This window comes from Erpetoichthys calabaricus, chromosome 3, assembly GCF_900747795.2.
Source record: "Erpetoichthys calabaricus chromosome 3, fErpCal1.3, whole genome shotgun sequence".
Lineage (NCBI taxonomy): Eukaryota > Metazoa > Chordata > Cladistia > Polypteriformes > Polypteridae > Erpetoichthys > Erpetoichthys calabaricus.
In genome coordinates, this window is record NC_041396.2 from 251,321,853 (window position 1) to 251,393,941 (window position 72,089).

At 37.4% G+C, this 72,089-nt stretch overlaps 1 protein-coding gene across 1 annotated transcript; it reads left to right on the plus strand.

Annotated features, from left to right (window-relative positions):
• Positions 1 to 29,518: 29,518 nt before the first annotated feature.
• bloc1s1 (biogenesis of lysosomal organelles complex-1, subunit 1) lies at positions 29,519 to 54,200 on the plus strand. Its single transcript, XM_028798037.2, has 4 exons — positions 29,519 to 29,689; positions 36,497 to 36,569; positions 47,232 to 47,364; positions 53,677 to 54,200. Exons 1-4 carry the CDS (start codon positions 29,629 to 29,631, stop codon positions 53,785 to 53,787), a joined length of 378 nt encoding a protein of 125 aa, XP_028653870.1. The 5' UTR covers positions 29,519 to 29,628; the 3' UTR covers positions 53,788 to 54,200.
• The last annotated feature ends 17,889 nt before the right edge of the window (positions 54,201 to 72,089 follow it).

The following is a 72,089-nucleotide window of genomic DNA, read 5'->3' on the forward strand; positions in this document are numbered from 1 at the left end:
CTAGACGATAAGGTTTTTTTTTCAGAGTAAGACTGACAGACAAGACATTTGAGATCTAGTAATGCATGACTGCAACTTGTCTGCATCATTGTGCAGGGACTGTCTCTACTTTACGCCTAATTACAAGTCTAATCACTGTACAAGCTGGACATGCTTTCACAGGAATTATGTAATTAATATAAATAATTTCTTATTTTGAATTATTACATTCAGATGCACAAAGGAGGAAACCAAAATATCAATCCATTCTAAGTTCCACGTTAGACAGAGAGATACCCGGGCCAGGATGATTCCTTTCCTGGCCAGAAGGCTATACAGGAAGGATGGTGGAAGTGGAAACATAACCTGCCTGGAATGCCTTACATTCTTCATTCTGGCTGGGAACAAAGAACAATGGAATGACTGTGCAGGTGGATACCAGGAGCAGTTTATTTACCTGCACAGAAGGTGGCAGTGTTCCTCTGGGCTGATCCCAGTTAGGACACCTGCAGGGTTGTTGGGGATTTTGAGTGCATAAGCACAGTCCTGCCAGGGGGTTCTTGGGTATCACCAGAGGGCACTGCCTGGAGTGGTGGGATGGGGAACTTCCCTGGTTTTCACATGACCTGCAAGTGCTCTGGACGGCCAATGGCACGACACGGTAAGCATTCCTTAAAGGAAGCCCAACACCTCACCTTGAGGAGCCAGGGTTAGTAGAGAGTGGGGAAAAATTATTAGGAGGGCAGAAGGAGAAAAAGGAGCACCTAATTTGTAATTGTATGTATTTTTGGCTGTGTTCACTGGAAAAGGTGTGGGTGATAAATGGAATCCTTTACTTGAAATCGGAGTTGTGTTGGGTGATATTGTGTCTATGGTTCAGGGCTCATTGGCCCCCTTTGTGGTTACACTATCTACTTTCAAACTTGTTCAATCTAGCATCACAGTTATTGGGGGCCACAGTTCGTCAAACTTTGGAAACATGATCGAGATAAATGAAAAATATGTTGCTTACAATTAGAAATGGTATACAACATAACCTATTACAATATTTGTAAAAATAACAATACAAGTTTTTTTATGCTGTGTTGTTGAGCAAATAGCTTTTTAATATTGAATCTGTTTATTTAATTTGGTGAAATCTTTTACTCATGTATTTTTGTAAACAGAAACATAGAAACCAGATGTTAAGTCTTCAACTACTAATCCTTGGTCTGTACTATATGACAGATTTTTATATGTTTTTTATTAGGTTCACTCACTCTGTCCCACCCCCAAGCTTCCACTGCTACCAAGACTAATCTAATTAGAATATCCAGAAATACCAATCTTCCTCTCACAAATAACAGAGGTTTATTTTTAAAACACATCAGTCATTTACTAAAAATATATCTTTCCTACAGTTAAAAATAAACAAACCCTGCAAATTCCCACTCTTTCCAAATTTTAGCAAAATAAAAGTATTTACAAAAATCATCAAAGATGATGTATTGCACAGTTCTACAAAAGAAAATGCTAAAAAAGAATGTTAGATCTCAGCATCTTACAGATTTCCCATTGTGGAGCCTTGTTCTTTCAAAGCTATCAAAGCATGCAACTATCCCACCTTAAAGCCTGAATTGCAACTCTTAATAAATCAAACCATGTCAAATTAAAGATGCCAGCAATTTCTCTTAGTGGAATCCGGATCTGTCCAAACTGACAGGTTTACAGGTTTAATGTTTTACAATACAAAGCGACAGCTGTACCACTTCTCTTTCTGTCTGATTTTAAGAGTTGTAAGAGGCCTTCAGGTTTTAGCTCTAATCATTTGATGTGAAGCCTCAGGGATTTACTGTGCAAGTATTAAAATGGTACAGGAATTAACAGGGTATATGTCAGGTGTTACTTTAAAATGAGATAAAAAATAACTATGGAACATAATAGCAAAGTTGGAATTTGGTTAATTGTAAATTGCACACAATGGTTGGAAGTATTAAAGGAAATTATTTTGAATGTATTTTTTTATATATCATATATATATTGTGGCCTTCAGGGGGTGTATAAGCTCCCCAAAACCAATACAGGCAGACACAAGACAAGTACAGCACACTACACGTTTTTATTTACTAGGGGGAAATGCTTTTCTTTCGTTTTCCCCCGCATAGTACCAAAAGCACAGTACTAAAGGAGTACACCAAACTTTGACTTCTTTTCTTTCTCTGTCTCCAGTCCTCCTCCTCCCGCAAGCTTCGTGCTCTTCCTCCAGACTGTCTCCCTGAGTGAAGTGAGGTGGTCCCTTTTATGCTGTACCTGGGAGCACTTCAGGTGGCCCACCATCATTATCCTGAAGTACTCCCAGGTGTGGTGGAAGCCCAATATAGTAGGGCTCCGACACTCTCTCTGGTGGCACTCACAGAACCCAACAAGACTGTGCCAAACTCCAACTCCCCTGTAGTCCTGTGGGAATCTGAGGAACCGCTGCAACCCAGGAGGGCTGCCATCTAGCACACTGAAGGAGGTAGTGCCCTGTGCATGTCCACTCCCCAAACCTTCCATTAAAGAGGTATCCCAGCCCAAGAAAGAGCCCTGGCCATCCATCACAATATGTATAAAACAAAGGATTTTCTTTAGATTCTCTTAAAAGATGGTGTAGATTGAATCATGCGATAAGCTATGTACTTTAAGTTTCTAACTTTCCTAGTAACTTCCACAGTCTATAGGATGATTTATTGCTTGTTAGTTGTCTTTTAAATCCAAGTTTATATAAACATAGGAAGTTCTGTCTAGTTGGAGTGGTTAAAGTAGAATGGAGATTTCATTTGCTACTCCTTAACAGATCTACTGAATATACTAACTGTGCTACCTGTGTAAGAATGGTTAAATCTAAGTAATAAATGTAGACCTCTGCCTTAACATTTACAGTGAACCATGCAATACATATGTTTGTGTTATACTGCATTTGGTATGGGATTCGAAAAAGCAGTGTTAAAATTTGTGATCAACTATCTATTAGAACAGTGGTTCGCAATCTGTGGGGCGGGCCCCTCTAGGGGGGTGCGAAGTAACAAAAAGGGGGGCACGAAGATGTGAAAAAAAGAAAACAAGAATCGAAAATATGAAAAATACATCTATGGAAACCAAAACAAATTAACTTAAACTACATTCTGATACTAGAAAAATAGAGTTAGATAAATGTCGCTAAACATTAAGAAGGTATAATAAAATATCCATCCATCCATTATCCAACCCACTATATCCTAACTACAGGGTCACGGGGGTCTGCTGGAGCCAATCCCAGCCAACACAGGGCGCAAGGCAGGGAACAAACCCTGGGCAGGGCGCCAGCCCACCACAGGGCACACGCACACACACACACACACACACACAAGCACACACACACACACACGCACACACACACACTAGGGACAATCTAGAATCGCCAATCCACCTAACCTGCATGTCTTTGGACTGTGGTAGGAAACCAGAGTACCGGGAGGAAACCCACACAGACATGGGGAGAACATGCAAACTCCACACAGGGAGGACCCGGGAAGCGAACCCAGGTCTCCTAACTGCGAGGCAGCAGTGCTACCCACTGCGCCACCCTTATAATAAAATATGCATCTATGATATATCATTCATTAAAAAAAGAACAAATTGGTATTAGTGGGCTCCTTTCAAAAAAACGTTAGGGGGGCGCGATTAAAACTTATGAAAACTCGGGTTGCAAATACTTAAGGGTTGAGAAACGCTGTATTAGAATGAGAGAGACATAGCAACCAGATGAATACACAGGCATTTATCCTTTTATTAAGGTGGATATATATAAATAAATAAATACATATACTGTATATTTATATACTGTATATATTATATATATAAAAAAATATATACAGTATAGTTACACATATGGAGGCGGTCAACAAGCCCAAAGGTGAGCGAAACATCGCGAGACGAGGGGTTGAGATGAAGTCACATCCGGCACTTCCATATGACACTACTACTGGCTCCTTCGGATGACATAAAAAGTGATGACTGTTACTCATCACTTCCGGTCCATCTTTGATGACATTGTATCCGTCCCACAGTTTCGATGTCATCTCCTGCCAACACACTTCCCGTCTTCATTTTGTCCTCTGTATAAAAATCCCATTTTGTATTGTAACTACAGGGGTCCTCAGGTTACAATGTCTCAACATATGACATTTCGAGTTTACAATGTTCACTCCCATAAAAACTTAAAAAAATTGAGACGTGAAAAGGAATACAGATAAGGATTTTTTTTTTACACTTATTTTTTCTGTTACTACAGTACAGTGTACATACCATATATTTATGTCCTTTTCCTTTTTCTGTGGCTTAGTTGTGTTTTTATGTTCCAGATTGTGATTTTGCAAATGTGTTAGGATAGGTAAGTGACTTAGGCTAGGGTGTGTTTTAACTTACACCAAAATTTGGGTTACATCACTGTTGTAGTAACAGAGCTGTGTCGTAACCTGAGGACCCCCTGTATATCAAATGCTATACATATTTTTTAATCATTGCAAAAGTCTTTGTGTTTTTCTTTGTTCAACTGACATTATACGGGGACGGTCCCCAAGTCATTTTCTTTGTGAAAGCCTTTTTATTCCTTGAGAAAACTTATTACGATATATACAGTATTGTCATTGAACATGAGGAATACACAAGTCCAAATGATATGTTGAGGTGTCAACTGGGTCACCCCATTTAGTGAAACAATAAATTTAACCAAAATAACAGACGCACAGTGGCACAAAACAGAACAGAAATTGTTTCTGCCATTGGCTAAAGCAATAAGACTCTAAAGAGCGATTAGGCTTGAGATTGGAGCTCCATACAGCAGGTTGCATTTACCGAAATGAGACACCTCCTTTCGGAAGTGTCATGTTCTTATAGCCTTTGGATTAGAAGGGGTAGAGTCACCTGCCCTAATTGGGTGTCTTCTCAGAGGTATGGGTGGGAAAAGAGTTATGATGGTCTCCACACCATATCAATACATTGAACCCTTTCAGGGTGACTTTGAAACATTATTGCTCAATTATTCTAAATTCATAATGTGAATGCAAAGGTAAGAAAACAAGTCTAAATAAACACAGGTTTCTTTTGCTTTCAAAATGCTTGAGAAATATGAACACCTAAAGTCCAAAACAAGGGTAGCCAATTATAAAATAATTCACGCTATATTAAACACTAAGGGCTGTATAACAGTAAATACTTAATAATAAAATGTATTACTAATTTAAAGTTTAAAAATGCAAATTACATTTAAGTGTATAGGCATAAGCAAATTCATATTGCATGCTCCACATTTCCAATTTCCAACTCTAACATACATAATGTAAAAGTTGTCTGTTACCTTAATCTTTTATTTCCGTGTTTAGTTGATTTTCACTTAGGTTGAACTAGCTGGTTTGATGGCTAGTATCACTGCTTGCATCACTGCCTCAAAACTTCACAAACCTGGGTTATACTGTATGTTAGGCTAAAACACTGTGTAAAGATTAGCTGTTCATTACATCTCTGCAGGAGTTTTCTGTAGCTATTCCAGTTCATTCAAAAGACATTTTTGGTCAATTGGTAATTCTAATTTTTCACAGTATAAACACAGTTTAGATGAGTATAAATGGTGTATATGATGTACTAATCTCAAATCCGGAGCTGTTTTTTTACCTTACCCCAAAATAGGCCCAAGTGATTGCTATACAAAAGGATGAAGCAGGTTCAGAAAATAATGCAAAACATAAGCCTATTAAGTAAATGACAATTCTGCTGAGAAACATAAAAAAAATGCTGAGAATAGGCCATGCAGCCTATCGTACTTTGCCAATTCTTTCCACTTAATTTTTCCAAAATAACAAAATGAAGTCCTACTCTCTAGCATGCTACTTGGTAACGTACTCCATGTGTTTATGTTTGACTAGAACATCTCTCTAATGTTTTTAAGAATTTTTCCTTAACAGGTTTTCATCTCTGTACCTGTAGTCTTGTTGAATAACTCATTTTAAAGCAACAACCTGGACCCACTGTACTAATTCATGTCATAATTTTAAAAACTGCAATCATGTCCCCTCTTAGTATCTGTTTGCTGTATTTTTAAACATAATGTTTAAAAAACAAAATGTTATTTTCTATAGTAGAGTTTTCTTGGTACTTGTAGAAGCAATGCATCCCTTACCAAATAGATAAAATAATATTGTTTTTACTTTTGATATACAGCAGAGAGTGATGCTCTGCTAACAGTGAATAATAATTCTCAAACACACATACAGATTTTTTTCTTTTATTACTCATGTATAATGTCTTCTTTGTCTGTTTAAATTCTAATGCACCAGAGGTCTGTTCCAGAAAGCAGGATAAGTGTGAAATCAAGTTAAAGTAAGTTGGGATTTATGATAATCAGGTTAATTTCGTTCCAGAAAAACTGGAATAAGCCTAACTCATGTTTCTGGAACAGATAAAGCCAGAACTATGTGATCAATATATTCCAGAAAGCAAGATTTGACAAAATCCAGCTTAGGCACTGGGACAACCAATTCTCTGAAACTAAACTGCAAATGTGCAGGTTTAATTTGAAAGCTTAACACAGAAGCCACAGCAGAGCATCCAATCATAAGATCAAAGTTTGTAGATGTCCTGTCAGAAATGCTGATTGTAGCTGCACTATTTAAGAAGCAAAAAAGCAGATAACATGTAGAAAATGTTGTACCTTTCCTGAATGAACAATCGACACAGAAGTGAAACTCCTTTACCAAATTCTGTGCAGAGAAACATACTCTGACTACAACTGGACATTCTGGTATGCCCAGAGGAGTGTCTGCATGAATGTTATTCTACAACAGAGGATTTAATATATCTAAGCAACCTTAAAACATGACATGTTCAGGGTTAACACATCGTAGCTTTGACTGACATTTATGCAAATCATGGACATTTCACATTTTAAACAACTGTGGCATTTCTGAGCTGTTACAGCTGATAATAGACTTGCTGATACAGTGATTTCCAAACTCAGTCCTGGATGCCATAAATGGCTTCAGGTTTTTGTCCCAACCAGTTTCACAATCAGTTATTTTGGCTCTAATTGATCTCATTTAAGGGTGGCACTGTGGCGCAGTGGGTAGCGCTGCTGCCTCGTAGTTAGGAGACCTGGGTTTGCTTCTCAGGGTCCCCCCTGCGTGGAGTTTGCATGTTCTCCCCATGTCTGTGTGGGTTTCCTCTGGGTGCTCCAGTTTCCTCCCACAGTCCAAAGACATGCAGGTTAGTTGCATTGGCGATTCTAAATTGTCCCTAGTGCGTGTGTGTGTGTGTGTGTGTGTGTGTGCCCTGCGGTGGGCTGGTGCCCTGCCCGGGGTTTGTTTCCTGCCTTGCACCATGTGTTGGCTGTGATTAGCTCCAGCAGACCCCCGTGACCCTGTGTTCGGATATAGCAGGTTGGATAATGGATGGATGGATGATCAAATTTAATTAAATGGTATTTTTTCTTGTCTTTTATTCTGCCTTTAGAAAAGCACAGTAGTTTTAAATGTCTTTAAAACATGAAAGAAATATTTCAATGTTAGATACAGCTTTAAACGATCCACTGTTGCTGTTTTTCTATTTATTTGTGTTTTTTCTGTGTAGTTTGCTCCCTTAAACTTAACAATAAGCAGAACAGATATCTTAGCAAACAACAAAAGTCTGTGCTCATTAGTATATGATGGATTACATAACCAGAACACCCAGCAAAGAAAAATGACAATCATGATTATAATGAAAATCTGAAAAACTAAGTTAGAAAAAAAAAAAAATTATCACTACGTAACATTCCTAAATGTTTGCTAAATTCTAATACAAACATAGCAGACTTATGGTTAATTACTATATTGATCCCAAAACAGAAAACGGAAGGTAACTACTTGCTTATTTTGAACAAAAATCAGCAGCCACAGGGGATCCCCAGGAATGAATTTGAGAACCACTGCAATACAGAGGTTTGTAATTGAATAAGGCAACAATATGACTTCTCCATTGTATTGTTGTTCATTTGGCTGATGGTTTTTCTGAATGAAGTACAAGTCTATCCTGTTATCTTATTCTAGGAATATGAGATGCTATGAACACAATTACAAATGTTGAAGCCAAACACTAGGGCTTCAACTTTGAACAGAGTAAGCTAGCACTCAAAGATTGGGTAATATGAGTCCTCTGTTGCAGATTTATACATTAAAGTAATAAACTTTTACTTTTTTTGGATGTAAACACCAGGTAGTATAGGATTCAGTGCAGGCAGGAGAATGTTACACATCTCTTACAGTAACAACTAGAACAACTCCATGTATCCTAAACAATTATTGCCATGAGTTAGTGCTGGGCAGTATGACCAAAATTCTATATCATGGTATTTTTCAAAATTATACTGGTTTCACGGTATTCAACGGTATTTTTTTCCCATGCATGAGTGGATGTTAACTACATTTTCCACTGCAATTACTGCAGTAGACTGGCTAAGAATAACCTATTAGACTGTTATGAGAATTGTACAAAAAAATATTTGAATGTGCACACAAGTATTAATACAGGCTTCTATGGCCCCATAAACTGATAGTTTTCAAGGAGGTGGTACTAACGAAGAGAAGGAATCACATTGCATGACAGTTGCAGTCAAAATATTGAACCTTTTTATTGAACAAATTTTGCAAACAACTTAAACTAAAATTTTGACAACATATTTTCAACCATCCAAAGAGGCATTTAGACTTAGTAAAATATCCAGAGGTGCTTGTCAAAACTTGTATTGCACTGAACATGTCTTAAAAAAGGAATAAATAGTAAATATTTTTTGTAAACCAACTACACTTTCTGTTAATTTTAACAATCTCTGTCCACTGACACGTTAAAGTGACTTTTTAAACAACTTTACCATCATTAAACTGCATAATATTTAAACTAATAAATAATAACAATAAAATAAATAATAGTGCAACTTCCAGTAATAATACTATTACTTCAAGCCCAGGTGCATTACACAGTATTCACCAAATAAAAATAAAATAAAACAAGTGCAACTTGGTGATGACATCTTTACCAACTGAACCATCATTAAAGCAAATTGCATTAATATGGACCTTGCTGCAAGCTAAGCTATATGCATAAAAAAATAAAACTGCAACTTACATTTATAATGCTATTTGTGGTATAACCCTATGGAAGCGTATTAGGGCCACGGTGAAGAAAAAGAAATATGGACACAGTGAAAAAAAAACTATATGTCGAGAATAAAGTTGACATGTTGACTTTATTCTCATTATAAGCGTCGAGATTAAAGTTAACATGTTGACCTTATTCTTGCCGTTTATGTCGAGATTAATGTCGACATTTCCACTTTATTCTCATAGTTTATTTTGTCATGTCGTAAACTAAACTTCATCCTAAAATCAATGTTTAATTTACTAGATTTTATCAAACCCCGTCATAAATTAATGTAGCACATTAAATGCTTTGTGTTAAGTGCTCCCCGACCCAGTTGTTAATCGCTATGTGCTTCTTAAACTGACTTCCTCTGCACTATAGGAGGTGCTGGCAGCGATCGCCGCACAGAATACATTCACTTCATGATATTATTATATGCATTAAAGCAGGTATTAAACATGCACAGTAGTGTGGCGGTAGTGCTGCTCCCTTGCAGTAAGGGGTCCCCAGGTGTACGTTCAGTGTAGAGAAGTTTATGGCAGGTGTGACGAGGCTCCAAAAAAAAAAAAAAAGTGGATGTATGAATGGGTATCGCACAGGTTTAAGTTAAATACTGTGTAAATGTTGGGTTCGTGATCTGGTGGTCAGTGACACGAACACAGAATTCAATGGATGTTCTTCTGAGTGGACTTTCTTTATTGCTTGCGTGCTGTTTCTGTCTGACGTAGCAAATCCTCAGTTCCTATCCTTCCTTTTTCTTTCTCCACATAACCAATCACCACACGATAAAACGTCTTTGTGAAATTAAAACTAGTTATAAATTTAGACCACAGAGTGTTCAGAACTTTAAAAAAATCTTCGTTATACATATTTAATTATGCCAAACATTCAGGGTTGCGCCCATCCCAGCAAGCATTGTGTGAGAGGCAGGAGCAAATCCTGAACGTGGCGCCAGCACATCGCGGGGTGAATACGAGCAATACATACACTAGCAGGGTCAATATAACGTAACAAAACCCCACATCCTACACGACTTTGAAAGGAAACTGAAGCACACCAAGCCAAGTAAACCCACCAGAAAAACATGCAAATTCAAGGCAGGGAACACCCAGGGCCCCCTTGCTGCAAGGCATCAGTGCAACCTCCACACCACCGTGCCCCCACATGATTAATACATGCTTTAATGCATTTCATCATGAAAATGATATCAAGTATTTATCTTAGCATCCTAAATGTTCAGAGAACAGGAATATCATGAAATTAATGTATTCTGTGTGTTGATCGCTGCCTGCGCCTCCTCTTAAAGCAAGAGGAAGTCAGTTTAAGAAGCACGTAGTAATTAACATGGCTCTGGGAACACAACACACAGCATTTAATGTGCTACATAACTTATGATGGGGTTTGAGAAAGTCTAGTAATTTAAATATTCATTTTAAGATGAAGTTTAGTTTACGATGTTCTACTTCAATGACAAGTTATGAGAATAAAATCAACATGTCGACTTTAATCTTGACATAAACATCAAGAATAAAGTAGAAATGTCAAGAATAAAGTCAACATGTCAACTTTATTCTCGTCATAAGCGTCGAGATTAAAGTGGAAATGTTGAGAATAAAGTCAACATGTTGTCACACTATTACACAGTACCCAGGTACATTACACAGTATTGAAAAAATAAATAAAACAAGTACAACTTGGCTTGCAGTATTATCCAGTAGTATAGAAACAGTATTCACACATTTGAACATAATGGTCCACATCCAACCTTTTAAAACCAAAGTATCTCCAGACAACAGACACGGCTCCTTTTTTCAGCAAAAGTTCTTCTGTGTAATCATGTTCAACTTTACTGTCTGCTACAGCTTCGGTTTCAGAATGTTCTCTGTCCATTTTCACCGTTCAATACCTCCACCAATGCATGTACTCCGTTGTATGTGTGTTTGGCGGTGCAGCAGTGAAAAAGGTCCCTCCTTAAACAGTTTCCCGCTGCGCCACGTTCAGAACGTTGTTTAGTCTATTTAAACCGGTGTTGCGGTATAAGAAAAATCCATATCATAACAAAAATAAAAATGTTTTTTGGTATGAACCGGTATACTGCCCAGCACTACCTTGAGTCTTATACTTTTTTGATATCGTTAATATTGCAAAAATAAAATATGATGCTCTCTTGAGGGCATATGTTTCAAGTAAATTAATATTGCCGGGGTATATTTTGCACAATCCAAAAATTTTCCACACAAAGTTTACACTGATCTCACCAATTAACTTTTTTATGCATTAATTTTTTAAGTGATATTAATTCACACCATCTCCTTTTCCTTGGCAGCTATGGCTACTGTGTTGTTGCTCTTTTATCGAATGCGCCGATACTCTTCATGCACTGCCACTAGCACGTCTTGTTTTGCTAGCCTGAAGACTGTACCCTCTGTTTCTCACTATCACCATCAGAAATATTCAAATATACACTTTTTAAAAAAGAACGTCACAGAAAGAGAGAAGTGTAATACTATTATCAAACCTATACTGTATCTTTAAATTAACAATGAAACTGTAAATGACTGTCTTAATCTAACCTTGTTAGTTTAAAGATACAGTATAGGTTTGATAATAGTATTACACTTCTCTCTTACTGTGATCCTCTATTTCTCAGACATACAGTCCTTGGTTGATCAAATATTTAGTGCTCAACTTAAAAGGGCTTGTAATGTTTTCCATGAACACATTTTAATCCGGATCAATGTATCTGGGATTGCCTCAGCCCACTGAAATCCGGTGTTCTGGGACCAATTAATTTGCTTGTGCCAAATTGTGCTAAAGCAAGCTGGGATTTAGTTCGAGAACCAGGAATAACTAATCTCTCTTTCTGGAACAGACCCCAGCTGTGTGCTTAATCCTCCAAAACAAGAAATGCTGGAGTTAAAACTGGAATTGCATCCAGATAAATTAGTAGGAATTGGGTTTATACCAAGCTGTAGAGAACAGAATTAAGAGTTTATCATGACAAAGGAATTTGTATATCCCGTGGTGATATCAATAAGATATAATGTATTTGGTCGGGTTATCTATGACAAACAGGTCTAAGGTAATTTTATAGAGATGGCTCTATGAAATATCTCTTGAAGTACTCAGATGCAATAATTCTGCTCAAAACAGCTTTCCCAGGACTTGCTTCAGGAGATACTCTAGGAATGGAGCTAATGGACAACAAATGCTGAAGAGGAACCAAAACAAATAAAACCTGAACAGTTCTTAAAACTGGGTAAACATTTGAAAAATGCATTGAAGTGCAGAGAAGTGATAAGTGTCACACAAGTAAAGTAGATAAGATTTATAAATAGAAGATGTGAAATGCTGAACTATAAGAAGTAAACTCTAAAACGGATGTGGAGGTTTACATTAACACATATCCATCCTACATGCCAAACAGGCAAAAAAGTGCTTGGCAGCTGTTGAATATAAATCAGACTCTGCACCGCACAAACAAGACTGCATCTAGAACACCATGCATACTTCTGGTCACCACATTAAAAAGCACAGCAATAGAAGCTGTGCAAAGAAGATCAACTACGATTATTCCAGGACTCATTTAATAGGCTAAAGAAAACTGAAAGTCCTGAGCTAAAAAAAAAATTCTATGTATGAACCTGATTTAGGTCTGCAGAAGGCACTGATAAACTAAAGATTTGTGTGAGTTAACTAGTGAAGAACACTCAAAAGGAACTTTGCTCATGCTTCACCTCACTAAATATTGGGTGCTCCTGGGAATGGCATGTCCACTATATTACTGCCATCATGCTTAAGTTCAGGCTACACAAAGATGCAGGGAAAATAAAAATGAAAGTATACATTCATGTATTGCTTTAATACTGTGCTTTTGCAGTATTTCTGAAAACCATAATATTCAAAGCTCAGGTCAAGTTATTTTAACTTTAGTATTTTATTGTTTTTTTCTGTTTTATATTTCAGGATCTCTGCTTTCCTTGTTTTTGGACTTTGTTCTAAATACCTTTGCCCGATATTCCATGACTCATTGTGACAACCTGTTTGTTTCCTGACAACACTTTTAATAGATGGACAATAAGAAATATATTTTTATTTCCCAGATTTCCATCATCTGACCTCTGTATGTGGTTGTAAATAAGGAGCATGTTTTGAGGTTGTATTTTGAAGTTTAAAAATTACAACATCTTAGATAATTTTTAGTATTAATTTTTTTTTTGATACGTCATTTTGCTTTCTTGTTGCCTGTCCATATCCATGTAGATTTTTGCAATGAACAGGTTTACATTACATATAATTTCACTGCAGTTAACAAAAAAAAAGATGGCATTGCATGTTGCTCAGTATTCAAAGTTTTTAATAATAATAAAAGTCTGCTTGTGAAGTCTACTATTTAGTATAGTTAGGTATAGAAATCTTAGTGACAGTCAGGACTTCTTTTTTCTTGTTTAGACTGCACATTTTACCTCACATTTTGCTTTTGTTGACTGACCTTTTAAGTCATTACTCATTTTTATCTTTTTCGAGTGATCCATGTTTTCACTTCAGGTCCTAATACTAGTGTTATACTTAGTTTATAGCAGACTAACTGGTGCCTTTCTATTCCTTTGCATCAAGTCTTGTCAGCCTTTGTCACCACCTTTCATCAAAAGTCTGTTGAGGTAGGCTGGATATCTTTTTTTGGGTTGGTAAACTATTGCATATACACCAATGCCACTGGCACGCATGAAAATCTCAGCAGATTTATTGCTCTTTACATGCACAATGTGGAATGTCTGGCACCCACTAGCAATTTGTATTATTTAAATCTTTAGTCTTGTCCATTCTTCATTCTGACTAAACAGGCTTAGCATACAAATGATTGGTACATGAATAAGCTGGAACTATGTTTACCAGAACAATGTAATCAAGACTCTTTGTGGAAAAATTAAAATGTTCTTAACAAATGTAACCATATAAACACAGAATAAGACATAAAAAAAGATGTCTTTAACAAATTATCTAACTGAAATTAAAAGGTATGCATAACTCCCAGTGGCAATATTAAAAATGAGTTTCTATTCAACAACTTTTTTAATTTGACGAGTTAGGCATATTACAAATTTAGTTTACAAAATTCACAAGACTGACACATTTGCTCATATAAAGGCATACCAACAGTAGATAACTGAAATTTTGAAAATGTTCTACAAACAATGCAATAATGGTAATAACTACTTCTTTTTATAAAGTAAAAATAAACATCAAATAAATAATTGAAGTGACAGTGTTAAAAACTTTCAAAGCAAGACAGAAGTTACAGCTACAGCACAGCCATGTGAGTGTGTGTGCATTTACGTTCAAGGCTATAGAACCTGGCGATTTTAGTTTAGTTTAGTTTAAAGAACTTTCATATGCAGTCTTCCTGTCCTGAACTGTTTTGTTTGAAGAAACAACAACTTGGCCAGGGTTGATAAGTTGTGAGGGTATTCAGCACACTGGGCAAAACAGACATACAAACTACACCTGAGAGGCCACTAGACAGAAGTAGGAAACAAGTGCCAGCTGGTTAGAACTTTCAAAACAACATGTCATTCAATGCAATTTATGGCAAATAACCTAAATATAATGGAGTTAAGGATGAGAGTTGGTGGCAACGGCTGAAGGTTACCCAATAATATGGATGTTTCTAGTCTCGAGTGCTAAATGAAATCCTTCCTGTAAAACACATATCTCTTTTAAGTTCTTTGAGCAGGAACAGAATAGCTTTGAATGCTGGATAGGCCTGATTTGTTAATACTGTCTCTTGTCGCACACTTCCCTCAGAATTGAGAAGATGATTCTTGGTTATTAAGGAAGTGATAATCCTGATCAGTAAACCTACCAATTACGTCTCCTTTGCTGTCATATCATTTTATAATTTGGTGGGTTCCATTAAGGGCTTACTAATAATCCTCTTCCATGGAAGTGACACAATTTGCATGAAGACACCTCCTGTGCAGTGCAATACATATGCTGTCTTACTTTGAGGATTTTTAAAATGGCTTTAAATTTTAAATTTAAAATTTCCACTTCCACTGTCTTCTCATTACTTGGCGGTCTATGTGTTAAGTCTCCCAAACACTCCCATTCACATAAGGTTGGCTCTCACAAATCTAAGAGAATATCATGTACTGCTGTGTAGCAGACGTTGTGGCACTTTCTTCTTCTTAATTGCTTTTTTACACAATCTTTTTCATGTTGCCTACTTCTTCTTCTTAGCTGCTCGATTGCCAGTGCTTGCTCTACCAAAGACTGTACGCTTCATCTCACATCATCACTTGGCCATACCAGTGGAGTTGTGCTTCTTCCAGTTTCTTCTAGATTGACTCAGCATCCAGGGATCCTCATATGTGTTTGTTACATATTCTGTCACACAAGGTGATGCCAGGAAAACACCTCTGCATCCAAATCACAGTAAAATACTTTTGTTGGTTGTCCCTCTCTTGTCTTGTTCAACTTTCAGACATGTACAGGAGGGTGGGTACCAACAACTGTCTTGTACACTTTGCCCTTCAACTCTACTGACATCTTCATCTCACACAGGACATCACTCAAAAAAATCCACTTCATCCATGTGACACTAATGCAGTGTTTTATGTAAGCATCATATATTGCATCATTTGTAACAAACTAAGCGCAGGTACTTGAATTCTCCAGTCAGCACAAGTGGTTCACTTGCCAGAAATACAGTACACTCACATGACCTAGATCTGAGAACCTGAAATATGTGTATTCTGTTTTCTGATTAATCTGGTATTGATTTATCTGCAAAGCTGCTGGCCATTTTACCAGAATTGCCTCACATTCTTTATGGGTTGTATCAATCAGTACATCATCATCTGTGTAAAGCATCATCAATAGCCATTCCATCATCAAATATCTTTTCAAGTAGTTAATGAGGACATTGAACAGTAAAGGACTAAGACTAAGGGCTGATCCCTAATGCACACAATAATGAGAAAACAATCTGAGACAGCAACACTATTTTTTATCTTTGTAAAGAGGTGCAGGTACACATCCTGAACAATACCTTTAGGGGACTCCTTGATCTCTCAGCACCATCTACAGAATCCATTTATGTATCTATATATGAACACAGCCAGAGGCTCCTTCCACATTAGCAAGAACCATGTGAAGGTCCTTTTGCAAATCATGGTGGTTCTTGACTACAGTCCAGATTACCTGGATGACATCAGTGGTCAAAAAACTTGGCTAGAAGCAACATTTAACACTGTAAATATTAACCAAGTCTTGGATGAGACTCCCAATGATGAGTTCCCATATTTTGAAAATATCTTAGGTTAATTTCAAGCAACAGTAATAACTGCATTCTCACACATCCCCCTTAATCTTACAGATGGACACCAGGAATCTGTAATGAAACTAACCTGGTATAAGAGCACTGGCACATCTTATTGAAGAGTCTCACTAACCACAGAAAAAGTGTGGGGATGACAGGAATGACATTAGTGCCTATTGCTTTGCTGTACTTCACCTTATAGAAATAAACTACCCATAAATTATACTTTATTTCTTTCCCCATGTAGTTTGTAGTGGTAGAGAAAACATTTTAATCTCATGTTTTCATGGAGAAATTACATATTGAGTATTCACATTTAATTTGGCTCTGTGTTAACCAGTGAAAAACGTCCATGGAAAAAAGAAAAAAATTCTTACATAACTAACGTTGCATAATCCACATTCCAATACCCATTTGTATGGTCATAACATGCAGAATGTTTATGTATTTTTTGCTAAAATATTAAGTTACTTCCTGAAAACTCCAAATTGAATTTAAATCAGGAAAGATGTAATTCCCACAGTGCTGTAAATTTGAATTGAACAGAAGATTCTTCACCAATGAATGGGGGGAGAAGCAGATCTTCCAAGTCTTTCTTTCATTTGGCGACTGCCACAGGTGATGTTTCAATTCTTGTCAAAATCTCTTGTTTGTAATCATATCCCATTTGTTGTATGTAGGTGCAAATCACATTTAGCATCCTCAATCATCGACTGCAAAACAGGAATAAGGCACAATGATGCAGTGGAATCCTTGGGATTATTCTCCAAGTTTATATATGGAAAGTCCTGAAGGAAGTGTTGATGAAATCTCTTGAGAGTTATTATGCAACAATGTTAGGTCACTCTAATTTTAAGGAGAGTAATGTTTCTGGATGAGAAGTTAGAAGAATTCTGATGCACAGATGCCATTGTATGTGTTTTTTAAATCTAGTGAAGATGCCCCTTGAACACCCCTAGGACCGAAAAGCCATGTTCAGCAATAAAAACCATTGCTAAACATGCAGTAGCCAGGACTACTCTTTTCAGCTTATTACCTCAGTAATTAGTAACAGAATTAGTGGTAATAGAATGTGGATATATGAAGAGATCAGATGCATTAAAAATCTACAGCAGGAATGCCTACAAAGATATGAAGTACAGTAAGCAAAGCATCCATTTTGCCTTACCAAGTACTCTTATTTAAATTGTCATAATAATACAACTGAATAGGTTGTCAATGTGTTTAACTAAATTGCAGTGATGTAATACTGTATTGACACTGTGTCTCAATGTATTACATCTAATGCATTTAGTACAGTTAATGTATTTGTACAATATCCCATTTACATATGTTTTACATTTTAAGACTGCCTAATAAACACATACACTTGCACATTTTGATAGCTCCACAATGATCAGGTTACAGCCAACTTTCAATTGGTGATTATTTAAGTGCTTTCTGACTTAAAAAAAAAAAAAGTTTACGCAAAAACTTTTCCCCAATATTTTGTTTGGAGATATGCCGTTGATAAGATCTAATGCCTGTGTCTATAAGACATTGGAAGCATGAAATGTGAGATAATATGAACCAGACCAAGGACTTGCTATTCTACTTTTATAATCAATTGTCAATTACTCTCATGTTAATGCTTGCCCTACTGTTTAATCAGTAATGCAGGATACAAAGCAGGCAGTTGCTAGTAGTCTGTAGGTTTGAGACAGACTGTGTAATTAGCAAACAAAAGCAGTGAGCTTGACTCCGTGATGATTAGGATTTCAGAAGTGACCTGGCTCATGTGATTTATCCATTGTTAGGTGTAAAGATTATAGAGAGACAAAGATGAAGGAGTGTTTAACAAAGCGTGCTTATGAAATCGAGACTTAGCTGAGTACACCTTGCTTGAATAACCTTCATTCTACAGTACAACCCAGGCTCATTTGATTCCACAAACGCCAAGCTGCTCCAATTAAATCAAAACGGACTTTGGCAATCCACACTTCTGCATGCTCTTGTGACACGGATCATTGGTACCATCTATCAGGGCTGAAAAAGCACAGAGCAGGGTGCAGTACCAACAGATTTAGCACTTGTGACTTTAAACATAAAACTTGTGCATTGCATAATTACATATAAATGCCATTATTCACATAAATATGTAAACATGATAGTTTGTGAACATCATAATTGAAACGCTAAGGACAAGTATACAATATCTATACATATTGCACATCTGTCAGCGATTTAAAGTAAAATCCAACATGCCTACATGAATATACATTACATTTAAATCCACAACATACACTCACTGGTCATTTTATTCGGTATATCTTGCTAGTACCAGGTTGGACCCCCTTTTGCTTTTAAACTTCACACTAAAACATGGTGTACGGACAAAAGCAAAAAAATCCAGATGCATAAATCTGTGCATACACCAACTTCCACGTTCTTCCGCTCCATAAATCCCAGTCAGCATGAAAAGTAACGCTTGTGCACGTGCCTGTTGCTCCACCCCAACTCCTCCCAGAATTACATCTCTTTGAATATGCAAATCAATATAAATAGCCCCTTATGTTTTGTGTTCTGTGAAAAGAAAATGGCAAAAGGACGGGGAAAAAGAAGTATTTCAGCGAATACCAAGTAGAGGCAAGTAAAAACTATTTTTTGGTTTAAGCAATGATATAAACAACAAAATGAAGTTGATCGAGTGACAGAGTGGCAGAGAAATGCGATAGTTCAAGTTCAGAAAGTCGCATAGTGCCCGAAATAAATAAGAAGTGGTCAGATATCATAGCTGTGAAAAGGCGAATCGTAGCCTACCATCTGAGTGTCATATGGAAGCATATTAGGGTACAGAGAAAAGAAAAAAACTGGGACACATTGTGAAAGAAGGTTGAAATTTACATTTTAATCACATAGTTTATTTTTGTCATTAAAGCAGAACGTCATAAACTTCATTTTAAAATCATTTAATAGTTTCTCAAATCCCATAGTAACTAAAGTAGCACATTAAATGCTTCATATTCTATTTGTTCTTCTATGTACTCTTACGTGTGTGAATCACTATGTACTTCTTAAACGGGCTTTCTCTTACGCCAACAGGACACAGAATATATTACATTCATGATGTTACAGCACTGTGAACAATTTGAATACTAAGATGTATACTTGATATCATTTTCATGATGATAGGAATTAAAGCATGTATAAAACAATGAGGCACGTTGGCACAGTGGTAGCAATGAGATGGCGCCCCTTCCAGAGATTGTTCCTGCCTCCTGCAAGATGCTTGCTGTACCATGCATGACCCTCAATAAAATAATTTATTGCACAAGTACTGTCTCTTTCAAACGTTCTAACCCCCGATTCCCATCCTTCCTTTTCTTTCTCCAAGTAACCAATCACCACACAATCATATCTTTAATAAATGTCAAGCCATCTCTAAGCATAGAACGCTGATTCTTCAAAACATTTAAGGAACATCGAAATATCTTCATAGTACATGTTTATTTATTCCATCCATCTATCCATCCAGGGTTGCGCCAGCCCCAGCAAGCATACTGCGGGAGGCAGGAACAATCCCTGAATGGGGTACCAGCTCATTGCTGACGCTGCGACACTGAGTCCTCGCATATTTAATCATTAACAATACACATTATTTAAATGAAGTTAAAAATGTACCTGTATAATGTAATATATATACTTTACTGCATTTCACCTTAAAAACGATAGCAAGAGCTCCAAGAAGATAGCGCCTGGAAATCTAAATCGACTTAGAAGCCAGTCATCATCATCTGTAAATACATGCTCTCTTCTATTGATTTGAATTCCTTTATTGTTATTGTATGATACAATGAGATTCAGTACGCAAATCCTCCATAAACTTATTTTCCTATAAAATGGTAAAATAACAACAACAACAATAATAATAATAGGATAAAAAAAATATACAGTATGAAAACATAAGTGGCTCAGGTTGTGCAATTTTACAACTGTAATGTAAGTTTACAGTGAAGCAATTGTATTTTAAAGTACAAACAGTACTACCGGGAGCACTTGATGGACTGATTGAGTGTGTTTCCAGCTCTTGGGATGAAATTGCTTCTGAAACACGAGGTCAATTACAGGAAAGGCTCTGAAGCGTTTGCTGAATGGGAGAAGTTCAAATAGACTGCGCATGGCTGAGGCAGCGTGTGCTAGAAGCTCTATCCCAATATTTCTCCACGCTCTTGACGCAATCTCAAGACATTTTTACAATCTTCTGTTTGCCCTGTTTTGCTGTGCCCATGCGAATTGTAGCCCAAGTTGCATATTCTTAGCCAACAGGACTGGCATCTGGCATGGTACAAGTCTGCTGCAGCTCATCTGCTTCAAGATTTGACATGTTGTGTGTTCAGAGATGCTCTTCTGCATACCTCTGTTGTAACAAGTAGTTACTTGAGTTACTGTTGCCTTTCTATCATCTCAAACCAGTTTGGCTATTCTCCTCTGACCTCTGGCATCAACAGGGCATTTTTGCCTAGACAACTGACACTCACTGGATATTTTCCCTGTTTCTGACCATTCTCTGTAAGCCCTAGAAATGTTTGTCTATGAAAATCCCAGTAGATCTGCAGTTTCTGAAATACTCAGACCAGCCTGTCTGGCACCAACAACCATGCTACATTCAAAGTTACTTAAATCACTTTTCCTCCCTATTCTGATGCTCGGTTTGAAATTCAGCAGGTCGTTTTGACAATATCTACACTTAATGCACTGAGTTGCTGCCATGTGATTGGTTGATTAGATATTTGTTTTAACAAGAAGTTGAACAGGTGAACCTAATAAGGTTGCCGGTAATTGTATGGTTTGCATATAACAACCTAAATGATAGCTGCAGATTCTGCCACTGGCGTAATGCCCCAAAGTCATTGCCCTTGTCAGAATTGCTTATTGTGCAATAACGGCTAGCCACACAGGTCATTGTTATTTAAAAGGACTGACCTGTGCATATGCAACAGAATGATTTGAATTGCATAATCAGTCTGTAAATAGCTTGGCAGGTGTAGTTGTTATTCGTAAACGGTTGCAGCCTATTGTACATGAAGCGCGAGAAACTTCAATAACATTACTTAGTCTCATTGACACAGCTTTGAATAAATGTATTTTACAGAGATTCACTTACCAAAGTCAAATCAATGCAATTTGTTTCTGCAATTATCTAGCATTTGCTGCAGCAAGATGACTTTACAATGTATGGCTTGAACTAATTGCATATAAAGTTGGTTATGGCAATTATATATTCATGTGGAGTAGTATACTGATGCCCTTTAACTATTTATTACAGACAATCACATTCACTGGATTTTGAAAATATAGATATGCTATGCATGATCCTGCACTGTTGCTGAAAGCAAACCGATTCTTTAGGCACTGAATGTAACGACAAACACCCTATGAAAATCAGCAACACGAGTACCAGACCAGACTTGACACGGTTTGTAATGAGTTTTTCTATTTTACTAGCATATACTCAATCACAGAACATTTTGTATTTTAATGTTACTAGTGAGGAAAACACACTACAGTATTATCTTCTTATATAATATGCTACCATAGCTGTCCGCTAGTCTGTCCAGGATTTTAAAACACCTGTAGCTCGCAAACCGTTTGAACTATTGACCTTAAATTTGGTACACATATACTACGTGAGGTCTACTGTTCGCTTTCAGTGTAATGATTGACCTCCAAGGTTATTCCTCTTCTTATTTTTATTTTATTGTAGAATCAGCTCTTTGCAGCAGCCAACAGGGTGGCCATGCGGTGTATGCATACGGGCGCCGCTCTCATCCCTACCACTTTTGCCATCACTTCCCCTACCTTTTCATATCTTAAATCATTCTTGGGGCATAAAATTACATCTTTTCCTTTTGTTTCTTGCTGACAAAAAAGGAAATTGGAACAAATGGCATAATAATTTAAATGTTACATATCATTTAATTTTTGTCTTTTTTAATAAACAGTGTAACTTTTAATGTTTTACCACTTTACAACAAACGTCAGATTAACTTAAATGATAGTGTAACTAAGAATGCAGCAACATTAAATATACTACAAAATTCTGTCACTGACAAAAAAGGTGGTAACGAATGACATAATGATCATCTTTAATCAATAGGTTAGTTTATAATGTTTGACCATTTAGTAACTAACATTACTTAAGATAGTTTAAATGAGAATTCTGCAACAATAGATATGCTACATAAAACCTAGACACTTTCTCCAAGTTTTTATTTCTCATCAAGTGGGAATTTTATGAACTCTCAATCTGCAATACTCTGCTAAGTTGCATTAAGGGCCAGGCTAAGACATGCCTCGGTTACCAAGCGCAATTTTCTGTAATCTTCTTTGTTGGAATTGAAATTAAATTCAGATAAACTCAGTGTTTCAATTTAAGAAAGGCTTACTTGCTAAGACATACTTCATGTCATACCCATTCCATTTGACTAACAGTTTTTTTTTCCAATGTAACTTATAAGACACATAACAATTGTTTACAGATAATATTTATTTATTATACTTTTATACATTTTATTAATTTTAGAGATTGCATTGCAATGAAGAGTTGGTAAAGGACAGGTAAGAATTCAATCAATGTTGTGTCCATACATTTATGTTCTATATTAATCAAATAATGTTAGTACACCTCCCCTATCCATTTCAAAGAACTACGTGAACACACTCATTATTAATTATGCCCTCCCAGATACTGAGACATCAAAAAACTTAAAGGGCCATCTTGGTTATCTTACCTATAAAGGCTGAGGATGGCATGATCAAATTATTATCTTGCAAGCAAACAATAATTCACAACTGCTGCTTAGCATTAAAGTGTTTACTCCATTAGCTCCTTACTTTGAACAAATGTTACAATACCAGATTATTGGAGAACAGCAGGATCACAGAGCCACGTGAAAAAAATAAGTACACCCCCATGAAATGTTTTTTTCTTTTTTTGACATATCTTGACATATAAAGATTTGAACTTAATTTAAACAATAGATAAAGGTGATATAACAAACATCATGTCATATTTCTGCTTTGCAGTCCCTTTAAATAAATGTAAATGCAAATTTTGCATGTGGAAAAAATAACTACAACCCTACATTTATCACTATCTCAAAGCCTAAACTTGAATTAGATGCACCAGATCAGGTGTAAAGGATTAAAACATCATTAGAGGGGTTCTTGGAGGAACCTGTCTAATTTAAACCTCAGACATTTAGTTCAGTTTGCTCTGTTGTTGAAGTGTGTGTTATCACCATGCCTATATCAAAAGAGGTCTCTAAGGCCTTCAGAAAGAACGTTATAAATGCCGATTATAGAAAATTTAAGTTTATGGTTCAATGCATTTTACAGTCATTTTAAAGTGAAACGTGTTATATTAGCTAGCTTTAGGTTATATAAAAGTTAATTATTAAAAGCTTGTGCCCGTATTTTTATTTCTTCTAAGCAGCTAGTACTAGGGTGTTGTACCATGTTAGCCATTATGAATGTAGTGAGAAGTCAAGCAAAATTGGCTAACTAAAAAGATTACAATATGCAAGCTTTCAAGGCAACTCAGGTCCCTTCTTCAGGCAAGATGTAATACAGAAACTGGAGTTCCCCGTGTTTATATACACACTAGGACAAGTAACAACATTGGTAAATCTTTAAGTGAGACATCTTAATGTAAAATGTAAATGTAAAAAAAAAATAATAGACCTCTTCAGGCTAAGATTCATTTAGCAAGAGATGAAAACAATGTATGGTCAAGATCTTAGGATAACTGTCCAACAAAGTCTTTTGAAGTTTCTGATGAGTTTTTCCATACGATGTGGATCTGTAGTCATGTTGTCTAACTGCTCGTGTTTATCATCTCAAGGCCACTTGCCTTTACTTCTAGCAGCTTTGGCCCTGCTTATTTTCTTGCTTGTTCAGAAACCAGCAAGGTGTGATGACAAGCCCAGGATAGTGTATGCTATAGGAAAACTAAGCGCCATTGTGTTAGAGATGCAGCTGCTAAAACCTTAACCTTGAGAGATTCATGTGCATCGACGAACTTTTGTTTAAGCTGCCCAGCATCTCATGAGTGTGCCCTTCTAATTCTGACTTAAATGGTGGGAACCGATTGATAAATAAGTCTCAAGCTCCTGCACAGGGTAAGGAGCAATGTTGGCAAGTTTTGATCAGATGATGGACTCTACAAGGCCTGGACATTAGATAATGGTGGGAAGAACTAGAAGGAGGAGAGTATTTTGCTTAGATGATCAAAAATGAAATGTCAACCAATGCACTTCCTAGTTTAAGCAGTTGAACATTAACATTTACTTATTTGGCCGATGCCTTTATCCAAGGCGACTTACAAGATTTATGATACAACTGGTTACATTTTTTTGTTTTTCCAATTGGAGCACAGGCAGATCAAGTGACTTACTCATGTTTACATAAGTGTGGGTAGCAGTTTTTGAAATTTTCTCAATGACACTATGAGTCTGGAAAGGGATTTAAAAAGATCTCCAAAGATCTGGAAATCAATCATCCCACTGTCTGGAAGAGTATGTACAAGTGAAGGAAATTTCAAGCAACTGTTAACTTGTCCAGGCCAGGCCACCCCAGCATGTGCAGCCTGAGAGCAGAACCCAAGATGCTGAAAGAAGTCTCTATGAAATCCAGAATTTCAGCATCGGACCTACAGGTATAGTTTTTGCCACTGTTCATGTCAAAATGTATGAGTCTTCAATTAGATAGAGGCTGCACAAAATAGATCTACATGGCTGGTGTGACAGAATGAAGATGGAGGGTTCTGGAATGGACATGTCAATACCTAGATCTGAATCTCAGCAAGATGTCAGGGGGATCTGAAACAAGCCAATTACGTAAGACACCTCCACTATTGCACAGCAGAAAGAATTCTGGATGGAAGAGTGGGAAAAACTTACTGTCAAAGGGGGCAATACCAGCTATTAGAGCCATGGGTGTACTTTCTTTTTCCACAGACAGAAATGGCACTCTTCATTTTTCGTTAAATACATTTGTTGCTGTTGGACAATGGCAAAGGAAAAAAATCTCATGTTACTTGTGTCATATACTGTAATCAACATGTCAAGTCATCCAGTCATATGCTTACAATATCCCAAACACATGTATTTGTACTAAAATATTGTTAACTACAGTTAGGTCCATAAATATTTGGACAGAGACAACTTTTTTCTAATTTTGGTGCTGTACATTACCACAATGAATTTTAATGAAACAACTCTCAGCTTTAATTCAGTGGGGTGAACAAAACGATTGCGCAAAAATGTGAGGCAACTAAAGCATTTTTTTTAACATAATCCCTTCATTTCAGGGGCTCAAAAGTAATTGGACAATTTACTCAAAGGCTATTTCATGGGCAGGTGTGGGCAAGTCCGTCATTATCAATTAAGCAGATAAAAGGCCTAGAGTTGATTTGAGGTGTGGTGCTTGCATGAGGAAGATTTTGCTGTGAACAGACAACATGCAGTCACTCTCCATGCAGGTGAAAGAAGCCATCTTAAGCTGCGAAAACACAAAAAACCCATCAGAGAAATTGCTACAATATTACGAATGGCAAAATCTACAGTCTGGTACATCCTGAGAAAGAAAGCAAGCACTGGTGAACTCAGCAACGCAAAAAGACCTGGACGTCCACGGAAGACAACAGTGGTGGATGATCACAGAATCATTTCCATGGTGAAGAGAAACCCCTTCACAACAGCCAACCAAGTGAACAACACTCTCCAGGGGGTAGGCGTATCGATATCCAAGTCTACCATAAAGAGAAGACTGCATGAAAGTAAACACAGAGGGTCCACTGCAAGGTGCAAGCCACTCATAAGCCTCAAGAATAGAAAGGCTGGATTGGACTTTGCTAAAGAACATCTAAAAAAGCCAGCACAGTTCTGAAAAAACATTCTTTGAACAGATGAAACCAAGATCAACCTCTACCAGAATGATGGCAAGAAAAAAATCTGGAGAAGGTGTGGAACAGCTCATTATCCAAAGCATACCACATCATCTGTAAAACATGGTGGAGGCAGTGTGATGGCTTGGGCGTGCATGGCTGCCAGTGGCACTGGGACACTAGTTTTTATTGATGATGTGACACAGGACAGAAGCAGCCGAATGAATTCTGAAGTGTTCAGAGACATACTGTCTGCTCAAATCCAGCTAAATGCAGTCAAATTGATTGTCCATCTGTATCATAAAACGCCGCCCAATGACCCAAAACAAACTCCTGGGCTGCTTTGGCTGTATATTAAAGCAAAGAAGTGGAAAATTCTTGAATGGCCAAGTCAGTCACCTGATCTTAACCCAACTGAGCATGCATTTCACTTGTTGAAGACTAAACTTCGGCCAGAAAGGCCCACTAACAAACAGCAACTGAAAGCTGCTGCAGTAAAGGCCTGGCAGAGGATCAAAAAAGAGGAAACCCAGCATCTGGTGATGTCCATGAGTTCAAGACTTCAGGCTGTCATTGCCAGCAAAGGGTTTTCAACCAAGTATTAGAAATGAAAATTTTATTTCCAGTTATTTAATGTGTCCAATTACTTTTGAGCCCCTGAAATGAAGGGATTGTGTTAAAAAAATGCTTCAGTTGCCTCACACTTTTATGCTATTGTTTTGCTCACCCCACTGAATTAAAGCTGAAAGTCTGCACTTCAACTGCATCTGAGTTGTTTCATTTAAAATTCATTGTGGTAATGTACAGAACCAAAATTACAAAAAAGTTGTCTCTGTCAAAATATTTGTGGACCTAATGGTAAATCACTGTCAGAAAGTGCTCTTGTGAACTAAAATGGAACACGCTCAGATACATCTGCACATTGGAATCAAAGACCTGCTTTCCATCTATATATATTCAAAATGACTTTTGTTTAATCAGAAATTTTTTTAAATCCATTCTGCATAAAAGCATGAGATTAAATTTTTTTCCCTGGCCATCACTATAAATTACATGGGGTAAGTAAAATACAAAAGATACAACTTTTGGGTGGAGTATTCCTTTAAAGTATGTATATTTGCAAAATTGTCACTTTTATTTTCGGCTATTTTACATTTAGAATGAATATGGAAATATTTTTTTTCTGTTTTTTTAAAGAATTATTTATTAATAGACACTCTGAAATAGGTACAGGAACAGATATTTTCTTAGAGCTAAACACAGGCATATTTAGTGACTTGCACAGGATTACCCACCAAAACAGATATCTTAATGACGAATGTCATCATTAATTACAATTTTAGTAATTTTTTTTTTACAGATGAGGAGAAATAAAAAAAAAAATGCTAATTTATATTGTTATTCCCATCAACTGGATGTGGCATTTAAACAGGTCAAAGTTTATCAAAGGAAAGCTTGTCACGCCATATCCAAGAAGACTCTAGGCTCTAATCACTGCCAAAGATGCTTCAACATAGTACTGAGCAAAGATTCTGAATACATATGTCAATGTGATAATTATTATTAATTAATAAAATTAATAAAATTGTGTTTTAGGTTTGTCATTCTGGGGTATTAAGTATTGATTGATGAAGGAAAAAAAACATTTAAAGGATTTTAGCATTTTGAATGCTTACTGAATGCATTGTATATTGCACCCTTACACAATGCTATCTGCAATGCCACCATCCTGATCAACAAGAATGGTGAGTGTGTAAAGTTACAAAAACAGCTTAATAAATACACACACATATATAATAAACAAAATGACAGAATCAATCTTTATTTTATAAACCACCATATCAGAAGAAACTTCATTGATCATTAATACTGTTTGATCTACATAGTATGAAAGGTGTAAAGTGATCATTTTAATAAAATAAATGAAATCCACACGAACAAAAATTTGGAACTGACTGGGAACAGGACCCTATAAGATTGTCCGACAATCAATTTTCACAGTATGCAGCACAATGTTCTGTTAATAAATGACAACTGTCGGAAAAAAGCAAAAGGAAAACAAACAGATTTTTAAAAACATCATTAAGTTTTGAATCCACTTAACGCTGAAGGAAGACAGAATTTAAAGCAGTCCTGGGAGACAATACAAAACCAATATAAAGTTTCTAATCAACCTAACCTGCATATATTTAAGATGGGGGAAGAAACTCTGGTACCCTGTGAACAATCCATATACTGAACACACAGACTCCACGCAGAAAGCGTTTGAACCTATGAATCAACTGAATGACAACAGATGACTAAATGCAACTAAAATGACTAACAACTAGCCACCACGTTGCTGAATAACTTTCTGATTTTCAATAATAAAGTTTTCACAGCTTTACTCTGTATGCAACAATAACGTGTTATTTTTATTGTCCTAAAATTGCATTGTAATGTATACATTGAATCTAAAGCAATTAAAATTTGTTAATTATATAGTATACTGTAATCAAGCTTGGTTCCTTACACATGCCCTTGGTGTGATAAGAAAAGTTGTAACATCCTGCTGCTCTGAATTCAAATATTCCTTAACATTTGAAATTTGATATTCAACGTGGATGGTTACAGCCTTTATTTAAGAAAAATTTAAGACGTGCTTACACTGTAGACTGTTAAATCATGTTAGTAGTTAAAGAAATATTAGGTAATTTGCTCTACCAACTGCTCTTACAGTCTTTGAAATTCTTTTATTTAAAATTGTACAAAAATAATTTTAAAAGAACCATTAAAGTTATGGTGTTCAAATAAAAAGAAAAACAAATAAAACTGTAAATAAAAGACTTAAAGTCAGTATGTCCCACTCAGTATTTTGAATATATTTACATTTGAGGACAAAGATTTAGATGGGCTCCAGCGTCCCCACGACCCTTCCCTGGATAAGAGAGAGGGTTAGAAAAATGGAAGGATGGACATTGCTTCAGCAATTTAAGAATATAACCTTTCATGCATGAACTTAGAATAAATTAATGAAATGAATAAATAACAATAAAGCAACTCTATAACATGAAAAAAAAAATAAACTAATGCATTTCAACTCACCCTTGTCTCTAGAGAGGCGCACGCTCTAAAACCTGACTGCAGCTTTGCCGCGCATGCGCAGTTTAGTTCCACCGGGAAGGTAGTGTTAAATGTGTAGCTGCGATCGTTGTTGTCGTCAGGATTTATAATCGGTCTAACAGTTAAAGCAACAATGCTTTCGCGATTGCTTAAGGAACACCAGGCTAAACAGAATGAGAGGAAAGAATTGCAAGGTAAGAATTTCTGCTCCTTAAATCCGTTAGTTCCCGGTGAGGCCTACTGTGGAAGTCACATCCGCGGGCTAGAGTGAGTCCGTATTCAAAATTCCTTGTTTACCACCCATGTTTGTATATTTTATGTTGTCCAATCTTAATATGTGATAAAACTGTCATGTAATTTAGGAGCATCTTTAAATTTTCATATAATAGGAATAAAGTACTCATAAGTAGAAAAAATATACGTTTATATAAAACCGAACAATAAGAGATTATTGCACCTGGCTGTGACTCTCAGGTTTAGTTTGATATTTTACTCTTCCAGACCAGTCCATGTAGTTCTAGTAGAAGTGTAGCTGCTGATTTTCAGTCCAACTGATTTCTTTAATCGAAGTTTTCATATGTATTTTTAAAATCTTTTACGTTTTAATTTACTCCAATCGGGACACTTCTAAAACACTATTGCAGTGATGTGTTTATACATAACCTAGAATGCACTTTTTTGGTGGGTAATCTGACAATTCCTTATGCCTTTTGTAGTACTAGGGTGTTGTACCGTGTTAGCCATTATGAATGTAGAGAAAAGCCAAGCAAAATGACACCTTTTATTGGCTAACTAGAAAGATTACAATATGCAAGCTTTCGAGGCAACTCAGGCCCCTTCTTCAGGCAAGATGTAATACGGGCATTTTTTTGCTTTTAGAAATCTGTAATAGGTGCTTTCAATTAGCATGTCATATTGCTATAATACCCAATCTTTAATTTCCCAAAGTTCCTCACACAAAAGATCATAAGCCCATTTTCAGAACTCCACTAAAGGTTTTGAAATGTAAATAATACAAAATATCTTATATTTAAATAACAAACACTGCAAAGGTAGATCAAAGAGTGACAAAGGTTGACAAGTATACAAACACAATTAAAAACCAATACATTTTAGTATATAAATCACTTATGGTTGCAGGTTTTCATTACACACAGCATCTGAAAAACACATAAAAATAATATGTATAAGAAATGCAAGTCTAATTTATATAATTGTGTCATTCTTCTTTGCATTAAAAAGCTTCAAGTACAGATAGTTCTTTCTTCTGAGGTTTGTTTGTTTTTACATTTGCCATAACCAGTTGTTTTCCTCATCATTTTGTGGTTCATTGCTTTTTGTGTCTTTCAAGGTAGATATAAACCATTCAGTTACTAAAGACAAGTCACAGAAGATAAGTAACCATTGTGACAAACTCATTTCGTTCAAAACTTTGTCTTTATATTTAATGTGAACTATAAAATAACTCACTTTTTGAAGTATTTAAAAATGTGCTGGGCAATAAAAAAAACAGTCCATGCCAATATACCTTTTAAGTACATAAAACACCTTTAGATATTCTGAGGTTAGATATGGCTAATGTGGAAAGCTAATAAGAACAAGATTCTTCTGAAGGGCATACACCAGCCAGTGATTACAAAGCAATCCAAATGTATAGCTAAAGCGATTGCCATCTGTGGCACCAAGGTTCACCGTCTTTGGGTTTTCCAATACACACTACAAACACTGATCAACCAATGTCTTTACCCAAGGTCACCCCTTCTATGCTTTATTAGATCCTTGTTTAGTTAACCTTTTGTTTTCCTGTCCTGTCCTACTAGGGGGCTCCGCCCCCTGCTCGCTTCGCTCGCCAACCCCTGGCGTTGGGACATGACAAAGAGTGAGATGTATGAATTAGATATAGAATAGCGTGCAGCTTTGGATGATGCGCATAGAAATAACAAAGAGTGTTTGGCATATATTAATGTTTTATTGGAATATTTCTATGTATACAACATTAGTAGTAAAGATGGTGTCTTGTCCTTGAATGAGTCTTCCTTGGCATGGATCATTTATAATTTTAACTCTAACGTCAGATGAACGTCGAACACGTGAGAAGGCAACATTGCGTTGGAATGTAGGTGTGTTGTTTTTATCAGGACGTAAATGTAGAATAATATCTCTGTGAAATGGAGGCTCACCATCTTTACTTTGAAAGACAATTGCCACTTCATTAACGACGGGCAGATTGTATCGTCTTGGATCTTGTTCTTTGTCCCTTATCAAGACCAAAGCAATTGTAGTTGCTGCTATACCTTCTGCATTTGCTTTTGTATTTGCCTCCTTTTCAACTTCATGTAGCATTTTTAGACTTAGCTAATGGGTGATTGTTTATGACATGAGTAACGTTTCTCATTATAAGCTCTGTGCATTGTTTGTTTTCAGGAAGGTTCATGCGTTGATAGATTGCCTCATCTGGATCTAGGATGTAGATTTGTGCATATTTGCGTTGTTGATTTGTTTCAGGGTGCACTGTTCCAATGCGATGCAATATTTGTCCACATATGCGAAAGCAGTATGGGCCATTGCCTTTTGGTGGCCTGATATGTACTCCGGTAGATGCAAAAGCAAATGAACTATTGTAGGATCTAATGCAGTTCATAAAGTTTTTACTTTCAGGCACATCGTTAGTTAGAAGCTTCTTTAGATATTCAGGATATGAATGTAAAGGAGGCAGTCTACTCTGACCTTTTTGACAACGTGTAAATTCATTATTTGTATTGCCAGTTGTTTCTTCTGTGAAGTTAAGTGAATGACAATGATTGCAAATGACATTCATTAATCCCAATGAATTTTCCTCAATAGTGGATTCCTTATTGAAGGCGTTTTCAGCCATTTGGCGTAAGCGTTTAACAGGTGTGTGGCGTTGATGTCCGCGACGGGCATGTTTTGCTTTTTGCGTTTGATTGCCTTTTTGTTGCATGTCCATTATTTGTGACGCGCAATTTGTTTTCTTTTTTTTTATTCGCCTCCGCTTTGCGCAAAGTCCGTTTCAGTCTACGCCATGCATTGTTTGTATCGAGCCTTGTCCGTTTTTGTATGTCGGTCATTTGAGCTTGGTGCTTTTCGCGTCTTGCTTTTTTTTTTTTCTGTCAGTTCATTTGCGCGTTGTACACGTCTCCGTTCATTTATTTTGTCTCTTCGCTCCCTTTTTTGTATGTCTGATACGCGAGCTCTTTCGGTTTGAAATCATGCTTCTTTCGATGCAGCACTTTGACACGCGCGCTGAATGCGTCTACGTTCATTGTGTCGGTCCATTTGGGCACGTTCCCGTTATCCTTTCCGAATCGTTTTGTACCCGTGACCGTGTATTCATGACTTGTTTCTTTCTCAGCATGCGAAATATGGATAAGTAATAAGGAGGATCGCACTCACTGTTAATATGTATCCTTTTCTGCAGTTGAACGGTTAATAGTGCTTTATTGAAAGGACATCCACCTATGCTGACACCTATGCCGACACCTATGCTGCCTAGTGTGAAGGTGTCGACGTTCACTTTAGAATATGTGGCTTTGGGTGTCACTTCTTATGGATGTGTGGGGGAGATTGTTGTTGCGCGAGCGTCTTCTTTCTTTTTGTGTTCCTGCGTCTTGTTTGAATCCCCCTCTTTGTGTGTGTCCCGTCCCTTGCTTGTAGGGTCTGTGGGGTGGTTTTGTGTTCTTTTTTTTTTTGTCTTCCATGGGCTTGTTGAATCCCCCTCTTGGTGTGTGTCCCGTCCCGTCACGTGCCTGTAGGGTGGGGGGGGGTATGGTCGTGCCTTGCTGTTGTGCGCTCGTATGTTCTTTTGTTTTGGTGTGTCTAGTTTCGTGTGCAATGTGTTTCGTGCTTTCCCCGCGTTTGACTACTTTTTTATGTGCCTTTTCCTTTTTTCGGTGCTTGTTGCGCCTCATTTCTGTGACTCCTTTTTGTATGTGCTCACTCCTTGTTTCTGTGGTCTTGTCCGCCTCTCGCGGCCCCTCATCCGCCTTTGTCGCCCTCTTTTGTCCGCCTTTCTCCGACTCTCGCGGACTCTTTTTGCGCCTGCGCCTCTCGCGGACCCTCATCCGCCTCTCTCGCCCTCTTTTGTCTGCCTTTCCCGGCTCCTCAGCCGACTCTCGCGGACTCTTTTTGCGCCTGCGCAGTACGTCTTTTTGCAGCCACGGCCCATGGCCGGATGTGCCTGCGTCCATCATCCGGTTTAGCATTCTCGGTTAGTAATATGGATAGTAGTGTAACATTCTGTGTTAAATGTGCTCTATGTTATCTATTATTCCCAAAACAAACAGTAAATACTGTTCCACTGCATTCTAAGAGTGTAATGCATCTTCATGAAAAAAATGTATATATTATTTGTGGGACTTCCTCAAAGTCATGCTACAAATTAGTCGCAGGGACCAAACCAGCAAGTTTGTTTTGAAACTAAGCCCTTGGCCATGAAGCCACATTGCCTCTCTCTCTGCTGTTTAATAATTTTTTGTTAAACACAAGTCACAATTTATTCTTCTGGACTTTAGTAAAAATACTTGTTCTGTATTACTTGAAATATTTTCTAGGTGGAAAATTACTTCATGGTAATGAACACACACATACAATATTCAATTGGGTTTCTTCACTGCATAATTGCTGAATGACTGTACCTATATCTGATAATTATTAATTTACATCCATCTATAAAACAATGATTCAAAAAGACAAAATGTGGTATGAAAGTAAAATAAAGTAACAGACTACCAAGTATTAAAAATTGTAATATGCAGGTAGTATGCATTTTACCAAATTTCTTAGAAACGTAAAATGTACAATTAGGAACTTTCTGAATTTGCACAGAATAAACTAAATATTTAGTCATCCATTTTCTCATTGGCATTTCTAGTTTAGGGTTGCAGAAATCCAGAATATCACATTTAAAAGGGGAACCAATGCCGGACTGGATGTCAGTCTATTGGAGGGTTGCTAGGTCATTGTTATTGGATTTTTAGAAACGAGGGAATTTTTCCCCATGTGAAATGTCTTGCTATGGAAATAGGATTTCATACCTTCCACATTTTTCTCACCACCAAATGATAGATTAAAATAAAGTCAGCAATAACCAATATGCTGAACCTTACAACAACCACCTGTCATTGCTCTGCCCATTCATTTCAAAGCTTATATATAATTGGTTAGGAGTTGGAGTGTTTGGGATTGACAGGTCATCTGACATTAGCTTTTCATATCTTGCCCATGAACTTCCTGTTAATTGTCATGATTCACAGATCCATTTAAACATGGAGTCCGAACTAGGGCTGGTTTTAGCATTGGAGTTCTGTGAAGTTATTGTCTTACCTTCAAGATTAAAATCAAATCTTTTCACTATATTTCAGTGTAACAATTACCGTTTGCAATGACAACTGCCAAAGCTTCAACCTAAAGGCAGAGACTCAGCAGTAAATGCAGTATAGAATGAGAGTTTATAGGTATTGTCTATTATTTATATGATTATTTTTGTTTTTCTAAATTTTTTCAGCATATAAATGAAACTGATTGCATATTTTACTTGGGGATAAGCATTATCTTGAGTAATTCAATTTTAAAAAGAAACACGACTGTTCACATCAAAGCACAGAATACTGCCTTTAAATGTTCAGAGTGTTATTATCCATTTATCCATCTACTGTATCTTCCTAACCTGCCTATCTAGGAGAGGGTCTCGAGGTAGCTGAAGCCTATCTCAGCAATCATTGGAGGCAAGGCAGGAACAGTCCTGAATAGGGCGCCAATAAAACAAACGTTGAAAGAAAATTAGTTTGTCTCCTTAATATCTGGTTTGTCAAGGTGAATCCAGGTAGTTGTGATAATTAAGTGATACAAGATTATTTAAATGTTCAAATTTTATGTGTGTTTTAGCAATAGTACTTTTTCTTCCAATATTTACTTTAATACCAATACATTGTTCTAACCTCAAAGCACATTTAGAAATGTTTTCTTAATCTTCATTAGGCTGTACAGAACTGGCAGTGTCTTTATAACTTGCACTAATACTGTAGACTTAGATCTACACATTAATTTCCCTGCATCAGATTACCCTTCCAAGTTCATGAATGAAATAATTAAATAATTTTGTGCTGCAGCTGGGACCTTTCAGCCTTGAGTGTACACAGCAAAGAACAGCTACTTAGTTTTTAGGTGTGTCAAAATAGCAAAAGACTTTTGGATTATTATAATACTGTAGTGTGAGAGGAACTTGCAATGCTAGTAGCTTGCTTCTAATGACTAGAAGAATTCATCTTCTAAGTAAAATTTTATGAGGGTGAAACAATAAGATCCATCCATCCATCCATTGTCTCCCGCTTATCCGAGGTCGGGTCGCAGGGGTAGCAGCTTGAGCAGAAATGCCCAGACTTCCTTCTCCCCGGCCACTTCTTCTAGCTCTTCCGGGAGAATCCCAAGGCGTTCCCAGGCCAGTTGAGAGACATAGTCCCTCCAATGTGTCCTGGGTCTTCCCCGCGGCCTCCTCCCGGTTAGACGTGCCCGGAACACCTCACCAGGGAGGCGTCCAGGAGGCATCCTGATCAGATGCCCGAGCCACCTCATCTGACTCCTCTCAATGCGGAGGAGCAGCGGCTCTACTCTAACAAACAATAAGAAACAATAAGATTATATTGGTTAATTACCCAGATACTCAGATTTTGACAGAAAGATGAACAATTCCAACATATGACAGGATCAGGTTTCTTTGTGATTTATGTGCTGAATTTTGAAGAGTGATATTCACTGAGTGATGGCAGTAGGCACTTTGCAGGAGGCTGTCTTTTCATTACTATTCTGTGTGCAGACTTTAATCGGGTCTTTTTGACTGTTAAGAGGCTGGCAGGCTGCCACTGACACTTTCATGTTTGAGTTACAAATAGGAGCAGGTTACCAAAAGGCATTTCTCATCAATTAGTCTGTGCTGCTTCACAGAGGCCCCTTTTTTCCCCAATTCATGATTGTTATTTTTACAGAGAAGCGCAGGCGGGAGGCCATTGCAGCCGCTACAGCTCTGACTGAAGCATTGGTGGACCACCTTAATGTTGGGTAGGCCTTTTTTAATTATTATTCTTTAGTTAAAAAAAATCATAAAAATCTTTCCAAATTTATACATCTCACATGCTTCTAATCTGGCAGATGAGCAGTAGAACACTGGGAGAGCTATTAGTGAGTTTTGCAGTATATACATATGTGAAGGAGTCACTAAACTCCCAGTAGTAACAGGGACTACTACTACAACAAGAGCATTTATTTCTGTTGCACATTTTCATACACAGCTTGTAACTAAAAGTGCTTTACAAGATATCAAAGAAATAGATGCAAGAAAGGAAAAAAAAATTAGGTAAGATTAACAATGAATAAATAACTAAATATATACAGAGTTGTATAAAATAAATATATACTTAGTATAATGATTACTTAGACAAGTATTTAAAACTTCCCTTGCATTATTGGAAATTAACATCATGTCCATTCATAATAGTCTATATATTCTCTCACTTTCAAGTTTCCGTTTATTGTCGCTATTTATTTGCCAGTCACTATGCAGATCTCCATTTATGTTTAGCTGTTGTTATGTTGAGAAACTTGCACTTGCACGTGGCACAGTGAAAACCCTTTTTCAATTGTTGGAGCAGGTCACAAACTAGTTGGACTGAGTTGCTGTGGATATCAGACCACCACATGACATGACCATGCCATAACTACTTCCAACTCACTAAGAATAAACTATGTGACTGTAAATTGCTGAAAAAGTCATATGAAGAGAAGTCATCCTGGATTTTTAAAGAACAAAGCCATTTTCTTTCAGGAATAGAGATTCTTTAGAGGTGGTAAAAATCCTGTTTTTTATGTAGACAAACTATAAGTGAGAAATATATACTGTTTACTGAACAGTAGAATAAAGCATTTAATAAAAAGCAAGTTAATTAAAATATACCATTGGGTTGGGTTGTTGTAATTTTGCATGAATAGACAATTGAGAACATTGGAAAAGAGTAGCTAACTTGGAATGTGAATTTCTAGGAAGACTCTTGGGCTTCATTTTTGGTATAGGTGGAACAGGATGTGAAAAGAGTAAAAAATAAAAACACAGAGGACCGACCCCCGCCCCCCAAAAAAAAAAACAGTTTGTTAACCAAGTGAGGGATGTACATTTAACAATGTTTTCTGTATGTTTTCTTCAGAGGTATTCTTGTAAAGTAATAACAGTATCTTTGACTATATGTATTTGTAGTCTGTGAGATAAGTTAGGATTTGGCTGTCTGATCAATGTAGCACAGTCCTTCAATTAAGAACATACTTAACCTGCTCTGGTTGTGTTTCTTTGTAATATATTTGTTTATTAAGTTATTCAGAATGTAATAGTAAATAACAAAAGTTAGCAAAATTTCCTGTTTCTAATTCATCAGTCATGCAGAAGGCTTCATAGGGTTTACTTTAGATTAAGTTCATTGGCGGTTGCTTTTTGAACAGTTCCTTTTGGGAAAGGAAGATTCCTGAAGTTTCAAGGTAAATTCCACATTTGATTAGTTATACTCTCTGGTCATGGTACCAGAGAGTGGAGACTTGTTGCATGTTGATTAGAGATACAAGTGTGATCTCGGTTCCATTTGATTTTTCTCTCATTTTCTAACTTCCTTTCCCTGTAAAGACTACATTAGCAGCAGACTAGACTTTCCTAACCTCAGAAAAAATCTCCAGCTCCTCTTGGGAATTCTTGGGTGAAATAAGACACACAGTTTCTCTAGTGTGTCCTAGTTATTTTCCCCAAAGTGGATTGTGCCTGATGCATCTTAGAAGGAGTAACTGGGGAATGGGGGGCATCCCTACTGATTTCCCAAATTACTTCAGATTGAGCAAGAAAAACAATAGTTATTATGTATCATGTCATATTATGAAACTTACCTCATTGTCACATTGAGTGCAAGAACCTATTCTTGGCCATAGCTATAGATCAAGATGCAGGCTGCATCTGATTCAATGCCTGCAGCACTATGATATGTTTATCAGTCTCACAGTTGCCTGTACCCTCAGTCATTTTGAGACCTCAGGGTACCAACTGAAAAAGAAAATTATGCTTGCTAGTGTTCTTGCTCCCATTTTTAAAAGATCTGACTTTGTTTCAAAAATAAAAACATTATCCTCATTGTACAGATAAAACTGATTAAGTTGCATTCAACTTCTGAATGTTTCAGCACTTCCTACACCGTACCATAGGATAAACTGTCATAAGCCTTCTATAAATTCTCTGAATGTGTATAAACAAAATTGAAAAACTGACAAACTAATTGTTTGGCGAAAATAACTGCTCCTGTCTTCAGAGGTCTGGGCAGAATTAACATCTTCATAGATCTAAGGTTTTTATTGTCCAGAGTGTCTATTCTATTACCCCAGTGTTGGCTTTCCATGAAAAGTTGTGGGCTGTGATCAAATAAATTTGATGTCACATTATGTGACTTTTAGTCATGGGATCGATATGTCAGTGTTGCTGATTGCAGTTGCTAATGTTGTCACCAGACCATGTTAATTTACACAATTGTCAATTGATGGACATGTCAAATTTAATTACTGCATGCTTTATGCCAAGTTTAGGTTTTATACATCGTGATTTGAACATGGAAACGTATAGGAGTCAAATGAAGAACTTTGTTTCTTGGTGCAGAAAGAATTGTCTGCAACTTAACATCAGTTCACTGTTCGGATGTTGAAGTGGTGCATTTCTGTGGGTAGTGACATCCTTCACATATTCTACAAAGTTCTATCATTAACAAGAATTCGCTTAAGGAAGCAGTGGTTTCCTTTGCTCTTTTTGGTACCCAATTTTATTTTTAAATTACTTGCCCAAGCACTCGTGTGAACTATAGAATTAACCACAATTAAACTCAAGGCATATTATTAACTCTCCATCATAACCAGGCTTATACTAGTTGGTTGTCCCATATTTTAATTTTTACTGAACTCTTATGGACAATATAAAGCTACAGAATAACATTTTCCCACTCATATAAACATTAAACCAACTCGTATTAATATTACACTGCAATTGTTCAACTTCAGTGCAACATAATAAAATGGCAATTGCAAATCTGAGAGTCACTGTTATACTGAAGTATGCTTTGGACATGGGTCTGTTAAATTTAAAATACTTTCTCCTAAATTGCGTGAAGTGTGATAAAAAACATCTTAAAGACGATATATGTTGCACACTTTGCAATTCAGTGGAAGACAGAATATTAAATGTCCACTAATTATCCAATAATTTGCAAAGAAAAAAACTATTGCTGGTTAGAGTTAACCCTTGAACACAAAATAGAATGTTCACTTATCAAGCTACAGTAATCCCTCGCTATATCGCGCTTCGACTTTCGCGGCTTCACTCTATCGCGGATTTTATATGTAAGCATATTTAAGTATATATCACTGATTTTTTGCTGGTTCGCGGATTACTGCGGACAATGGGTCTTTTAATTTCTGGTACATGCTTCCTCAGTTGGTTTGCCCAGTTGATTTCATACAAGGGACGCTATTGGCAGATGGCTGAGAAGCTACCCAACTTACTTTTCTCTCTTGCTCTGACATTCTCTGCTCCTGACGGAGGGGGGTGTGAGCAGGGGGGCTGTTTGCACACGTAGACAATACGGACGCTCGTCTAATAATGCTGAAAGGTTACTTTCACGTTGCTCCCTTCTGTGCAGCTGCTTCGTGAAGCGACATGCTGCACAGTGCTTCGCATACTTAAAAGCTCGAAGGGCACGTATTGATTTTTGATTGTTTGTTTTTATCTGTCTCTCTCTCTCTCTCTCTCTCTCTCTCTCTCTCTCTCTCTCTCTCTCTCTCTCTCTCTCTGACATTCTCTGCTCCTGACAGAGGGGGTGTGAGCTGCTGCCTTCATTGCAACTGCTTTATACGGCGGTGCTTCGCATACTTAAAAGCCAAACAGCCCTATTGATTTGTTTGCTTTTCCCTCTCTCTCTGACATTCTCTGCTCCTGATGCGCACTCCTTTGAAGAGGAAAATATGTTTGCATTCTTTTAATTGTGAGACGGAACTGTCATCTCTGTCTTGTCATGGAGCACAGTTTAAACTTTTGAAAAAGAGACAAATGTTTCTTTGCAGTGTTTGAATAACGTTCCTGTCTCTCTACAACCTCCTGTGTTTCTGTGCAAATCTGTGACCCAAGCATGACAATATAAAAATAACCATATAAACATATGGTGTCTACTTTGCGGATTTTCACCTTTCGTGGGGGGTTCTGGAATGCAACCCCCGTGATCGAGGAGGGATTACTGTACCTGTATTTTCCGTAGTCACTGTGGCTCTAGTAGATTCATGTCAGCAGGGCAATGCTCTGTAAGTTTTCCTTGAGCTCAAATTCCATTAGCTAGCAACAAAAATACTTGTTCACAACCCTTTTATTATCTTTCACATAACAAAGGACAGAAAGACCTGGGCACCCCGTCACCCCTTGTAGGCTACGAGATCTTGCTGGAACCTTGAGTCTGTCTTCTTCAGTTAAGTATCAGCTTGTCCAGGTTCACTGTAGTGTTTCAGCATTTGGGCTTCTAAGAATCCTCCAAGATATCTTGTGTATACAATATTCAGATATTGTTTGGACAGTGTATAACACGCAGTCTCAAGATATTACTTGTGCCCATAATGTCTTGTTTGCACAAAATTAAAAAGTCACTGCTTTTTGGTGCTTCAGGGGCTACATATAAGATAGCTTAGTAAGAGGAAATAAACATTTACTTCAACATCCTTTTTAAATTTGATGGCAAATTTGAAAACAGAGAATTATTTAGATGTGGTTTTCAAACATGATTGTGGGGAAAGTGTAATTTTGTAGTTTTCTGATTTAACACTAAGGCTGTGCTACAAAGATATAACAATAAAAGTAGAAGAAGAAGAAAAACATAGGATATTGCTTTAAGCTGCATGTAATTGTTTCAACTTTGCAATAACTTAAATAATATTGTAAGAACACAGAGATGGAAAGAGTGAGATGCACACCTAATGAGAATAAAGTTCAGTAATGGCCATGTTTTATTTAACAGGTGTATTTATTTAGCAGTGCCTGAAACAAGTCACCACTCTTCTGGTGCTGTTTCTAAAGTCACAGTCACTGTTCCAGTGTCCCTGTTATCTTCCACTGTGCAGTAACATGTCCCTCTCTGGGATCTCCTCTGACCTTCTGTGAGGCTGTATTTTTCCAGTGCCTCAGGAGACTTTGCTTTCCTTCTTGAACCTGCTCCTGGGGTTTGTGAAATGCAGAGCTCTGAATATCTGTGTGACATTTTTATGCATAATGTTACAATTTAAATTTGGCCGACATCAAATGGTCTCTGTGTAAATGGACGATCACGTAATGTACAAGATTTGTTAGGAATAATATTCCATCTCTGTGTAACTGACATCTTTTTATGAGTTCATTGTTGTCCAGTATTTCTTAAACATTTATCCTTTCTGGGGAATGTGCATGCCGATCTCTCCCTGAAGCCATTTTCTGGTATCTCTTAGTGAGTTAGGTCAGTTAATGATCTCTTCTAAATTCTGGTGAAGCTAGGAGTAGTTTTCTTAATTAGGAAAAATGCTTTCACTCCTACTACTCTAAGATTAGGATCAAATATGTGTCACTCTTCAGAGTTTTGAGCTAGCTATTTGAGCTATAAATACAAATCAGGTTTACTGGGTTATCACTAATTTAAGTATTTTATTTGTAACATTGTATGGCATTCAGTAAATTGCAATACAAGTAAATCATTAGTTGATTTTGTTTTTAGACTATTCTTATGTCAGGCATGTACCATTTTAAATTTAGATTATACCATTCAGTTCACACATGTATTGTGGGGAAAAAAGACAATTAAAATTTAATACAACTTTAAAATAATCTACTAACACACTAACACATAGGTAGTGGGCCACATTGTTAGCACTGCTGCCTCACAGAGAACTGGGTGTGTGGGTTTATTTTTTTTATTTTTGTCTTCTCTGCATTTTACAGACATGAATGCTAGATTGATTGATAAGTAATGTCATCAGCTAAGAAGGGTTTAACTCTTTCAGGGCTGATGTCGACTTTTGTCAAAAGGAGGAGTTGACGATGGTAATCGACTGTAAACTGTGACAAAACCAACTGTTATGTTTTAGCTGGACTCTCGTTGCTAGAAGGAAGGTTAGCTTCATTGATTTGACTGAGATTTCCTGCTCTTGTGTAAGTAGCAAGGTGCAAACAACAGCAAAAATGGCATTGAACAAAGTGAATGCATAAAGCAAACTACTGCATGGATGACGTTTGGCCTATTATCTCTGAACTGGACTATGACTTGTCAGACTCTGATTTTGATGCAACTGATCGAAAACGAATGTGAGGTTCCAGCTTCAGTTGACTGGTTCCCAGCTAATCATGGTGCTGAATGGGTTCATGTAGCTAATATGCCTATGGCAATGTTCACCAGGGAGGAGTGCCACTTAACAATGATAAGTGGTAGAAACTGTGATCACAGCCACGTGAAGACAGCTTGGCAGCAAGCCTTGCCGCACATTCTTGTCAAACTGGCTGCCACAGCATTCAGCAACAGACATTTTATGTTGATTTCTGTGTGAAACCATTGCTTTTCAGAAACTATTTTTTTGAAAAAAAATATTCAGCCCTCAAAGAGTTAACTAATGTAAGTGGATTGTAAGTGTATGCGTCTGTTTTCCCTCAAGGCAAGAACCAGCTTTGGACAGAATGTTAGCCCAAGTGTTGCAGGACTAGGTTATAGTTCTTATTGGATTATATGTGTTTTGCAAATGAATGGTTAGAATTTTAGTGCAGTGAATATAACTAAAGCATACACATTTAAAAGTTTTAACATCAAATTAAGTATTTACAAAGTGACAAGAAATGCGCAAATAATCCGCTTGAGGAAAGATACTATGTGACCTTGGGTCCAACCTACCAGATGCATAGTGGAGTTTATTGCTTGAAATTAAATCCTTACTGTAAGGAACATCTGCTGAGCATGTAAAGGCATGGCATGCAGTTTTCCATGGTGAGTAGTTTCAAAGTAAGGGTGTGAATTGGCCTACACCAGAGTGGGCCACAAGTGTTGGCTATGTATTGTTGCAAGGAACTTTGCTAAATTTCAATGAAGGTTGTTCTGATTTAAAATTAATTAAATTTTCTTCTGGAAGTTATTATACAAGTTATTCTGTTATAAAATGGGCCCATAGCTTCCTTAAAAAACTTGGCAGCAGTGAATCATTTCCTTTTGCATTCTCGGTAGGCATATTCTGGCCAAGAAACTTCTATTCAACTTCTGGCCTCCTGCCTGAAGTGTTAATATTTAGCACCTTGACTCCTGTGCATCATAGGTACAGTGGATGAAGCAGCTCTGGTTTATTAATTGGCTGGTATCATAAGTACATTGAAAACAATCTGTTATCCACTGAGCTTGGGAGATATGAGAGAAATGCATAGCCTCTACTCGAAGTTTTACATTTTTAAGTTTTCTGTCCCCTTTTGTCAATGCCTGCATTGGTTAGTGAAAAATGAAGAGGTTGTGAACACTGGAGCCTTTTCATGGAAACAGTTTCTTTAATGAGCGACACCTGTGACTACCAATTTCAATACAAGGTCATCAGACGTTTTTTAAACAGATTTTTGTTAACCAACCATTTTAAGGTAGGGCTTTGGATTGCTTCAAGATGCTTGATACATTCTTAAAAGCATATTGTTTTAACTTGTAAGTTAGTAAATCTCTCCCACATTGAAAGATAATGCTACTCTTGGCTATTAATATATTTTTTTCTGAATATGACACCACAAGAGTGGTTCTGCGTCTGAGCAGAACAAGCATCTGCCAGTGTAACTTTTAACATGGGGTCAAAAATAGACTATGTAAAATAAGCTGAAGCAAAGTTGGGATTGAATGGCGCCACGACAGGTCTGGGTGAGTGTATCATTGTAGAAATGTCAGATAACACCTGAGGTTTTATTTTGTAGTAAATGTCTTCAGCATTTGATTGAAGACTTAAACATGATGTTCATGATGTGGAACTCTTTTTCCCCTTATGTAACAGTAGGAAAAACGGTGAAGTCACCTTGGCTTGCTTGATTCCAATGTAAAAAGAAATAAAAGCTCAAAGAATGATTTTATATTGTGTAAATTATAGACTGCTCTGTAATGTTTTCCTTCTACATCATCTTATCACATAGAAGTAGTGTACTGCCCTCTGATTTTGAAAGTTGGTAATCTTTCATTTTAAAATATAGCTACTGAACTTTGCAAACAGTTTTATGTTATTATAAGCACAAACAGCAAAGTATTTACAGTTTGAGTCCTGGTAGATTCCATGTACAATGCTGGTCCTGTTAGATCTGTTAAAGTTAGGATGCTAATCCCAAGTTTATTGCGTGTCTGGGTCTGGTGAAATCAGTTCAGCTCAGTCTCCTTGAGTCCATTGTTGCCTGTATCACCGCAGCTCAAACCAACAACTTTGATAAAACAATATCATGGCAATACTTGGGTTGCATTGTGATTCTGGTTATAATAATATATAATACATTTTTTCACAAATGTTAGGTATTGCACATTCCTTTTTTACCTTTATAGTTTACTGAAATTAAAGTTGAAATTAGACTGAAACATTTTTGTGAATAGAGATATGTTACAACTAAAAATACTCCTAACTAAACAATATTTCCACAACAAATTTTATTTCTTGGCAATCCCAATAGTTAGACTGGGAATTTTCAGTTATAGTATATAGCAGAAACATCTATACATTATCTAAGTGTAAGTCTTGGAGAGTCTTTGTGAGATGAGCTGTGACTTATTGTTAGTAGTGCTATCACACAATATTTGAGATTAGTGTTTAATACAGTGGAACCTCGAGATACGATCACCTCTGTATACGAGAAATTCAAAATACGAGGAAAGTATGAGCGAAAAATTCAGATCTAAATACGAGCATTGGCTCACGTAACGAGCCACGAGCCAGGCTGTGGGTATAGCTCGCGGCTTAGGGAGGGGGCGTGGTAGCTGTAGCGAGCCGCAGGGCGATCTGCGGTGTCTGCGTTTCTCACCTAAGTGCACAGGTGGGAAACTGCCCACATCCATGATTTGTCCTGTGGCTGATGGGCTGGGCAGGGTTGCCACCCGTCCTTTAAAATACAGAATCGTCCAGTATTTGAGAATGAAATTGCGCGTCCCGTTTTGAATCAATACGTATGCGTCCCTTATTTTTTTGTATTAAAAGTGGTAACCCTAGCAGCTGCCATGTCTTCCCCGCATATATAGAGAAGTGCGAGCCGGTTAAGGGGGAGAAGAAGTAAAAGAAAAGAGAGGAGAGAGAACGGAGGTTGCAGGAGGAGGCAGGAATCCGCAGCAGTAGGAAGTCGGTGTGAGACAGCGAGCGAGTACAGGCTCGCGTGTAGCTGAACAGGCGAGCCAAACAGCTGAAGCAGGACGGTGTAGAGAAGGTCAGCTGCATTAAGTGTCTCGCCTGTTGCAGAGCCCGCATGGGAGAAGCAGGTGAGATGCTAACAGAGAAGAAGCACCGGGGATTGTCATCTGTTTTTTGAAGACTGCTTCCTGTTGACATTTTAACCTCGTGTTAAAGGATTGTTATTCTTATGTACTTTAAACCTCCACTTCACAACTGTTTTAAGGATTAAAGATTTATTGAATGCTCTACTGCACTTTGGACACCTGTTTTGATTCTTTTAATAATCAGTTATATTATTTACCAGTGTTATTTATTAAAGGTAGACTACAGTATATATAATTTATCAGTGTTATTTGTTAGGAAAATTGATTTTTATGTTAATATATTTGGGATGCGGAACGGATTAACTGGATATCCATTATTTTCAATGGGGACGTTTGTTCTAGATACGAGAAATTCGCTATACAAGCTCAGTGCTGGAACGAATTAAACTCGTATCTAGAGGTTCCACTGTATTTTAAATACTATGTAAATGTGTGTACAAAATTATTTATCTATACAAGCATACATTGCCATGAAATATGTGTTAACGGTTGTCTTTCTGCATTTTCAGTAAAGTATTTCCTGAACTTGATCCAGTTCTCAAATTCTTTAAAAGAAAAAAAAAAATGTTCGATATTAGATAACAATGGAGGTGAGATGATATTTTGATGCTTTGCATCCGCTGTCATTTTCAGATACATCAGCCTTGTTTTCTTATGCTTGTGGAGCTTTGTTGCAGCAGCAATGAATGTTGGAGAATCAGGACAGTAGCAAACAAAGAATTCAGAGATGTTTGTGAACGCTACAGCCAATTTTTCAAGCTTATTCAACTGAGTTCTCTTGTTTTTCACTTTGTCTTAGATTATATAATTTTGTAAGTTTTAAATTTAGTGTACACTAGCCAAATATTGTCCCTATCAAATGGAGTTGGATAGGCCACTCTTATTTGTAGGTTGCCAAAATAATTGGTTTAAATAGGAAAATATTCACAGATTGTGCTTTTGTTTGGAAGTCTCTGCAGCATTGCTTATATTTGCTGTGTGTCATTTATTGACATATAAAAAAGTTGACAATGCCTTGAGGCTATATCGTGGCAAAATATTATGCAATAGTACATTGCATTTTTTTTTTTCACCTTTTTGTAAATTTTTTAGTCTTCTGCAATGTTCCTTGCAGGGAATATACAATTATCCTTTCAAATAAACAATCTTCTTCTCTCCATTTCTTCAGAGTGGCTCAGGCCTATGTCAACCAGCGCAAACTTGATCATGAAGTGAAAACATTGCAGATCCAGGCTAGCCAGTTTGCTAAACAAACTGCTCAATGGATCAGTATGGTGGAGAATTTTAATCAGGCACTAAAGGTAAGAATATCTAATTTGTGTGTTTAAATATCAGTGATCTATTCTTCTTTACAGCTTAACTGACTTTTTCCTCTACTCAGAGTGGAGCAAGCTCTGTTAACAACTGTGGTATTGAAATTTCCGTGCATTTTAAGAAGGGTAGTACTGCAGCCTTGCCAAATAATGTAGTACATCAGTGTGTTACATTTTGAGGCTTATGAGACTCCACTGCTTTTAGAGTTTCATATTTTAGTGATCTTCAAACACAGTTAGCTTGTAGGATATAATGGGTCTGTAGCAGTCTAATTTGAATGCTTACCTGATAATACAGTGTGCTTGCAAGACTGTTACTGGTAACTGCTTATTGCCCACTTTTGATGTTAAGTATGAGTCATATTTCAGTACAATAGCATTCGCTGCAAATGTATTGAGTAAAACTTGAGAGCTGCAAATACCTTTGACTACTGCATTTGATGACTCATAGTTATTTGTTCTATTGTTGCTAACTTATTTCTGAGATCAATTTTCCCTGTGAGATTTCTATGCAATGAGAAGCAGTTCTTGATCATTCAGAACCAGCTGCATATTAAATCCTGAGTCATATGGTCACATTTACTGACTGGGTACTTGAGACCTTTGCTTGTCACTGCAAAATTTTCCAGGAAAAAAAAAAACATAATAGTACTACCTACATGACTCTTTTATATTATCCACCTGTAGTGTGACGGCTCATTGCCATTGTAGAATTGTTGTTTTTTTACATTGGTATATCGTTTGAGCCATACCATAGTAAAAAGAATAAATATCTTTCATCTGTTTGAAACCAGAGTGATCAGTTGTTAGCTGTTAAGACTATTGAAGTACAAAGTAATGTATAAAAGATCAAAAACTAATGTACCATCAAAATTGGGCGGAGTGGTGGCTCTGAGGCTAAGGATCTGCGCTGGTATCCCGAAGGTTGCCGGTTCGAATCCCCGTCAGTGCCAAAAGAGATCCTACTCTGCTGGGCCCTTGAGTAAGGCCCTTAACCTGTAATTGCTCCAGGGGGCGCTGTACAATGGCTGACCCTGCGCTCTGACCCCAAGGGGTATGCGAAAAAAACTAACAAACACTGTTGTAAGTCGCTCTGGATAAGAGCGTCTGCTACATGATGTAAATGTAAATGTAAATTACGGCCTGTTTTTTTTTCCCTGCATATACAGTATGTTCTTGCATACATTTGAAAGGATTTGTTTCAAATACAAACTGCTGATGGCAGCAAAGCTTGTTAATCTGTGCCACAGGCATTTTTATCCTTCTGTAAAGTAAACACAGTCAGAAGTTTTAAATATGTTGTTTTCAGACTAAACCTTTTTATTTGCCCAGACTTTTATTAATGGTAAGTATGTGGGTGATTGAAGCTGTGGGTTTACTTTGCTCATTATTTCTCTTCCCCCAAAAAAAGTAGTCTAGAAAAAAATAGCATTTACCCAATGATAACAAATAATACCCCTTCAATGATTCATTCTTACCCAATCAACATGTATCGGGACATCTTATGCCATAGCCAGCAGATAGGCTGCAGAATTCCATCATGGCAGGACATCTCTTGAAGAAAACCCAAAGTCAGGCCAGTTTCAGCATCAGCAACAGAATTAAGCTGTTGAATCATTGTACACTTATGTCTAGGATCTCCTGTCATTCCCACCATGCAATAACACATGTTGGGAAAATGTAGTTGTGAAGCCTCCTTGACCTCCTCTGCTCAGTGTATATACTAAAGTCAGTCTGTAATTGTAGATAACAAATAATATGCTAATGACCCATCATCCTCTAGTAGTAGCCCACATAGACTACTAAGTGGATTCTTCCCCAGCCTAGCTAGTCCTGTGTCCCTTGTTAACTTGCTTCCATCTTCCCTGTTCATTGTCTTTTAATGGAGAGGTATAGCATATACAAGGGGTGACCAAAATATTCTGAGAACCTAAAGGGGATATTCTACTGAGCTCATTTTGCAAGTAACCAAAGATTAGCTACTGTTCACTTACATATAGGTTTCTAGTACTTGAGGTATGGAGTGTTATATATGCTTTGAAACCATGTCAGGAATGCTGAAAAAAAATTAAATTTCTAAAGTTACAGAATAGTATGCATGGGAGATTCAATCTGGTTCATACCAGGACTAGCCCCTTTCACATATCAAATTTTAAGAGATCAGCTGCCGAGTTTTGTCATGGAAGACTCCTCTCGAAGATGACCCAAAGTTTAGCCAACCATCAGTGTCGGTGACCAAATAGCAGACACTATAGCAATTAGTTATTGGTCAGCCGAATCAATTTGTGAACAAATAAATATTCGTGTTGTATACCTGAAATGTTTACTGTTAAAATAATGCATTATCAGATTCATTGTTATAAGGAGAATCTGGAGCCAATTAAATCAGACTGAAAGATATTTGACACCCATCTCTTAACTGAAGATGAAACTTGGATACATCACTAAGCCCTTGAGCCCAAATAACAAGTGAAACCATGGGATCATGGTAATTCTCCAACAGCAAAGAAATTGAAGGTCCAAGCAGTGCTCCCAAGATTTACTGCAAAATATTTTTTATGTTGCAGAGTAATTAATCACACAAGTGGCAAGAATAGGTGTCGACTGTCTCTCCTGCTCATACTGCATGAGTTGCAAATGCTGCTCTGATAATTTGTGGATTTGAAGAGATACCACACCCAGCCTGTCCTACAGACTTGGGGCCTCATGTATAAATGGCATGTATGCACAAAAATCTAACGTACACCCGTTTCCACGCTCACATCACGATGTATAAAAACTAAACTTGGCATAAAGCCATGCACATTTTCACGCTAGTTCAATCCCTGGCGTACGCAAGTTCTCCGCTCGGTTTTGCAAACTGGCGGCACCCGGCGTCAAAGTAGTGCTTTTGTTCCAGCGTGGTTACCCTTACTTTTTTAGATCCACATCCCTGACGCGGCTTTTTCAAATACACTGAAATTAACCACATATTGTTTATTAGTTTAAGGCATCTGATTGTAATTAACCTGTAATAATATAATGGTCCACGGAATGGCCAAACTATTCCAAATACCATAGCTGCTTTAGCGTTGTTCCTGTCACTGCACCACTCAGAGTATTTATCCCACTGTATCCGAGTGTGGAATCACAGCTCTACAGCAGGTAATTGGAAAGAGAATTATCGGTATACAGCATCAAGCACATGCTGCCTCAGCCATGTGCTATTTGAACTGCACCCATACGGCAAACGCTTCAGAGCCTTTCCTGTAGGGACCTCGCAGTTTAGAAACCGTTTCATCCCAAGAGCTCTAAATGCATTCGATCAGTCCATCAAGTCCTCCTTGTAGAACTGTTTGTACTTATAAGTACAATTACCTCACTGTACACTTGCAATACAGTTATAATATTGCACAACCTGAGCCACTTTATAAAGCGCGTATTTACATATAATAATATAATTTTTAAGATGAAATGCAGCAAAATGTTTTTTACATTGTACAGATAAAATTTTTACATCACTTAAATAATCTATATTGTTAATAATTAAACATGTAAGGACATGGTGTCGCAGCGCTAGCGATGAGCTGGCGCCCCGTTCAGGGATTGTTCCTGCCTCACGCTGTATTCTTGTTGGGGCTGGTGTGACACTGGATGGATAGAATAATTAAAACATGTACTACAAAGATATTTCAATGTTCCTTAAAAGTTTTCAAGAATCGGCCTTCTAAGCTTACAGATGGCTTGACATCTACAGAGCTAATTGTGTGACGATTGGGTACTTGGAACAAGAAAAGGAAGGACAGGAATAGGAGGCTAGTACATTTGAAAGAGACAGTAATGCTGCAATAAATTATTTCATCGAAGGTCGTGCACGGCACAGCAAGCATCTTGCGTGAGGCAGGAGCAATCTCTGGATGGGGTGCCAGTTTGTCACTATCACTGCGCCATGGTATTCCCATGTTTAGTAACATGCTTTAATTCCTATCATCATGAAAATGATATCAAGTATACAGCTCAGTATTTAAGTTATTCAGAGAGCTGTAATATCATGAATGTAATTGATTCTGTGTCCTGGCAGAGGACGAGAAAGCTCGTTTAAGAAGCACGTAGTGATTCACACACACAGAACACATAGAAGAACACATACAATACAAATTATTTTAACGGGATTTGAGAAACTAGTAAATTAAACAATTTTAAGATGATGTTTATGATGGTCTACTTTAATGACAAAATAAACTGGGTGATTAAAGTGGAAATTTTGAGATTAAACTTGACATTTCAAGCTTTTTTTTGCCACTGTGTTCCTATTTTTTGTCTTTTCTCTGTACCCTAATAAGCTTCCATATGACTCTGAGATGGTGGGCTATGACTCACCTTTTCACGGCGACTTTGATATCTGACTTTTTTTTTTTTTTTTATTTCGGGCATTGTGCAACTTTGTGTAGTTGAACTTAGAGTGTCGGAGAAACTCCAGTCACTCGATCAACTTCCTTTTGTTGTTTATACCACTGTTTAAACCAGGAAATAGTATGTTTTTCCTTGCCTCCACTTGTTATCCGCTAAAATTCTTATATTTTCCCCTGTGATTTTGCCATTGTCGCTTCATAGAACACTGAGCTTAAGGGCTATTTATATTGATTTGCATATTCCAATAGGTGTAATTCTGGGAGGAGACGGGGAGTATAAATGGTTTCCTTCATGGAATTTTCATATGATAATGATGATGTCAGGTCAGCTAGAGAAGAGTGGTTGCACAATAAAATATTTTAGTTGCAATAAATATTAATAATTGTTTTTACTATTGTTTCTCTTGATAGGTCAAGAGCAAAAAAGTTTAACTCAGTATACAGTCTGACTGTCAAGTGCCACACTTCAATAAACAAACAAAATAAGCAAATCTTAAGTTTTTACTTTTACAGTTTGAAAAAAGATAAAACAGTTTAACAAGTAGGCATTTTTATTTATATTTCCATATAATAAGTGTGCTGGATTTCAGAATTTTTTAATAATTCCATCTGAACCTAATTTTCTTAATTTAATTTAATTTTCCTAATTTTCTTTTCTTTTTGTTTCTAGTTTGCTAGTGTTTGTTTTTTTTTTTTTTGCACATTAGTTACCTGTTAAATGCTGCCCTCTTCTGGTTAGTAGTTGTACCACAGCTCAGTGTTATTTTGCAATTGCTTTTGATTGCCAGTTCTCCTTGATGAGACTGAAGATTGTTAAAGCAGCCCCATTCTCCAAAATATAAACTCATAGATGTTGTAGAAGGAATGATAATCTCCAACAAAGTGTTTGATATATGTCCACCTATTTAGAGACTAAACTCTCCAAACAATTTTGTAAGGAGGCTTCGTAAGCTGCCCAGCTGATTGGGATCAAGTTGTTTTCCAGTCATTTCTCACAAGCTGAGCTGATTAAAATTTGCTCATTTGTAATCCTTTTGTTCCTTCATGTTAGTCTCAAAGCATCACCGCCCCCCCCTCTGCTACTGCAACTAGCAGCAGCTAATCAACCATCATGCCTTTCAGTCTGGATTCAGTTTTATAACCAATATTAATAGTTTGGTAAAGCCAGAGTTTCGCAGATCATGCTCAAAATTAGCAGTATGAAGCACAGTCTATAAATTCGATGCAATACAAGCATATTGGGGCTACTTTGAATATGTGCTTTAAAGCAAAAAGTGATGAAAGTTTATTCTGTCTGAACTGGTAGCATGAAACATGCACCATTTAGGTTTGAATAGGCTAGAACAATCCCCATCATCCGCATTTTTAATCTTTTCACAGGGACACTGATATGTGGTGATAATAGTAATAACAGCATTTGTTCACAACTCTACAGCTGAATGTCAAATGACAGTTGTATTAGCAGTCCTCCGTTCCTTCATGATTCTAGCCTAAAGAATGTTAGTGCTAGTATAATATTTGTGGTATATTCTAATTAATCTCTAATCACAATGTTTCATGGGCCTCGCCTTCATTGTGTGAAAGTTTTTTATTTATTTTTTTTCAATTGTCTTTTGTTTCCCATGGCTTGGTGATTTGCTCTTTTACTCTAACCCTGTCACTGAACCCTCTCTCTTTGAATTAGTTCTGTCTGTTTTTGATCTTAATTTGTTCTCGTACAGTATAAACGACACATCTTCTACATATTTGCATAAAAGCAAAACAAATTTAAGATAGCTTACTGCTTTTGAGTATGATACCCCTTTGATTAGGCCTGTGTGTATTTTTAAAATTAGACTTGAAGCATCCCTGATGAATTTGTCCGAGTTACATGTGATTGTAACCATATCCCTGTATTTCATTTCTTCAGGAAATTGGTGATGTAGAGAACTGGGCACGGAGTATTGAAATGGATATGAGGACCATTGCTACTGCCTTGGATTATGTGCATCGGGGCCAACTCCAGCCGGCCTCCTCCTGACTGATACTTGTTTAATATGTTGTGCTTAATGGGAGGAGTGAAGGTGACTCTCAATATCAGCCAGACTCCTCTGGCCCCAGTTACAGAACTTCTGGAGAATGCAGCCATTGCTGAAATAAATATCAGTCTCAGCCAATCAGATACTAGTAATTGCTTTTTGATGAACACAGAAGGAGGTGGATTTTTATGAGTATTATGAATTCATTTCAGAAATGTTTAGGTGGTTTGGGGGTATTGCAACAGAGTACCTTCAGACTTTTGATGTGCACTGGACAGTATATCTATGTACATCATAGACGTGATGAGTTATGAGATTGCATAGTGCCAGGGAGTAAATCTTATTAATGTGAAAAACATACCTGAATGGTTGGTCCTTTTTAATTTTTTTAATAAAATGAAATCCTGTTTCAGAATTATATTTGCAGACCTTTTTTGGGTTACTATATTTTGTGCCAAGTTACCATGACTGTTAATATAATTTATTAGGAAGGTATTATTGGCATATTCTCCACAGTATTATGCAAAATAGTGTTGGTATTTGTAACTGTATAGAAGACCATTTACTTCAGTGGGTTTCATTCATGTGTGTCTACAGAGCAAAAGAGGCTATAGTTTTTACTTGGCTGACAGCTTTATCCAAGGCCGCTTACAGTGCTGAGATCTAATTATTACAGATTTATTTTTTTCAATTATAGCACCCAGTGTCACTAGCAGGATTTGAACCCACCATCACATGGATTAGGGGTCAAAGCCTTAACCACTACACCACTCTACCTGCCTGCAGGCTGTGTGGTGTAGTGGTTAAGGCCTTGGGCTTGAGTCCCTGAGGTTGTCCCGGAGGGTTCAAATCCTGCTACCGACACTGTGTGACCATGAGCATGTCACTTGACCTGCCTCTGCTCCAATTGGAAAACCAAAAAGAATGTAACCAGATGTAAATGTTGTAAGTCACCTTGGATAAAGGCGTCAGCAAAATAAGTAAATGTATACAAGTGCACTCACAACATGAATCTCTTACTATCCTCTGTAACTCTGCTAGCTAGGACACCCATTAGCAGTTGGAGTGTGGGGAGGATGTCCTGCTATCTGGAATATATGTGATTAAGGCAAAATAGTATCTTAATTTTGTTCATTTAACATGGCAGCAATACAAAACCTACAAATGCTATATTTTATTAGCATAACCCTGAAGATTTTATCAGAAAATCATTGTATAGCTTTACTTGTTTGTTTTTTGTATTCCCGTGATGTCCTAAACCTTTCGTAAAACTTCTGAGAGAGGGACAAATAAATTATTTTACTGTTTTTCCTCTTGGGAATACAATATGTACAGTAGCGTTAGAGAAATTAAGACAGTGTTGTCTGCTGCCTCCTATGTTTAATTCTACTGTATTACACTTTGTTGTCCGTGTACAATAATTCTTATACCTTCTATCCGCAAAAATTGAATCATTGCATAGTAATCTTTGCTGCATGAAGAAAGTGACGTGATCATATTAACCTTATTACTGGAAAAAGGAATCTGATTAGACATGGCCAAAAATGTTATAGAATTTGGGATGGTTCAAATGTTATGATAGCACATCTCTTGGGCCGACCACAAAAAAAGATGTGTAAATGCTGTGGATAATTTTTTGAACAGACTCGAAATTAATTGCACTAACTTAATGCAAATAACCAAAATTTGCCTTGCTATCTTTCATCAGGTAGAGATACAGCACTATTATCCCTACACAGTTTAAATTGTTTTTTTAATAGATGGATGTCAAGCAGGTAACCAACAGTACATTTAAAAACTAGGAGACATATTGGACCCACATGGCATAGGTTCATCATCCCCATAGTTTTATAATGTAAAAGTCTCTTTGGTGCAGTCTCATCAGATCCTATTCCCATGTTTCGTAGTTGCACAGCTAACAGATCGATGGTGGGACTTTAACAGCGTAGTTCAGCAGCCAGATGTCGCAGTGCTCCATTAGCCTGTTTTCACATATTACCACCGAGTTGATTTTGTGGTTTCTGAGCAAATAGAAACATCCTTTTCTTCAAATATTTGATTAATGGGGATTGGCTGTATTAAAAGACAATAAGCATGGCACATCATTTAAAGGTGGTACAAGATTACATGTTTGATAATGCTTTTAACCATATAATTTTTAAGACTGCTTAAACTAGGTCAGAGTTGCAGAGTCAAGAGGCTATCTATCACAGCACAATCAGACACTTTGGGAGAACTAGACCCAAATCAGTATTTAACCAGGTAGTCATTTTAACATTGCCTGCTCTTTTATAAAAGAGACTTAGGTGTAAAGTGAGCTTGAATCAATAACTTCTCTCATTTTATATTTAATAAATGCATGCCATATATTATTTAATTAGACAAACTGGTATACAGCAGTATGGGGAAAAATGAGACATAGGGCAATGTAAAGAATCTAAAAATGGTTGGTATACCTAAGTCCTTGGCCTGAAATAAAGTTGTAAATGATGGTGAATTGATATGAATAGAGATAGGTATCCAAACCATCTATTTAAAAACTTTGAGGATACTGTAAACCGCAACATGAAACACATTTCCATCCACATTGAGTGACCACTTTTTATGTCCACCTTTGTTTCCCATGTAGTTAACCTCTTGGTCAGTGGTGGCATCATGTGTACAGATAGTGCTACTTAATGCATGTAGCAACAGATTGTGAGGGTATGGTTTAAGAGAAAGTGGCTGAAGGTGAAGAATTGAGTTTGAAAGTGACACAATGGATCATATGTATAAGACTAATGGAACACCTAAAAAAATATTTGGAGTTGGGTTGCTATCAGTAGTGGATGGCATGATTTGCAGATAAAATACAGACTGTAGGTGGTCAAATAACTGAGACAACAGTAATGCAGAAAGAGGCATTGTGTCATCACAGAGGCTGTATGGAAGGCAACAGTCCAGTCAAGTTCTTAGTTCAGAAAAGAAAACATAAGAATGTGTATTTGTAATGTTCTTATCAGTACAAACACGAAATGAATAGAAAAATGACCCAGGCTAATAAATTCTGGGTCTGATTCATTCATACTGATGTCACGATAAGAATGTAGCAAAAACCCTGAATCTGTAGTTCTGCCCTCTAGGCTGCACAAATACACCTTGGTGATGGTGAATTGGTGTGTGATGCTTCTGGGAGCATAACAGTGATTCTTGATTTATGATTATCTGATTATCTTGTCTAATTTATAACCCAACTCTATGCTTGGTTAATGTCTTTGTAAAGTCTGGAAGTTATTCTGATGTTTCCACAGGATATGGAAGGAGAAGAGTATAAACCAAATATAAAGAGGTGAGGAGGGAAAGTATAGATAAGCTATAGAGGACTTCAATTGAAGGAAGTGTGATGGGTTGCAGGAACTTGACAGGAATTGCTGCCCACCCTTTAATCGAAAACTGAAGGAGGTGAGTAAAAGCTAGGCTAAAGAAGGATGGTATGTTGGTGAAAAGTGGGGAAGGGATAGAAAGAATATATTGGGAAGGAGTTATATCAACAGTGTGTTTGTATGTATAGTATATGTACAAAGTAAAACTACCAGCCTTAAATTAACTCTTGATTATGTGTATATATAAAAACAATATTCCAATATATACACTATATATAGTGTTTTTAACACAAGAAGCATTAGCAGTGGCAGATTTGATATATAAAATGCATAGTCAATTTTTATTTAGAACTGTAGTAGAGATTTTTTTTCCTCAAGGTTTCAGGAAATGGAAATATGGAAACAAATACCTCAGGTACGCTGATTAGTTTTTCTCATTTAATAAAACTTAAGCTATATATTTTAATATACTCTTGTTTCTCATGGAACTGGAAAATGCCAATCTTTTGCTTGCTAGTCAGACATGTAAAAGAGAATTGACAATACAATTACTGTTTTTTGCACAGATTGTATGTATTTATATGTGTGTTGTTCTCCAGGTTCTGATATTTTCTTTTCACATCTCAAAGAAGTGGTGTCAGGGTGACTGTAACCTGACAGATGCAGTGTTGTCCAAGGGTTCAAATCCTATGCTCCATCATTTATCCATGTTGAGTTTGCACAATTTTCCTGTGTCTGCGTGGATTTTCCTGTGGGTGCTTTGGTATTCCTCTCACATTCACAAAGATGCACAGGTTTGGGAAGTTACTGATTTCAAATTTGTCCCAGCCTGAGTGTAGGTGTGCGCAAGTGGTCCCTGTGATGCACTGGCACCCTGTCCAGATTTGTTTCCTACCTTATGCAATGTTCTCCCTAGCGTCTTTTAGCTGGGCACTCCACCCAGCTAATTTAGTTGAGCGCCCGGCTGTCATCTCGCATGACATTGCAAGATGACATCCGCAGATCTACAGGCACAGGCAGATCTAATGATCTGCAGAGATGGCAAGGGACGAGCAGACGGGTGTGCAAATATTTTAGAAGCAGGATTTCAAGTGGCGAAGGGAGAGGCGGGGGACGAGATGGTGCCAATCACTCGATGCTGAGCAAGCTAATAGTGGGGACAAGGCGGAGCGGAGTTCACAAGCAAAGAGTATGGGAGGGGGGTGTACATGGTAATAGCGGGGGAGGAGCAGCTTAGTACAGTAGCAAAGAGTATGGAGAGGTGGGCGGGCAAGAGGGGGCTGTACATGCTAATAGTGGGAGCAGAGCGGCAGTTCACAAGAAAAGAGGATGTGGAGGTGGGCAGGCGAGAGCAGGACTGATAAAATAAAAAAAGACAAGTGGAACCAGCCGGTCAGATATCAGAAAAAGGGTGTCAGGAAGTGACATCTCTGTTCTCAGTGTCAGTGCAGTCTGTGTAGCGTACAGCTGCTCTCTTCTTGTTCAGTACATAGCAAACCTATATATATATATATATATATATATATATATATATATATATATATATATAATATATATATATATATATATATATAAGTACAATTCCCATATACTATATTAAAATAAAGATGCCCCCCACTATCTTAGGCTTAGGGTCCAACCCCACTATTTTAGGTTTAGGGCCTAATCTCACTAATTTAGGATTAGGGCTCCCACCCCCCTGGGGTTAAGATAAGGGTTTGGGCGAGGGCAACCCCACTATTTTAGCATTAGGGTCCCCCCCACTAACTTAAGCTTAGGGCCCAACAAAATAAACAGTTGTTTAAGCATTAGTTGTGTTCTGTGTGCAAAAATCCTTGTAGCACTCACTGCGGTTCCTGTTAAAGTGACTCCCTCTGCCATTTTTATATTTGCTCATACTGAGGGTTTTGTTAAAGTAACCCCATCTGCCGTTCTTATATTTGCTCATATTTGGACCTGCATCCATATTGCAAAAAGTGTGCAGAAACCCTTGCAGCACACACTGTGTCCTGAACAAAAGTTTTGTCCCTGAATTTCTGAGGGTTTTGTTAAAGTGACCCATCTGCCATTCCTTTTTTTTTGTTCATATCTTGCCCTGCCATAATGCAAGTGTGCATTGAATATCCAACAGGATCCCACTTACCCACTCAAAAGTCTTATTCATAGGTACTTTTAATTTTTTCCAAACATTTTACCAACATGAGTAAAACTGTTCAGAAAACACTGCTCAGTTATTTCAGAAAAGAGATTGCAGAAGCTTGTCCATGAGGGGAAATCTCTTCAGCACACACTCTACCAATTGATAAATCTAAGCACCGCTTATCTGGCATAAACAAACAATGGTTTAAAGATTTTGATTGGCTAATGGTCAAAGAAAATGGTATGTGGTGCTCATTGTGCATGAAATATTCAAACAAACACCCCCAAGGAGCCACTTACCTTGGGTAAACATGCCATGCACAAGAATTTGAAAGAAAGTTTGCTGGACCATGAAAAAAGTAAAATGCACATTGGGTTTTCTGCTGACCTTTTAGGAAAGTGTGTACTAGAGCAAACTGGAATCGGTCAAATTGAAATATCTGTATCTGTGCTGGCAAAAATGAGTTGCCACACACAACGTTGTTGGAACACTGTAAAGAAATGGGTTGTTCCTTTTTACAAAATCTCAATGTCGGTAAAATGCACATTACACCTCTGAAAGAACAATGCAAGAGCTGCTGGATGTCTTAGCATCAGAAATAAACTCTAACATACTGAAAAATATACACGCTGAAAATGTTTTCAGTATTCTGTTGATGAAACCACAAACATCTCAGTTGTAAAACAATTATTTACATTAAATATGTTTGCCAGGTCACTAAAGAGGTCAGAATTAGTTTTGTATCAACCCACAATATGATTAATAACTCTATGATTGAGAGACTATAACCAACACACATAATGAGACTATGGACACTCTAGGTTTGAAAACTGCTAATCTGGTTGCACTAGGGTCAGATGGAGCGGCTGTTATGATTGGGAAACAGAAAGGTGTGGCAAAACTGCTTAAAGATAAAATATCTGGACTCTTGGTCAACTGCCACTGTGTAAACCATCGATTGGCCCTTGCAAGTGCCCAAGCAGCAGCTGCTGTACTTATTTAACAAAACTGAACAACATCTTAAGGCAGCTGTTCTATTTCTTCCAAAATTCTTCAGTTAAAATGGCTGGTTTAACGGAAATTCAAAATATTCTGAATATTCCCCAGATTAAGCTGAAAATGGCCAGTGACACTAGATGGCTGTCTCATGACTTTGCAGTACAATCACTATGACAGTGTATGATGAGTGTCATAGCTGCGCCGGAAAGAGAGGCCACTGAATTAAATGACCTCACAGCTCAAGGATTAAGCAGATGTATTGAAACATACAATTTTGTTTCCTCTATGATGATGCTTTCAGACGTATTACCTTTGTTGTCCAACTTATCTAAGGCTTGGCAAAGGCAAGATGTCAATCTTACCAAAACTGAGCGAATTTTGCTTGCTACAAAATTGTCCATCATGGAGTTGAAAGACACTCCTGGGAGATCTTTTCAAAGCCTTCATCATCATTGTCTGGCAGAAGAATGGTCAGATCTCCGCATTGTTTATACACAGAGTGATGTAATGTCATTCAAAACTGCAATATATGATAAATACCTAGAGACAGTTGTCAAGCACCTAGATGCAAGATTCCCTGACATGCCAGTTATTTCCAGCTTTTCAAAAGTTTTCAATGCAGAAACTCACAATTCAAGTGAGTCTGCTGAAATTCTTTTTGATCATTACTTCAAAAATGGTAGCCCTCCAATTTTAAAATATGAAAGTAGCAGGCAAGAATGGACAGTTGCATCAAAAATGATCAGAAGTCAATCATACAAAGACTTCAGTCCAAAACAGATTTTACTAAAAATGGCAACGACAAAAGAGCTCAGAGTCTTTTCCAAATTTAGCCAAACTAGCTCATATTGGGCTAGTGATCCCAGTGAGCACAGCTGAATGTGAAAAGGGGCTTTCTGCCCTTAAAAGGATCAAGACATGTTTGAGAAATCGCATGAGTCAAAGCACGCTATATAATCTCATGCTGATCTCCTTGGAGGGCTCAGATCCTGGGTACTTTGAATATGGGAAAGCTGCAGACAACTGGGCCTCTAGGAAGAAAAGAAGAATAAATATTTAACTGAAGACACCTTCTGCATATGCAAGATGGCTTTGAAGAATATTTTTACATTTTTCTTCATTAGGTTTCCCATACTTTTTTTTTCATTGTTTTCACTTTTCTTCCCGATAGCGACAATACTTGTGCCTCTTGGTTTATGTCATAACAATTGTTATTTAAAATTTTTGTTAGGGTTGCAGGATCCTAAATTGGATACTTCTTAAATTTAACAAAAATATTCTGGCACAAGTGTCAAACCTTAAAAAAGGAAGTCATATTGAGCATTGGAAAATAATTAATAATAATTAACTAATAAAAATAGTGCACATTTAATTTTCCCCACCACCAAATTTCCCCGTCTCGCCCCACCCGGCTACTTTTTCATGACACCCGGCTGGAAAAAATTTCTGGGGAGAACACTGAAGCTGCCAGGGTTGGCTTCAGTCCCAGACTTATTCTGAACTGGGTTAAGCATGTTATGTTATTTTATGTTATCTCACAGTTGTACTGGCTGCTCCAAGCTGACTACATGTCATTGATTTTGGGCATGTGCATAAGTACCTGGCTGTGATGTTAACCTGCATCCAGCCCTACAAGCAAGCAGGTCCTCCAACTTACAGGGAAAATGTGGGGGTTGCTGGCAGGATTGGCACTTCAGACACCATAAAAAAAACCGCACACTTGGTTTGTTGGGTGGTGGGTGCGACAACACGCTATCAGTGCAACCATAAGTGTTCTGCTGTAGCAAGGGGCCCCATTCAGAGATGTGTCCTGCTTTGTGCTCAGAGATGCATGGATAGGCAGTAGCTCCTCATGACCCAGTACTGGATAAGAGTTTAAATGACTCTTGAGCTAATCAATGTGCACATGAAATGAAAATGGATTAAATGGATTTTGGTTGACTCTTTTGTAAAGCTCTTTTAGTAAGCACGCTGAATGAAATACACTAACACTTTTGTTATTTTTATGCAGAGCTTTGTAATAGCATATGTGAAAGGTGCTATAAAAATCAATGAATAATTAATGATTTTGCAAAGCTCTTTGAAATCATTCTGAGCATGAGAGTTGCTATATAAAATAAAGTCCAATTTTTGGTGCCTGTATAATGCTCTTCGATGGACATTCTGTATTGAAGGATATTAAAATTTATCCAATTTCTAACCAGCTTATCCAGTTCAGGGCCATGGAGAGTATGAAAAGTGAAACATTAAAAAAAAAAAGAAGAAGGACTTTGATTCTTTTACTGAGGACATTTTAGTATAAAAGATGCAATATAAAATAAATCCTAATTGATACTAATGTGGCCTTAATGTTCCTCATTCCATCTCTGCCTTTGAGCAACTTACTTATATTATCCTAACTGTAGTTCCAAAAAGATAAAAACATGTATACACCATGTATCCTGACATTGCAAGTCCATTAGGAATCAAATCAAATTCAATCAATCAAATATCGTCAATCAAATATCCAATTATAATGGCTTTGGACATTATGGTAGTGCTCCATATGAACGACACTGTATCAGGTTAGCTTTTTCTTGATGATTATGAGCAGTGTGTCACTTTATGGCTCAATGTGCTAAAGCCCAACTGCTTCCTGCTACTGTGTTTTTCAGTTCAGCCATCTGTTTCTACCCGTGTTTGCTCACTTGTCTTTGTTTAAATGTCACCATGTATGTTTTTCTACCCATTTTATACATCTGTTTAAAACTCACTCATCCAGTTAGACTGCATGGCCATTTTTGAATCCACAGCCAACCAAAGTGCATGTCTTCATGAGCTCTAACAGTTAAGTTACAGGTCAAATGTTTGGTCATAGAGAATTGTTTCTATATAGAACCTGCCATAGTGTGAAGCACTTTAAATGAGCTTAGCAGATTTCTGTCATGGCAGAGAGTGAACACAGGGTTTCAGCCTTCTCAGGTCTGCTCATTTGGTTACAGTATATAAACGGTCATACATTGTCTTGGCTGCTCATCTCATTACAAACTTACAGTATGTTCAATAAATTCAGCAAGTATGCAGACCCCTTCACTTTTCATATTTTGTTTTGTTGCAGCCTTATGTTAAAATTATTTAAATTCCATTTTTCCCTCATCAAACAACGTCCAATACCCCAGAATGACAAAGCAATAAATTGGATTTTAGAAATTTTGTGAAGATTTATTAAAAATAGAAAACTGAAATATCACACTGACCCAAGTATTCAGACCCTTTACTTGATGCTTCATTCAAGCCCCTTTGGAATTGCTTCCAGCCCGTTGTCACCTTGGGTATGGTGTGACAAGCTTCACACACTCAAATTTGGGGATTTTCTGACATTCTTCGCTGCTCGGCCGTCAGCGGACAGCTATTTTCAGGTCTTTCCTGTGGCCAGGCGGTGGCTGGGCTACTCAAAGACATCCACAGGTTTTTTTTTTCCCCCAAAGCTACTCCTGTGTTGTCTTTGCTTTGGTGAATATTCCGCCTAGGCTGAGATCCAGATTGCCGAGGAGCAGGATTCCATTAAGGATATCTCTGCACTTTGCTCCATTCAGACTCCCCTCAACCCTGTTGTCTCCCAGGCCCTGCTGCTGTGTGAATTCCCCCTTGGGATTATCTATCTATCTATCTATCTATCCATCTATCCATCTATCTATCACAACCCAACTTGTTTTGTTCACCATTTGAATGGTATTATACAGATAATGAATAGTGTCTGGTTTCCTCCAAACATCACACTAATGTTGGTTTCATCAGGCCAGAGGATCTTGTTTCTGAAAGTTTTTTAGGTGCCTTTTTTTGGCAAAGTGCAAGCAGGCTTCCTTGTGTCATTTATTGAGGAAAGGCTTTTGTCTGGCCACTTTGTCATAAAGATGGAGTGCTGTAGTGATGGTTGTCCTTCTTGAAATTTCTCCCGTATTTACAAGATACTGTGCAGTTCAGCCAGAGTGACCATAAGGCTCTTGGTCACCTCTCTTAACAAGACTGCTCCCCCATTAGTTTGGCCAAGCAGCCATCACTAGGAACAGTCTTTGTTGTTCTGAACTTTTTCCATTTATCAAGGCAACTGAGCTCTTTTGAACCTTTAGTACCGCAGGAATTATTTGTAGCCTTAAGACAATCCTTTCTCTAAGCTCTGCAGGTATTTCCATTGTTTTTGCTCTGATTTGCATTGTCAACTCTGGGGCCATCTATAGACAGGTGTGTGCCTTTCTTAATTATATCCAGTCAATTGAATGGCCCACTGATGGACTTCAAACATCTCAGCAGTGATCAGCAAAATGGGATGCACCTAAGCCAGATTTCAAGTGTCACTGCAAATGACCTGAATAATTATACAAGGGATGTTCAAAAACTTTCTTCACTTTTTAAAACTCTATTTATTAAGAATTTTACAAACAAATTACATCACTTTTCACCTTCGTTTGTGATGCAATTTTCCCAGCATTATGCCAACTTTTTAATGCCCAGTTACTACTCCTTCCGCCTTCACTATTTCCAACAAAAATATAAAAGTGCAGCCTTTTGAACCCCTGGCTTTCTGTAATTTGTAGGGAGGATGGACCCACCTCTGCAGCTTCTTCTTGTGGCTGCAAGTGACTACTTATGAGTTGTTTCTGGAATCCCCATTTCGTTTTGAGCTGTGATTTTTAAATCCAAGATGAATGGAGGAGGGCCTTGAATTCCTCCAAGGATGAAAGTTACTTAACCTTGAGGATTAGTGCTGCTCTGTGGTAGCCCCCTGTTATGTATCAATTGAAAACAAAGGCTGCTTTCAGAAGACCAAAGAACAAAGCGGATTTCATCTGGCCTGACGTCCTTGGTGAGAGAGTCCTGCATGAAGTGATCCCAGAGCTGCTTGGGTCAAAGTCCTCAACTGGGGTCTCAGCTGAAAAGGAGACACTTTGCATTCAAACACACCGCTACTTATTGGTCCATTAGGTTTGAAAAAGGAGATGTGTGATTGGATGGTTGGCAGCTCTACTTTGAGACAATGCAAGTAAAATGCAGATGTGTGTGCCCTATAGTGGACTGATGTCCTGTCTGGTATTGTTTCCTGCCTTTCTCCCTGCTATTGCTGGATAGATGGAGGGAATTTGCCTTTGAATTAGCGGTGGTGGTCGTGGTGGTCAAAACATTTTGGCATGCCTAGCAATTTGGTCAGAACCTGTGGACTCCTTTTTCTGTATTTCAAAGTACCAAAAAGTTAAATTGATGCTGTACAATCACCCGTACATGCCAAATGGCTGCTTGTTTCAGATGCTCCTTCACATGATCTTGCCTGCAGAATACACCGTTGATACTTTTGAGATCATCCTACCAGCATTCCCAAAACCCATAGTTTTGAAGTCACCATCCTAGGGATCCTTTAAATAACTTGGTTGTGATGTTCCAACTATGAAGTAACTAAAAATATATAAATGAAAAAAATAAAATAAATTTACCATTTTGTTCGAAGTCTAAATAAACCCTTTTTATACCTTTCTTGAAGTATTACCATAAATGAATGGCAGTAAGAGCTTTAATGCGATATTAATTAATGCCGTAATATTTTTTAAAAATTTCATAAACTCCAAAGATGGACTAAGCAAAACAAGGTATATACAGTACCATTTAGAAAGAATGGGAACAAAGACGATTTCCTTGTAAACTGTAAACGTAAGAAATGCACCACTTAAAACCAATGTGGTCTTGGTGCCACAAGAACATAGAAAGATAGAAAAGACAATGGTGCACCAGTGCAAAGGAAACTGTCTGCACCGGGCCAAACAAACAAGAAAAGGAGATTTCTAAACCATTGTGGCATTTACAAATGGAATAAAATAGAAACAAAATGGAAAATAAATGTCACTTTAAAACACCTCTCCAGACAAATTCAACGTGTATGCCCCACACTGCTTACCAGACTTGAGTGAACACAAAAGTCAGAATGAACAAATTAGGGGTAAAAGCTGATCATTCTCAATGGTTCACTCTCCATCTCTCCCTCTCTCCCTCTCTCTCTCTCTCTCTCTCTGTATATATACTGTATATATATATACACACACACACTAGGGGGCTCTGCACCCTGCTCACTACGCTCACCAACCCCTGGGCAGGCGCTACGCGCTAGCCACTTCGCAGATCTTCCGCTCGCATATGGTGAAGCAGATGTACAATTTAAACAGATTTTTTTCGTGGGAATTGTTACATATGCAATATGGTCCAGATCTAATTATGCAATTTTTATTATGCTATAACTTATTAAGTTTATTACATAGATCATTCACAGCACCTGGCCTACACATAGAGATTTCACTTAAAATTCTTTTTGTTGTCAATAGATGGCAGCACGTGCCCTGCATTCCAAAATGGCGGGGAGATGGTTGTCAGTCGAGCAGTTGCATATGTAGAACTAACTATTTTACATTACATTGAGTAATTATCCATAGTAAAAAATAGTAAAACGTAATAAATTGAAAGAAAATTATGTTTCATGTTGCTTTAGTGCTCTTCGTTGTGGAATACGTTTTCGTTCTGTTTGGCTTTGAAATTAACACGCAAATACTTTCTATCCTTTAAATCCTTATAATTACCAACGTAACAATAGACTGCATGGCAATAACCCCTGGGAAAATTAGAAATTAAGGTCAAAGCTATCTCGCTTTCAGTTAAGACTACAAAATGACATCAAAAATTCAGAATCGATGTCTCCAAGACGAGACAGTTAACTTTGTGAGCTGGAATGTTAAAGACCTGAATCACAAATTAAAAAGAAAGAAACTATTCTCTCACCTAAAAGGTCTAAACGCTAAAGTAGTATTTTTACAGGAGACCCACTTATTAAGCAAGGATCAGTTCTGGCTGCAAAAAGACTGGACTGGCCAAATGTTCCATTCCAGATTTACAAAAAAAACTAGAGGTGTGGGAATTCTTATCCATAGAACAGTCTTATTTGTAGTATCAGATGTAGTATCTGATCCTGAAGGGAGATACATGATTGTCGTGGGTAATTTATTTAATTATAAACTGATTTTGATAAATGTTTATGCACCCAATGTGGATGATAGGGACTTCATCCAAAATGTATTTGCATCCATTCCCAATGTGAACACTCATAAAATTATAATGGCTGGGAACTTTAATTGTGTTTTAAATCCAGTCTTAGATAGGTCTCCTGTCACAGGGGTGATGACATCTAACACTGCAAAGACAATTACATAGTTTGTAACTGACCACAACTTATCAGACCCCTGGAGGTTTCTAAACCCAAACTTAAGTACATATTCCTTCTACTCACCAGTGCATCATTGCTACTCAAGAATTGATTATTTCTTTGTAGATAATAATTTCATGCCTACGATTAAATCCTGCAAGCACGACACTATTATTATTTCTGTCCATGCCCCTCTGATCTTGGAGCTAAAATCATTATGCTCCACATGCTCATCTCGCAGATGGGGTGTTAACCCACTTTTATTAGCAGACGAGAACTGTACAGAATTTATATCAAAACAAATCAGTTTTTTTCTAGAGACAAATACATCCTCAGAGGTATCTGCAGGAATACTCTGGGAAACCCTAAAGGCCTTCTTAAGAGGACAGATTATCTCATATCTTTCCCACAGAAATAAATTGGAAACCAAGAAGATATCAAAGCTAACCAGCAACATTACTAGAATAGATCAAGAATATGCCAGGTGTCCAAGTGAGGCTCTTCATAGGAAAAGGCGGGCTCTGCATTCAGAACTCATCCTCTTGACAACTAAAGAAACTGAACAACTCATTTTTAAATCAAGACATCATTACTATGAACATGGAGAGAAAGCTAATAAGCTCTTAGCTCAACAATTCCACAAGCAAGAAGTTCGCAATGCAAACCCAGCAATCACCAACACAAACAGAGACAAAATCATTGACCATAAAAATATAATGCACACATTTAGAGACTGGGCGGCACGGTGGCGCAGTGGTAGCGCTGCTGCCTCGCAGTAAGGAGACCTGGGTTCGCTTCCTGGGTCCTCCCTGTGTGGAGTTTGCATGTTCTCTCCGTGTCTGCGGGGGTTTCCTCCGGGTGCTCCAGTTTCCTCTCACAGTCGAAAGACATGCAGGTTAGGTGCATTGGCAATTCTAAATTGTCCCTAGTGTGTGCTTGGTGTGTGGGTGTGTTTGTGTGTGTGTGCCCTGCAGTGGGCTGGTGCCCTGCCCGTGGTTTGTTTCCTGCCTTGCGCCCTGTGTTGGCTGGGATTGGCTCCAGCAGACCCCTGTGACCCTCTAGTTAGGATATAGTGGGTTGGATGGATGGATTTAGAGACTACTATAAATCCTTATATTCTACTGAGTTTAAAGAAGACAAGACACAATCTAATGCATTTCTCTATGCATTACAGATACCACAAATAGTTACTCTTAGTGAAGAGAAATTGGATAAACCATTAGCACTATCAGAATTACTAGATGCTATAAAGTCACGCTAGCTCCCCTTTTCTTAGCAACATTCACAGAAGCTAGAGACAATAAAGTTCTACCTCAAATGTTTCGCCAAGCATTAATCACCGTCATTCCTAAACAAAATAAGGATGTATTACAATGTGCATAATACAGACCAATTTCACTTCTGAATAATGATGTTAAGATAAAGTCACTAATTAAGAAAAGGGTTAGAATGAAAATTTGCAGCCACTGCAGCCCTCCAGGACTGGAGTTTGAGACTACTGGCATACATCATGGCTGGGTGTTGATTTGAGGCAACCTTCTAAAAACAAGTCTTGATTGACCATACCTGGATGCTAGGTTGTGATTAAAGCATTATTTATGGGCAATATGAGTACATTAATATGAGGTTACTCACTAAGGTGACATATATGTCACTCTGAAGATTTTCCCTGATAAAAAAACACTTTGACACTTTAGTGTTTCATGTAACCCTTACTAGATATACACGTGGCGGAGTGGTGGCTCTGAGGCTAGAGATCTGCACTGGCAATCGGAAGGTTGCCGGTTCAAATCCCTTAAAATGCCAAAAGGGACTCTGCTCTGTTGGGCCCTTGAGCAAGGCCCTTAACCTGCAATTGCTGAGCGCTTTGAGTAGTGAGAAAAGCGCTATATAAATGCAAAGAATTATTATTATTTATGGGATGTTCTTAGACATTACCTTTAGAGATAATGTTGATGCTTTGAGGTCATCGTCCAAGCAATTTCTTAGTGGAGCACAAATGGACATTTGCTTTCAATGATCTTTCAAAATGTTTTTGAAGATCAACAGCTAGATAATACCTTCACATTATTTGGAGGACCATTCCTTGATGTCCTGAGGCATTAGTCTCATTCATTATGTGCTCATCGAGTGGTTAAATCTGCAGGGCCTAGTCTGTCCTTATAATGGAAAATGCAGATTTAGACAGATAAGTCTATAGGCCCTTGTTAAATGTTATTCAGTCACACTCATTTTAATTTCATTGGATGTTCTCTTCTCTTTGTCACTCCACCACTTTTAAAGCTATGTCCACATTACTACATTTTCATTCAAAAACTTAAACCAAAAAAATTTCTGTCCATCCTTGCATTTTCACATCATTTACAAAAATATCTACATTCACATTAAAACGGCTGAAAATGTATATGACGTTGTTCGCCTGCAATGGTCATGCAGAAAAATTCATGAAGGGGTGGGAATGCAACTGTACACTGGAAAAATGTAGCAACAAGTAAATTATTGGCCCTTTGTGCATGTACTGTGTGCAGAATTCAAACTAAACATAATTTAAATGCTACAAGCAACAGTACAAGAGCCATGGAAAGGAACTCTTCTGGGCTCACTATATTGGAATAAGTTTTCTTCTGTGATGTGTGACCAATAAGGGAATGAATTATTGTAATGAGCATGATCCAATCAGAGAAGGACTACAGAATAAGCATGAACAAGTCAGAGCGCAGTTAGTGTCTGCGTTTCGAAAATCTCCATTTTTATCTGTCCGCACCACAATGTTGTTGCTGTGTTTGCAGAGGTATACGGCTCTGTAGAGTATTTTCAATAATCTCCATATTTGTGGGTTGAACACCCAAGGTTAGTGTGGACAAAAGGCAACAATTGAGACTAATATGTGTGGTTTTTAAACAAAAATCCAGTAGTTTGGATGTAGCCTACGTCTTAGTCTCAGGCGCTCCTACAAAAGAAAACTGAACCGAGTGCAGGTCCATGTTGAGGATGATGACGATGACCCTTCTTCTGCCATAGTTGGAAAAAACATGTCAGTAAAGGCAAAAAAGGACTCTGTGACTGTTTACTTAGAGAGTCGTACTTTAAAAAATGCTTTGGACTGAAACTGATTTCACTTCCAAAAATTCATAATAAAACTGTCATCATAATATGTCTTTTATTTCCCGTATTGTGCATGAATTTCATTTCCAGGGTCATTAAGCATTGACAAATAATGACATTTATGTGCACATTAATATCAAGAATCAAGGGGAGCTTTTCCAGTAGTGTTTTGTATTTCTATATATGACCATCTGCCTGCCAACATGAAATGATGTGCAGTGTCTTTTCAAAAGTTGTAAAAATGCAGACAATCTGAAAGGTTTGGAAACACTTTTCAATTTTACAACATTTTAAAATGTCACTATTTTTCAAAGAGTACTTTTAAATCACTTTGACACCCCATCCACAGTTGGTACCTGCCTCACACTCAGTCCTGTCCAGGAAGATTCTATCTACTCCTCACCTGGATTAAGCAGGTTAGAAAATCGATGAATGTTACGATCATACCATGATTGGACATCATGTCTTTAAATAATGCTAAACTGCAGGACTTTGGACTACACTGCACTAAATACAAAAGAAGTAGAAAATACAGCATATTTCCAGTAGTTAAAGTGCTTTACCATTTCATAAAAGTAATTTTAAGAGAAAGATAGCGTAATGATAGTAGCTCAGGACCAGGAACTGAACACCTAAGACCACCTGAAGAATATCCTGAAAGGAGCAGCCAACAGCAAATGCAATCAAGAAAGGATTTAATTGAAACCTTCACTTGCTCTCAGGCCATCCATTAGTGAGCAATGGGTAGAAGATCACATGAGTGGGGGCTGCACACATCCTGGAAAGGAGCCTCAGTAAGTTGCTTTCATCTCCCGATGAAGTGGCATTGGTCAGTTTCTGCCATCAAAGAAAAGGTGAGTTGAAGATAAAGATAAACATAACAAATAAAACTATATACAGTATATATTTAACATGTGAAAACACATTGTATACATATTGTATATAATTGTATGTGTTATAGATATCATGCAAGCAAATGCATATTATATATTGTACATATAGTAATTGTATACGTTCCAAATTCAAATTTCTTTGTACTACATGCACATTATAATAAACATGATATTATTATTGTTATCATCAACAACACCATTATTAAAATTGTTTAGAGAATTTTTACTGTCGTGTTTACAAAGTTCTATAAAATACTTCCTTGCATGTGCTAATCAACATGTTACACGTTACCACTGCCCAGTGACTTAATAAGTAATGAATATGTCTAAGTATCTTATCGATAATAAATATTTGTACCCACAATGATATCAGCTGAAGAAATCTAATTGCATGTAACAAATAAAACATCAGTATGAGTGCATTTACATTTATTTGCTCGGCCGATGCTTTTATTCAGAGCAACTTACAAAAGAGGTCAGCATAATCGAGTAGGCATCAGTGTGTTGGACTATTTGGGAAGAAGTGTTACAGAACAAGAATACAAAATTGATCATCACAAGTCAAGTGCTCTAAACCAAACAGAACACA

Coding starts and splice junctions, on each gene's coding strand:
- bloc1s1 (XM_028798037.2), top strand. CDS start 29,629: ATGCTTTCGCGATTGCTTAAGGAACACCAGGCTAAACAGAATGAGAGG. Junction 29,690..36,496: donor TGAGAGGAAAGAATTGCAAG/GTAAGAATTTCT, acceptor TTATTTTTACAG/AGAAGCGCAGGCGGGAGGCC. Junction 36,570..47,231: donor GTGGACCACCTTAATGTTGG/GTAGGCCTTTTT, acceptor CCATTTCTTCAG/AGTGGCTCAGGCCTATGTCA.